Here is a 72,089-nt window from a genome sequence, read left to right as displayed (position 1 = left end):
GAAATGCACACGGAGGAGTCGAGGAGGGGTGAATGAGGAGGGGTGCGGGAGGAGACGAAAGGGAGGATACACGCAAGCAGACTAGCGGAAGTGTTTTCACCACTCGCATATAAAAGCCCCGCCCCCACCTTCACAGCTGGTCGATTTCAACAGAGGAAAAACGACAACTGGAAGATGAGTGGACAAGCGTCACATAAATGCATAAGTGCTCACAGCTCCGTGGGAATTATTATGTGCAATTCATTTCTAAAAGGCTTCACATTACTATCATTATATTTTTATTTAAATGTAGGCTACATTTTACACCAAAACGGAACACAAAAGCAGGACCAAGCATCATACATTGAAGTCCTTGACTAACAAGAGAAAGATTCATTAATTTAAATTAGGGCTGTCAAACGATTAAACATTTTAATCAGATTAATCACAGCTTAAAAATTAATTAATCATGATTAATCACCATTCGAATTATGTCCAAAATATGCCATTTATTGATGTATATTGTTGTGGGAATGGAAAGAAAAATGAAAGAAGACGGATATATCCATTTAACATACAGTATCTATGTTTACTATAAAATTGTTCTGTGTGTCAAAATGAAAGACAACCCACACACCTATCAATCATCAAACCGTGGGGTCTTAATTCATTACGTGTTGATTTCTATCAACGGGGGAGTACTTCAGGAAAGTCGACAGAGGGGGGGGGGGCTAGTGGAGTACTTCGTGACCACAGAGTGTGAACGTTGTGATCAGCTGTTTTAGCGCAGTTCTCCAGTGAAGGGGGGAGTCTCCCTCCGCAGCCGGTTGGCGTAGTTTTGGCACAGTTCCGTTGTACAGACCGACGTTAACAGCAGCCTGTCTGTGCACACGGAGACCGACTCTGTCGTCCGGTGATCTAACCGCCTTCTGGAAAAGCTTCACAAGTACGTCGGTACGCAAATGCGCTTTGTGACACAAGTGACGGTACGCATTTCAGAGTACATAACCTGCGTACCAGTTATGTGCAACCCTGTACTACAGCACAAGTATTCTCCGTCGGGACTTCCTGCAACAACACCACGCCGTTATCAAAGATTTTCTTTTGAGAAGACGATCACTACGTGACAAAAGTTTTCAAAACCGTGGCTACTGAAATCAATCTGACTAACTGCTGTCTGTGCAATTTACTCCGCGCAAGTTGGCAGACTTTATTTTGCTTACTTTAACATCATTTTTCATGGTGGGGCTGAGCCATTTCTCGGTATGGGTGTAGCCTACCCCAGCCATACCCTGGCGCTGCCACTGGTGGCACGTATGGGGCGGGCCATTCTGCACATGCGTTAAATGCGTTAAATATTTTAACGCAATTCATTCATAAAATTAATTACCGCCGTTAACGCGATAATTTTGACAGCACTAATTTAAATAAATATTTAACCAGAAATGGGCCGGTTCTAAGGGGTTATTCAGTTAAGCCCGATGAGAGGGGATACAGCTGTGCACATGTCATCATTAACAGACGTCGTTTAAAAGTGACGTTTGAGTGAACGAGGACATCCCAATTAATACCTGAGGACCCCTCTGTCCTCGCATCACCTCCTCAGCCTCATCCCAATGCCCCTCCTCGACTCCTCCTTTCCCTCACTCGCTTCCCTTCCATTCCTCTAGAGTTATCTTTTTGGAGAACCACAGAAATTGGGGTGAACATGTAAAAAAGTATGCGAAAATAGTGCCTCATAACCCGGGTAGAGTCCCTTGTCAAACTCCCCTTACATTCCTCCAGAGTCAGAAAAAGTTTAAGTTAACTTTTTGGAGAACCATAAAAAGGGGTGAAAATGGAAAAAAGTATCCAAAAATAGTGCCTCATAACCCGGGTAGAGTCCCCTGACAATTCCCCACACATTCCTCCAGAGTCAGAAAAAAAGTCTGAGTTATCTTTTTGGAGAACCACAGAAATTGGGTGAAATGTAAAAAAGTATGCGAAAATAGTGCCTCATAACCCGGGTAGAGTCCCCTGTCAACTCCCCTTACATACTCTAGGGACCAGAGGGTACAATGGTTGGACATTTACTACCGGCCGCGGTATGCCTAGTGTACAGGGTCCATATAACCGACTTAATGCATAGCGGGAAGTCGGTTATATAGACATCAACAGAATACGTGTTTAACGGTGATTTAAACTAGTTTATGCGGGGAAAAGAGTGCTCAAAATCGGATTCAACAGGCCATCCACACCTCACGACTCCCATTAAAAGTGATTGAAATGTACAGGAATCTGTCCATTTCAATCACATTTGATGACCCGTCCAGGGTGACTTTCTTCCCCAGGAATTAGTGTCTGAAAGCTGGCTAAGATTACTTTAAATACAGTGTGCACATGGCTTTATTACCCATGAATAGTGTGTGAAAGCTGGGTGAGTTTGATGTGAATTTAAGGAAGATATGGCCATTTCATCCACACCTCACGACTCCCATTAAAGTGATTGAAATGTACAGGAATCTGTCCATTTCAATCACTTTGAATGGGCCCGTCCAGGGTGGACTTTCTTCCCCAGGAATTAGTGTCTGAAAGATGGCTAAGATACTTAAATACAGTGTGCACATGGCTTTATTACCCATGAAATAGTGTGTGAAAGCTGGTGACTTTGATGTGAATTTAAGGAAGATATGGCCATTTCATCCACACCTCACGACTCCCATTAAAATAATTTTTTCTTTCATCCAAGTTACGCACACCATGGCGCCTCTGAAGGTGCTGCTCAGGGCACGGTAGGAACTATACAGATCGGACAACGGACCCGCCATCCGACCTGTATTCTTGAGCATTCGGTACCGGGAAATGTCACCAGAATCGTGGGTAAAAAAGAAGGAAGCGTGAAAAGACTCACGAAAGGTGCACTCAGCTTATCTTCAAATCGGTTGTTTGTTTTCATTTGCATCATGGTGCGGTGTCCCATGTAGGCACTCGTTAGGCGGGCAGAGATCCCTGTAATCTCCCTCACGTTCATCCAGAGTCTGGTTCTCCCAAAGGATACCCGACAGTTCGGGTACGACAACGTGGGGATAACAGTATCCTCCGGGGAGGCATTGAACCCCTCTCACCTGCCCCCAGAGGAGGCAGGGGAGGTCAGGTACCCAGAGGGCGCACGGTGGACGGCCAGGGCGAGGCCGCCACACCGCGCTGGAGTCAGGGTCCCGGTGAGGCGCAGGACGGAGCACCCGGCAGTAGCTTTCCAGCAGACCCCCCGCGCGGTTCCCTCGTCCCTCGGAAGAGGTGGAGAGGCGGAGGGGTGGGTCTTTTCATCTGCTGGCGGGTTGCCGGGAATAACAGTATCCTCCGGGGAGGCATTGAACCCCTCTAACTGCCCCCCGGAGGAGGCAGGGGAGTCAGGTACCCAGAGGGTGGACGGCCAGGGCGAGGCCGCCACAGACCAGAGAACCAGAGAAACAGGGTGAAAATGGATATATTGTATCCGAAAATAGTGTTCCATAAGGCTGGTAGAGTCCCCTGACACTCCCCATACCTTTCTCCAGGGTGGGAAAAAAGTTTAAGTCAACTTTTGGAAGAACCAGAGAAAAGGGTGAAAATGGATATATTGTATCCGAAAATAGTGTTCCATAAGGCGGGTAGAGTCCCCTGACAACTCCCCATACCTTTCTCCAGGGTGGGAAAAAGTTTAAGTCAACTTTTGGAAGAACCAGAGAAAAGGGTGAAAATGGATATATTGTATCGGAAAATAGTGTTCCATAAGGCGGGTAGAGTTCCCCTGACAACTCCCCATACCTTTCTCCAGGGTGGGAAAAAAGTTTAAGTCAACTTTTGGAAGAACCAGAGAAAGGGTGAAAATGGATATATTGTATCCGAAAATAGTGTTCCATAAGGCGGGTAGAGTCCCCTGACAACTCCCCATACCTTTATCCAGGGTGGGAAAAAGTTAAAGTCAACTTTTGGAAGAACCAGAGAAAAGGGTGAAAATGGATAAATTGTATCCCAAAATAGTGCCTCTTGAGGCGGGTAGAGTCCCCTGACAACTCCCCTTGCATTCCTCCAGAGACCAGTTTGAAAACTTAAAGTTTTGTGAGAACCCATGATTGGGGGTCCTCCAGGCAACAATTTCATCCGATCCAAAGTGCTCATGAGGCGGATACATTCCTCCATGATTTCCCATCATGTGAAAATAGCTCGTTTTTTTCTAAGTGCTCTCAAAAACCGGGTTTCCGATTTCGTGCAGATGTAGCTTGGAAAAGATGAATGAATTTTTGGACGGAGGAGGGGAGCTCTCGTTTCCCCTACTCCGTTGTAAATTCCGAAGCGCCGAAGACTTGACCCCCTCCCCCGTTGGCACTTAGCCGTTTTTTCGAGAATTTTCAAAAACTTCATTTTTGATTATTTTTAACATATAATTGACCGTTTTTCTTTACCTTTTTTTGCTTTCCACGGGTGGAGGCGCATGGCAGGGCCGCATATGAGCTTTCCAAATTCGGCCTGGGAACGTCCGGGAATTATGGGTTAAGCTCCATATACTGACGACTCCCATTAAAAGTGATTGAAATGTACAGGAATCTGTCCATTTCAATCACATTCGACGACCCCATTAAAAATGCATGAAATGTACAGGAATCTGTCCATTTCAATCACATTTGACGACCCCATTAAAAGTGATTGAAATGTACAGGAATCTGTCCATTTCAATCACATTTGATGACCTCATTAAAAGTGATTGAAATGTACAGGAATCTGTCCATTTCAATCACATTTGATGACCCGTCCAGGGTGACTTTCTTCCCCAGGAATTAGTGTCTGAAAGCTGGGTAACATTACTTAAATACAGTGTGCACATGCTTTATTACCCATGAAATAGTGTGTGAAAGCTGGGTGAGTGTGATGTGAATTTAAGGAAGATATGCCATTCATCCACACCTCACGACTCCCATTCTAAAAGTGATTGAAATGTACAGGAACTGTCCATTTCAATCACATTCGACGACCCCATTAGAAATGCATGAAATGGACAGGCCGAAGACTTGACCCCCTCCCCGTTGGCACTTAAGCCGTTTTTTCGGCACCCATAGTCGGCCTTCTTCACAGCAGCGGCCACCCAACCTCCAGTGGAGGATATTCTCGTGCCCCTGGCAACACTTGAAGGGGGTGTATTTTGCGGTGCTTTCTCGTCCGCCCATCGGCACCCATATGTCGGCCCTTCTTCACAGCAGCGGCACCCAACCTCCAGTGGAGGATATTCTCGTGCCCCTGGCAACACTGGTAAACACTGGTAACATTTGTCTAGCCGCTGGCAGGAACTTGACATCGGAAGTTGACATCGCATTTCCATTGAGCGGACACGCGTACAGTTGAAGGGCAAGTTCCATGGTACCTCCGTCCATAAGGGCTGACATGTGCCTTACATTCCTCCAGTCAGAAAAAAGTCTGAGTTATCTTTTTGCGAACCACAGAAATTGGATGAAAACTGAGAAAATGTATACGAAAATAGTGCCTCATAATGCGGGTAGAGTCCCTCAAACTCCCCTTACTTTCACCAGACGACCAGTTCAAAAACTTAAAGTTTGATAAGAACCAGGCAGGGGGGTCTCCAGTCAAAAATCTATCCGAGCCAGAGTTGCACATGTAGCGGATTCAATTCCTCCATGACATCAGACAGCCTTTTTGTTCTGAGTCCTCTCAAAAAACGGGTTTCCAGATTTCGTGCAGACAGTAGTCTGAAATGGTATGAATTAACTTTTCAACAGAGTAGGGGAACCTGATTTCCCCCTCTCCGTTGTAGTTTCGACGGAGAAGGGGAAAAGTTTCCGGGGCTTCGGACCGAAGCGCCAACAGGTTGAGCTTTTTCTTCTTTTCCTTCTCCGTTGGCACATTTTTGATTATTTTAAGATATAATTGACCGTTTTCTTAACTTTTTTCTTCTTTCCACGGGTGGGTGCGCATGGCAGGCAGGCCGCCTATGAGTACCCAAATTCGGCCTCGAACCTCCAGGATTTGTGAACAAAGCTCCATAAACTGACAGAATCACCCAGAAATGTCACTTTTATAGCCCAAAAATATATAATACAAATATATTTAAATAGTAAAAGGAACAATTGTGCTCCGAATTACCTACATGTGATTTATATAGCCCCATGATAGTGATTAAAAATCATTTCATGGAAAAAAGTGTTAAAACGACTGATTAATGCATATGCAGCACCCCGGTGAGCTCCAGACTATATGCATTGTATTAGGGAACCATATTAATGATAAATAAATCATTTAAATGCAAACATAATGATTATACTTATTTTTAGTGGGACAACTGTGGAGAGGAGCCTGAAATGACTCTCACCTCACCCCGAAGAAGCATGGTCTGAGACTCACAAAGACCCACAGAGACCCAGAGACCCACAGACCCAGGGCACATCACCCCCTCTATTACCCAGGGAACAGGGCTCTAATGTGGGCTAAAGTATTCTTAGAAACGGATCAATCTGTTCATAATACTGGCAGTAGGTTCACTGCTGTTAGCAGGGTCTGAGACCCACAGAGACCCACAGAGACCCACAGAGACTCACAGACCCAGATAGCTCCATGCAGCACATGGCTTTTCTACCCAGGAATACGTGTTTCAAACGTGGGGAAAGTGGTGTGAATAGAGGGAGAGAGCACCCAGAGACAAGCAGGGTGTGAGACTTACAGAGATCCAGAGAGCTCCATGCAGCACATGGCTTTTCTACCACAGGAATAAGTGTTTCAAAAGTGGGGGAAAGTGATGATAGTGATAGCAGAAATAGTGATTACAATGCAAAGCCAGTTTACCCAGAGAACAGGCTGCTCCACAGCACTTTACAAGCCAGGAAAAGTGATAGAATCCTGGGTATACATGTTTTAAATAGTCTGATACCTCCAGGGCGTATCACCGCATTTTACAAACCAGGGAAGGTGCCTGCATCCTGGGTAATCATTGTTTAATTGTTTAAGTGATTTTAAATGTGTGGAACAGTGTTTTGTCACTTTCAAAACTCTCCCGTCATTGGCTGAAGAAATGGGGTTCATGTTGTATTCGATCTGACCGTTAATATTCCAGTGAGACGAAGTACGTACAATGACCGGAGTTATCCCATGTTAATTGTGTCCCAAAACCAGAGCATTCCCTCACACGGAGTAGTGGAGAAATGCAGGGAATTTCTTTTCAGTGCAACAAGGTTTTTCTCCAGCGTCCTGTTTCGTTTGCAGCTGATGTCACCAGGATTAATTATGTTCTGAGTTTGCTCCGTGGCAAGGCTTTAACCTGGGCAGAGGCTTTGAGCTCATCAGTGGATTATGACTCTCTGTGTTTTGAGTGTTTCTCAGATCAGTTTTCTGCCGTTTTTGATCATCCAAATTATTCTGGCTCCGCCGCTAATCAGCTGCCCAGTTTACAACAGGGAAACCGGACTGTGGCCGAGCATTCCATCGAGTTTCACACACTCGCTGCAGAGGCTCGATGGGACGAGGCGGATCTCAAGGTGGTGTTTTTGAGAGGTTCAAAGGATCAGCTCCGGGATGAATTGGCAGCTCGAGACGTTCCAGCAGATCTCCCAGATCTGATTTCCCTGGTGTCTAGTCTAGACTGTCGTTTGCGGGAACGCCGAGAAGAGCGGACACAGCGTACTCCACCAGTCTCACTAAGTAAGCCCAGTTTTTCCACTTACTCTGTCCCCTCTGTGTTTAAGTCTCCTTCCGTCCTCTCGCCGCCCAGCGTGCGCACCATTTCTCATGAGGATGTTATGCAACTGGGACGTGCTAGACTTTCACCGGAGGAGTGTCAGCGCCGGATGAGTGCTGGCCAATGCATGTATTGTGGCAACGCCGGGCATTTCATTGCCAACTGCCCAGTCCGCCCAAACGTGAGAGCTCGTCAGTGAGATTGGGGGTCCTGACGAGTCCACAGCCAACTTCTCAACCCCCTTCCCTGAGCTGTTTTCTAATACCCGCCATGATCTGTGTTAACACCATGACTTTGCCCCTCCAAGCCATCATTGATTCGGGTGCTGAGGATAGTTTATTGGACCGTGAGCTAGATGAACAGCTGGGACTCTGCCTGGAGCTATTGGATGAACCTTTAACAGCCTATGCACTTAATGGGCAAATAATCCCTCAGTTACAGAACAGACAAGCCCTGTGACACTGATCACCTCCGGCAACCACAGAGAGCTCATCCAGTTGAAGTTAATCTCCACACCTTCCACACCTCTGGTATTGGGTTTCCGTGGCTTCGCACCACAACCCACACATTGATTGGGCTAAAGGGAGAATCATTGAATGGGATCAGAACTGTCTCGCTAACCGTGTTATCTGCCGTGCCTTCTGTCTCGTCTCCCCAACCCTGCCTCTGCTCTGCTGCTTCTGTAGATTTAACTGGAGTCCCTACGACCTACCACGACCTGAGATTGGTCTTCAGCAAGGAGAGGGCTCTCTCCCTTCCTCCCACCGGACTTACTTACAAGTGGCAAAACTAAATTATAAAACTACTCTGTTCAAGTAAAAGTACAAAAGTATTGGCCAAACTTTACTTGAGGTACCACAAGTAAAATCTGTATTTTTCTATTTGTGATCAAATATATTTCTCTATAAAAACCCTAAATCATTATAATGATGAACCCGTTCTGTTCCCTCCTCAGATCCCCCTTCCTCGGACTCTGCAGCGGCTTCATGGGAATAAACAAGACACCTCCAAACTAATAAAACCTGCTCTTAATAACAGCTTATATGGAGCAGCAGCAGTTGTGTGTATTTATCGAATATATTTGAGTACAGCAGCGTTTTTAAGGGAGTGTTTTACGAGTTACGGGATTATTTCTGAGGATGAAACGTTCTTGTTTACGCCCATTTATCTATTTTAACATATTAAGAAAGGTGTGGGATGTCTCTCGTCTGATTGCTGTTATCTTTCTTTTTTTAATTGCAGTTATTTGGGGTTTTTCTTGATTTTTTTTGTATGCATCATTTCTCAGTGATTTGTTTTATTTATTCTTAAATCTCCTGCAAAAGCTCCAGTTACTAGGATATTGATTCTGAAATAATTCACTCAAATAATGCATTTTTCAGGACAATCTGAAATGTTCATTTGATCCATCATTACATGGTGGAAGGAGGCATTGCAATACGAATGAAGCTCATGAGTTATGTAGAAACTCATGCATATGACGTGTTTACTTTGAAAAGAAACATTACATATACTTTCACAGTAGTCTGGTTATCCTCTTCCGGTTTAACTCTTTACAAAAACACCAGCTACTGTTCTGGAACTACGGTTTGGGTTGACTTTGTGAGTGTGTGTGATAAAGTGCAAAACAACTAATCTCTAAACTAAGAAGATGGACAGTTGGAGAGTTTGACCTCTGCACGTCTTGTCCTGTGTCGAATGAAATAACTTGGATTTGTATGACTTGAGTTATATGATTGTGTAGTTTATTAAAGACAATGTATTTGTGCCTTGATTTTTGTATTTTTGCACATCTTACTTCTGCTGGAAAGAGCAAACATTGCATTCCCATGTTTTACTTTTCACTACAGACCAGAAATTGCAGGTATTTAAATTACATGTTATCCATTTGATCACTTGTGTCATTCTTCCTGCTATATTCAAACATCCATCCATCTTCTCCCGCTTATCCGTGGTCGGGTCTCGGGGTAGCAGTTCCAGCAGAGAGCCCCACATGTTCTTTTCCCTGGCGACATCAACCAGCTCTGACTGGGGGGTCCCAAGGCGCTCCCAGGCCAGCGAAGAGATATAATCCCTCCACCTGGTCCTAGGTCTACCCCTCGGTCTCCTCCCAGCTGGACGTGCCTGGAACACCTCCCTAGAGGAGCGCCCAGGTGGCATCCTAACTAGGGGCCCGAACCACCTCAACTGGCTCCTTTCGACGCGAAGGAGGAGCGGCTCAACTCCGAGTCCCTCCCGGATGACCGAACTTCTCACCTTATCTCTAAGGGAGACGCCAGCCACCCTGCGGAGAAAACCCATCTCGGCCGCTTGTATCCGCGATCATTCAAACATCTTTTACTATTTTACAAAATAAAAAGAATAAATAAATCCAATACATTTTGTATTGATTGAATCTGAAGAAACGACAACACAAGTTGAAGCTTGAATCCAAAATAAACTATCAGAACTTACTTTGGGAATTATTAGATCAAATCAAAGTTTATTTATATATAGCCCAATATCACAAAACATGTGGCTTTACAGAATAATAAACATAGATGACGGTATGAAATAAAGTATAACAACATGAAAGAATGCAAAATACAGATACAAATAGAACAAAAAGACAGAACAAACAATACAATTAAATGTAGGACTCAGGAGGACAAACATGGGGAATAATCTAAAACCAGCTCTAACTAATGAAGTTCAACCAGGAAGACCGTCTTTACTTATGAATTGACTGTCCATGTTACTGCTCTCTCTCCTCTCAATAAGTGATCGAGGGCGTCACTCCCCAGCTTAACCAATCACTTTGCTCTATTCTCACAAGCCTATCATAGTGCTCCGCTAAACCTTTAAAATCTGCTCTCCCCCCTCCGACAGCTGTCATTTCAGGTGACTCGACGCAACCCTCCTCCACCCCTTTCCACCTCCTGTCTCTCTGAATCCAGGGTCAAGCTAAAGGCATGACACACCAAGCTGAAACCAAAAGAACACGTCGCGACGGAACACGACTGTTGTGTCGCCTCACGTCTCCTGCGTCTTGCCAAAGAGTTAACCGAAACACACCGCAAGAGACTTCAGCCGACGGCCAAGAAGCACGTGAGCAACCCGATATCACGGCGAAAATGTGAACATGTGAACCTTGTACCCTGCTGGGAGACGTGAAGATGTACGATTTCGTCCCTTCAAACGTGACAGCTATACGGTATTGTTAACCCATGTTAACCAGTGGAGAAATAACAGGAAATACCAAGCAAATGCTACCCCGACGTAATGATTTATTTTTTAATAGCCACACTCGATTACGCCGATTTTCTTGTTGCCCCAGCTGGTCGACACCCTCTTTGAGCAGAAACAAAGGCTACATTAATGTATTACATCGATGTTAATCCGTGCGTGTGGATGTGGAATTAACGGACGTGACGTTGTGCGATTGAGTTGCCAGGCAACAGCTTCGGTTCATGTTAATTTACAAACTATTCAACTACAACCGTAGTTATATTTAAAAACATGTTAGAAGGCCTCACAAAATACTTTAATGCAAATTAAAATGTAAATGTGAAGGAATGCGAGTATAACAAAATACATCGGTCATAAACGAAACCAGAAACAGACGTAGGCAAGATCCTCAGCTCGATGATTGGATGGTTAGCCGCAATGCATGCTGGGATTTGGTGTTTATGTGATGTGAAATCTGAAAACGTTTTTTAAAAATACAATAATACTTTATTCCGAGTGTGCTTGCTTTTCTCTTTGAATATCATCACATAACGGCATTGTAATACACGGTTCGGCTGCATTAAATATTACATATCTGCAGTAGTTCTCTATTTATAGAGCTGTGCGGAGAACTGCCGCCAAAAAATTAAAACATGACGTGGATCATAAATATATAAGCAATTAAACAGCATCTTACTTTTCTTTTCACAAAATACGTCTCCTCGCAGTATCAACACTAATTCGGCTGACTTTTATATTTGATCCAATTGGTAGATAGGCTGTATTTACACCATAACGGTGCAGAGCTGATAGAAAGGGACACCTGGTGGTTAAAGCACCTTATTGAATTGTATTATTTTATTATCAAATTGTCAAAATTCAGAGATAAACTACTGGACGTCCTGAGAGATAAATGAACACACGTCTATCCGACAATGGGTGATGTCACAACCACGGCCCCAGACCAGGGGCCTCATTTATAACGCCGTGCGTAGGATTCACGTGGGAAGGTTGCTTACGTAGTAGAAATCCAAAGAATAGGTACAGAAATGTTCCGACATTTTCCGATTCACCAAACATTGCGTACCGGCGAGGAAAGTGCGTACAGCACTTCCTACGCCGGTTTCCCTTTATAAATCACAATCGACTCGATATGCGGTGCAGCTTTTGCGGCTTCACGTAACGCCCATATTTGCCTATAAATATTCAAAGAAACGGCCATTCATTCATTCTGACTGACTGACTTTATGAAGAAGAGCAGGAAATGACGACAGAACAGCTAAAAAAGACATCTCACACCGTGTCAGATTTTGGTTATTTTGGGGAGGTCGAGATAAATCATATTGTTTGGTGGATGCAGTTTGAACCACAGTAGCAGCATGGAGGTCGGATCGTCACCAAAATAAATAAATAAGTGGTCCGAAAAAGGTTCATGACAAAAACAATACACATAGCCTTCCTCAGGCAGTGTGTTTGTACCGGGGACAGGAGACCCCCCCCTTGATGAGAGACTGTAAGAAATGATCGGGGAATCCCTCCGGAGTGGAGTCATGACGACTGGCTCTGAATTATGTTTTTGTATTTGGTGGTTTGTGTTCCAGCTGTCGATCAGCTTTGCGCAGCGTCTCCACTGCAGACTGTGCGTCTCAACCCCCCCCCCCCCCCCCCCCCCCCCCCCGCAGCAACTCGATATCCACCAGTTAGAGGAAATACAACTAATGTGTTGTGTTATATTTGCTGTACAATTTACCACATATTGTGTTCTTAGTTTCCATACCTCCTGTGTTTACGAGCGACTTATCAAGTATTGGCAAACGGCATAAAACACGATTAAACGTGATAGTATATAAAACCATGCTCGTATCTAACCTATATAAATGCAAAACGGCGTCAGTTTAGACGTAATTCTGTCCTCCTGCTTACAGCATCATTTATGAGAAAACATTTCATAACATATTCGAGGTGGTTTTAAATAACATATCCGTATTTATTTATTTCTCCAAGTTATGTGTTTGTGTGCACTGATGAGTCGCAAACAGGTTTTGTTAAATCATTTTAAGATTGGCTTTAATCAATGTTTGAAAATGAATTCTTTATATATGATAAATGAGAGGTAACATTTTATTTATGGTATTATTTCCACATCTTTCTCTCCATTCTTCCTTCTGCCAACGGTGTCGCAGTTTCTCGTCTCTCCCGTTGTTGTGCTTAGTGCGTACGCATGGGTTAGAGTTTGCGTGGAGGACCGCACGTTTTCCCGTCAAGTTAGTATTTTATAAATCGCAAACATTGCGTAGAAACTGGCGCACGCCATTTTTTGAGCGTATATCCCTTTATAAATGAGGCCCCAGAGCTGAATTTTTAAAATACTCACGTCAAATCACACTCCAAACACAGCAAGCACACGTCTGTTGTTAACTGAGGAGAACCAAAAAGTAACTTCAATGCCAGGAGAAAGTTATCCTAGTCACACAGAACGGTATCATCAGGTCCTGAGTAAAGAGAGTCTGCCTGGACGTTGTTACTGGGAGGTGGAGAAAGGTGTGGGAGGAGTTGAAGGGGCTGTAGCATACAAAGACAATAGCCTCATCCCAATACCCCTCCTCGACTCCTCTCTTCCCCTCCTCCGGGACTTGACCCGGAAATCGATCTAGACACGCCATTTTGAAGGACGTCCCAATAGCTGAAATGCACACGGAGGAGTCGAGGAGGGGTGAATGAGGAGGGGTGCGGGAGGAGACGAAAGGGAGGATACACGCAAGCAGACTAGCGGAAGTGTTTTCACCACTCGCATATAAAAGCCCCGCCCCCACCTTCACAGCTGGTCGATTTCAACAGAGGAAAAACGACAACTGGAAGATGAGTGGACAAGCGTCACATAAATGCATAAGTGCTCACAGCTCCGTGGGAATTATTATGTGCAATTCATTTCTAAAAGGCTTCACATTACTATCATTATATTTTTATTTAAATGTAGGCTACATTTTACACCAAAACGGAACACAAAAGCAGGACCAAGCATCATACATTGAAGTCCTTGACTAACAAGAGAAAGATTCATTAATTTAAATTAGGGCTGTCAAACGATTAAACATTTTAATCAGATTAATCACAGCTTAAAAATTAATTAATCATGATTAATCACCATTCGAATTATGTCCAAAATATGCCATTTATTGATGTATATTGTTGTGGGAATGGAAAGAAAAATGAAAGAAGACGGATATATCCATTTAACATACAGTATCTATGTTTACTATAAAATTGTTCTGTGTGTCAAAATGAAAGACAACCCACACACCTATCAATCATCAAACCGTGGGGTCTTAATTCATTACGTGTTGATTTCTATCAACGGGGGAGTACTTCAGGAAAGTCGACAGAGGGGGGGGGGCTAGTGGAGTACTTCGTGACCACAGAGTGTGAACGTTGTGATCAGCTGTTTTAGCGCAGTTCTCCAGTGAAGGGGGGAGTCTCCCTCCGCAGCCGGTTGGCGTAGTTTTGGCACAGTTCCGTTGTACAGACCGACGTTAACAGCAGCCTGTCTGTGCACACGGAGACCGACTCTGTCGTCCGGTGATCTAACCGCCTTCTGGAAAAGCTTCACAAGTACGTCGGTACGCAAATGCGCTTTGTGACACAAGTGACGGTACGCATTTCAGAGTACATAACCTGCGTACCAGTTATGTGCACCCCTGTACTACAGCACAAGTATTCTCCGTCGGGACTTCCTGCAACAACACCACGCCGTTATCAAAGATTTTCTTTTGAGAAGACGATCACTACGTGACAAAAGTTTTCAAAACCGTGGCTACTGAAATCAATCTGACTAACTGCTGTCTGTGCAATTTACTCCGCGCAAGTTGGCAGACTTTATTTTGCTTACTTTAACATCATTTTTCATGGTGGGGCTGAGCCATTTCTCGGTATGGGTGTAGCCTACCCCAGCCATACCCTGGCGCTGCCACTGGTGGCACGTATGGGGCGGGCCATTCTGCACATGCGTTAAATGCGTTAAATATTTTAACGCAATTCATTCATAAAATTAATTACCGCCGTTAACGCGATAATTTTGACAGCACTAATTTAAATAAATATTTAACCAGAAATGGGCCGGTTCTAAGGGGTTATTCAGTTAAGCCCGATGAGAGGGGATACAGCTGTGCACATGTCATCATTAACAGACGTCGTTTAAAAGTGACGTTTGAGTGAACGAGGACATCCCAATTAATACCTGAGGACCCCTCTGTCCTCGCATCACCTCCTCAGCCTCATCCCAATGCCCCTCCTCGACTCCTCCTTTCCCTCACTCGCTTCCCTTCCATTCCTCTAGAGTTATCTTTTTGGAGAACCACAGAAATTGGGTGAACATGTAAAAAAGTATGCGAAAATAGTGCCTCATAACCCGGGTAGAGTCCCTTGTCAACTCCCCTTACATTCCTCCAGAGTCAGAAAAAAGTTTGAATTAACTTTTTGGAGAACCATAAAAAAGGGGTGAAAATGTAAAAAAGTATCCAAAAATAGTGCCTCATAACCCGGGTAGAGTCCCCTGTCAACTCCCCTTACATTCCTCCAGAGTCAGAAAAAAGTCTGAGTTATCTTTTTGGAGAACCACAGAAATTGGGTGAAAATGTAAAAAAGTATGCGAAAATAGTGCCTCATAACCCGGGTAGAGTCCCCTGTCAACTCCCCTTACATACTCTAGGGACCAGAGGGTACAATGGTTGGACATTTACTACCGGCCGCGGTATGCCTAGTGTACAGGGTCCATATAACCGACTTAATGCATAGCGGGAAGTCGGTTATATAGACATCAACAGAATACGTGTTTAACGGTGATTTAAACTAGTTTATGCGGGGAAAAGAGTGCTCAAAATCGGATTCAACAGGCCATCCACACCTCACGACTCCCATTAAAAGTGATTGAAATGTACAGGAATCTGTCCATTTCAATCACATTTGATGACCCGTCCAGGGTGACTTTCTTCCCCAGGAATTAGTGTCTGAAAGCTGGCTAAGATTACTTTAAATACAGTGTGCACATGGCTTTATTACCCATGAAATAGTGTGTGAAAGCTGGGTGAGTTTGATGTGAATTTAAGGAAGATATGGCCATTTCATCCACACCTCACGACTCCCATTAAAAGTGATTGAAATGTACAGGAATCTGTCCATTTCAATCACATTTGATGACCCGTCCAGGGTGACTTTCTTCCCCAGGAATTAGTGTCTGAAAGATGGCTAAGATTACTTTAAATACAGTGTGCACATGGCTTTATTACCCATGAAATAGTGTGTGAAAGCTGGGTGAGTTTGATGTGAATTTAAGGAAGATATGGCCATTTCATCCACACCTCACGACTCCCATTAAAATAATTTTTCTTTCATCCAAGTTACGCACACCATGGCGCCTCTGAAGGTGCTTGCTCAGGGCACGGTAGGAACTATTACAGATCGGACAACGGACCGCCATCCGACCTGTATTCTTGAGCATTTCGGTACCGGGAAATGTCACCAGAATCGTGGGTAAAAAAGAAGGAAGCGTGAAAAGACTCACGAAAGGTGCACTCAGCTTATCTTCAAATCGGTGTTTGTTTTCATTTGCATCATGGTGCGGTGTCCCATGTAGGCACTCGTTAGGCGGGCAGAGATCCCTGTAATCTCCCCTCACGTTCATCCAGAGTCTGGTTCTCCCAAAGGATACCCGACAGTTTCGGGTACGACAACGTGGGGATAACAGTATCCTCCGGGGAGGCATTGAACCCCTCTCACCTGCCCCCAGAGGAGGCAGGGGAGTCAGGTACCCAGAGGGCGCACGGTGGACGGCCAGGGCGAGGCCGCCACACCGCGCTGGAGTCAGGGTCCCGGTGAGGCGCAGGACGGAGCACCCGGCAGTAGCCTCCAGCAGACCCCCGCGCGGTTCCCTCGTCCCTCGGAAGAGGTGGAGAGGCGGAGGGGTGGGTCTTTTCATCTGCTGGCGGGTTGCCGGGATAACAGTATCCTCCGGGGAGGCATTGAACCCCTCTCAACTGCCCCCCGGAGGAGGCAGGGGAGTCAGGTACCCAGAGGGTGGACGGCCAGGGCGAGGCCGCCACAACCAGAGAACCAGAGAAAAGGGTGAAAATGGATATATTGTATCCGAAAATAGTGTTCCATAAGGCGGGTAGAGTCCCCTGACAACTCCCCATACCTTTCTCCAGGGTGGGAAAAAGTTTAAGTCAACTTTTGGAAGAACCAGAGAAAAGGGTGAAAATGGATATATTGTATCCGAAAATAGTGTTCCATAAGGCGGGTAGAGTCCCCTGACAACTCCCCATACCTTTCTCCAGGGTGGGAAAAAGTTTAAGTCAACTTTTGGAAGAACCAGAGAAAAGGGTGAAAATGGATATATTGTATCGGAAAATAGTGTTCCATAAGGCGGGTAGAGTCCCCTGACAACTCCCCATACCTTTCTCCAGGGTGGGAAAAAGTTTAAGTCAACTTTTGGAAGAACCAGAGAAAAGGGTGAAAATGGATATATTGTATCCGAAAATAGTGTTCCATAAGGCGGGTAGAGTCCCCTGACAACTCCCCATACCTTTCTCCAGGGTGGGAAAAAGTTTAAGTCAACTTTTGGAAGAACCAGAGAAAAGGGTGAAAATGGATAAATTGTATCCCAAAATAGTGCCTCTTGAGGCGGGTAGAGTCCCCTGACAACTCCCCTTGCATTCATCCAGAGACCAGTTTGAAAACTTAAAGTTTTGTGAGAACCATGATTGGGGGTCCTCCAGGCAACAATTTCATCCGATCCAAAGTGCTCATGAGGCGGATACATTCCTCCATGATTTCCCCATCATGTGAAAATAGCTCGTTTTTTTCTAAGTGCTCTCAAAAACCGGGTTTCCGATTTCGTGCAGATGGTAGCTTGGAAAAGATGAATGAATTTTTTGGACGGAGGAGGGGAGCTCTCGTTTCCCCTCTCCGTTGTAAATTCCGAAGCGCCGAAGACTTGACCCCCTCCCCCGTTGGCACTTAGCCGTTTTTCGAGAATTTTCAAAAACTTCATTTTTGATTATTTTAACATATAATTGACCGTTTTCTTTACCTTTTTTTGCTTTCCACGGGTGGAGGCGCATGGCAGGCCGCATATGAGCTTCCAAATTCGGCCTGGAACGTCCGGGAATTATGGGTTAAGCTCCATATACTGACGACTCCCATTAAAAGTGATTGAAATGTACAGGAATCTGTCCATTTCAATCACATTCGACGACCCCATTAAAAATGCATGAAATGTACAGGAATCTGTCCATTTCAATCACATTTGACGACCCCATTAAAAGTGATTGAAATGTACAGGAATATGTCCATTTCAATCACATTTGACGACCTCATTAAAAGTGATTGAAATGTACAGGAATCTGTCCATTTCAATCACATTTGATGACCCGTCCACGGTGACTTTCTTACCCAGGAATTAGTGTCTGAAAGCTGGGTAACATTACTTTAAATACAGTGTGCACATGGCTTTATTACCCATGAAATAGTGTGTGAAAGCTGGGTGAGTTTGATGTGAATTTAAGGAAGATATGGCCATTTCATCCACACCTCACGACTCCCATTAAAAGTGATTGAAATGTACAGGAATCTGTCCATTTCAATCACATTCGACGACCCCATTAGAAATGCATGAAATGGACAGGCCGAAGACTTGACCCCCTCCCCCGTTGGCACTTAGCCGTTTTTCGGCACCCATAGTCGGCCTTCTTCACAGCAGCGGCACCCAACCTCCAGTGGAGGATATTCTCGTGCCCCTGGCAACACTTGAAGGGGGTGTATTTTGCGGTGCTTTCTCGTCCGCCCATCGGCACCCATAGTCGGCCTTCTTCACAGCAGCGGCACCCAACCTCCAGTGGAGGATATTCTCGTGCCCCTGGCAACACTGGTAAACACTGGTAACATTTGTCTAGCCGCTGGCAGGAACTTGACATCGGAAGTTGACATCGCATTTCCATTGAGCGGACACGCGTACAGTTGAAGGGCAAGTTCCATGGTACCTCCGTCCATAAGGCTGACATGTGCCTTACATTCCTCCAGTCAGAAAAAAGTCTGAGTTATCTTTTTGGAGAACCACAGAAATTGGGTGAAACTGAGAAAATGTATACGAAAATAGTGCCTCATAATGCGGGTAGAGTCCCCTCAAACTCCCCTTACATTTCACCAGAGACCAGTTCAAAAACTTAAAGTTTGATAAGAACCAGGCAGGGGGGTCTCCAGTCAACAAATCTATCCGAGCCAGAGTGCACATGTAGCGGATCAATTCCTCCAGGACATCAGACAGCCGTTTTTGTTCTGAGTCCTCTCAAAAAACGGGTTTCAGATTTCGTGCAGACAGTAGTCTGAAATGGATGAATTAACTTTTTCAACAGAGTAGGGGAACCTGATTTCCCCCTCTCCGTTGTAAGTTGCGACGGAGAAGGGGAAAAGTTTCCGGGGCTTCGGACCGAAGCGCCAACAGGTTGAGCTTTTTCTTCTTTTCCTTCTCCGTTGGCACATTTTTGATTATTTTAAGATATAATTGACCGTTTTCTTAACTTTTTTCTTCTTTCCACGGGTGGGTGCGCATGGCAGGCCGCCTATGAGTACCCAAATTCGGCCTCGAACCTCCAGGATTTGTGAACAAAGCTCCATAAACTGACAGAATCACCCAGAAATGTCACTTTTATAGCCCAAAAATATATAATACAAATATATTTAAATAGTAAAAGGAACAATTGTGCTCCGAATTACCCTACATGTGATTTATATAGCCCCATGATAGTGATTAAAAATCATTTTCATGGAAAAAAGTGTTAAAACGACTGATTAATGCATATGCAGCACCCCGGTGAGCTCCAGACTATATGCATTGTATTAGGGAACCATATTAATGATAAAATAAATCATTTAAATGCAAACATAATGATTATACTTTATTTTTAGTGGGACAACTGTGGAGAGGAGCCTGAAAATGACTCTCACCCCGAAGAAGCATGGTCTGAGACTCACAAAGACCCACAGAGACCCAGAGACCCACAGACCCAGGGCACATCACCCCCCTCTATTACCCAGGGAACAGGGCTCTAATGTGGGCTAAAGTATTCTTAGAAACGGATCAATCTGTTCATAATACTGGCAGTAGGTTCACTGCTGTTAGCAGGGTCTGAGACCCACAGAGACCCACAGAGACCCACAGAGACTCACAGACCCAGATAGCTCCATGCAGCACATGGCTTTTCTACCCAGGAATACGTGTTTCAAACGTGGGGAAAGTGGTGTGAATAGAGGGAGAGAGCACCCAGAGACAAGCAGGGTGTGAGACTTACAGAGATCCAGAGAGCTCCATGCAGCACATGGCTTTTCTACCCAGGAATAAGTGTTTCAAAAGTGGGGGAAAGTGATGATAGTGATAGCAGAAATAGTGATTACAATGCAAAGCCAGTTTACCCAGAGAACAGGCTGCTCCACAGCACTTTACAAGCCAGGAAAAGTGATAGAATCCTGGGTATACATGTTTTAAATAGTCTGATACCTCCAGGGCGTATCACCGCATTTTACAAACCAGGGAAGGTGCCTGCATCCTGGGTAATCATTGTTTAATTGTTTAAGTGATTTTAAATGTGTGGAACAGTGTTTTGTCACTTTCAAAACTCTCCCGTCATTGGCTGAAGAAATGGGGTTCATGTTGTATTCGATCTGACCGTTAATATTCCAGTGAGACGAAGTACGTACAATGACCGGAGTTATCCCATGTTAATTGTGTCCCAAAACCAGAGCATTCCCTCACACGGAGTAGTGGAGAAATGCAGGGAATTTCTTTTTCAGTGCAACAAGGTTTTTCTCCAGCGTCCTGTTTCGTTTGCAGCTGATGTCACCAGGATTAATTATGTTCTGAGTTTGCTCCGTGGCAAGGCTTTAACCTGGGCAGAGGCTTTGAGCTCATCAGTGGATTATGACTCTCTGTGTTTTGAGTGTTTCTCAGATCAGTTTTCTGCCGTTTTTGATCATCCAAATTATTCTGGCTCCGCCGCTAATCAGCTGCCCAGTTTACAACAGGGAAACCGGACTGTGGCCGAGCATTCCATCGAGTTTCACACACTCGCTGCAGAGGCTCGATGGGACGAGGCGGATCTCAAGGTGGTGTTTTTGAGAGGTTCAAAGGATCAGCTCCGGGATGAATTGGCAGCTCGAGACGTTCCAGCAGATCTCCCAGATCTGATTTCCCTGGTGTCTAGTCTAGACTGTCGTTTGCGGGAACGCCGAGAAGAGCGGACACAGCGTACTCCACCAGTCTCACTAAGTAAGCCCAGTTTTTCCACTTACTCTGTCCCCTCTGTGTTTAAGTCTCCTTCCGTCCTCTCGCCGCCCAGCGTGCGCACCATTTCTCATGAGGATGTTATGCAACTGGGACGTGCTAGACTTTCACCGGAGGAGTGTCAGCGCCGGATGAGTGCTGGCCAATGCATGTATTGTGGCAACGCCGGGCATTTCATTGCCAACTGCCCAGTCCGCCCAAACGTGAGAGCTCGTCAGTGAGATTGGGGGTCCTGACGAGTCCACAGCCAACTTCTCAACCCCCTTCCCTGAGCTGTTTTCTAATACCCGCCATGATCTGTGTTAACACCATGACTTTGCCCCTCCAAGCCATCATTGATTCGGGTGCTGAGGATAGTTTATTGGACCGTGAGCTAGATGAACAGCTGGGACTCTGCCTGGAGCTATTGGATGAACCTTTAACAGCCTATGCACTTAATGGGCAAATAATCTCCTCAGTTACAGAACAGACAAGCCCTGTGACACTGATCACCTCCGGCAACCACAGAGAGCTCATCCAGTTGAAGTTAATCTCCACACCTTCCACACCTCTGGTATTGGGTTTTCCGTGGCTTCGCACCTACAACCCACACATTGATTGGGCTAAAGGGAGAATCATTGAATGGGATCAGAACTGTCTCGCTAACCGTCTGTTATCTGCCGTGCCTTCTGTCTCGGTCACCCCCAACCCTGCCATCTGCTCTGCTGCTTCTGTAGATTTAACTGGAGTTCCTGCGACCTCCCACGACCTGAGATTGGTCTTCAGCAAGGAGAGGGCTCACTCCCTTCCTCCCCACCGGCCCTACGACTGCTCCGTAGATCTGTTTCCTGGGGCCCCTTTACCCACCAGCCGCCTCTACAACCTGTCATGTCCTGAGAAAGAGGCTATTGAGCTATATATCACTGACTCAGTGGCTGCTGGGATTATTCATCCTTCCTCCTCCCCTGTGGGTGCCGGGTTCTTCTTCGTTGGTAAGAAGGATAAGTCACTGCGACCTTGCATTGATTTTGTGGGTTAAACAACATCACTGTTAAAAACAAGTACCTGTTACCTCTGCTTCCCTCTGCTTTTGAACCTCTCCAAGAGGCAACCCTGTTCACCAAGCTTGACCTTAGTAATGCTTATCACCTGATCCGTATCTACCAAGGAGATGAATGGAAGACGGCCTTCAACACCCCTTTAGGTCACTGAGTAGCTTGTCATGCCCTTTGGTCTCACTAACGCTCCAGCAGTTTTTCAGGCTCTGGTCAATGGTGTCCTGCGTGATTTCCTTAACCGCTTTGTCTTTGTGTACTTAGACGACATTCAGATTTTCTCCAAGAACCAGGAGGAACACGAGAACCATGTCCATGTCCTATGTCAAGACTGAGAAGTGTGAGTTCCACCAGAAGGCCGAGGCAGATCCTGGAAAGATCGAGGCTGTGGTGGAGTGGCCAACCCCAACTACGAGGAGGGAGCGTCAGAGATGTCTGCGCTTCGCCAACTTTTACCGCCGCTTCATCAGCAACTTCAGTAAGGTTGCTGCACCTCTCACTCTCGATCAAAATTAAGTTCTTCTGGACCCCAGAAGCTAATGAGGATTTTCTCAGACTCAAGTTCCTGTTCACCTCTGCTCCCATCCTCATCCAGCCAGACCCTGATAAGCAGTTTATTGTGGACATAGATGCGTCAGACACAGGGGTGGGAGTTGTCTTGTCGCAAACTGCTGGTTCCAATAACATCCTTCATCCTTGTGCTTTCTTTTCACGCCGCCTCTCTCCTGCTGAGCGCAACTATGGTAGGTATGGTATGCAACCGGGAGCTTCTGGCAGTAAAGGTGGCGTTAGAGGAGTGGAGACACTGGCTCGAGGGCAGCCAGCAGCCATTCCTGATCTGGACAGACCACAAGAACCTCGCCTACATCCAGTCAGCGAAGCGACTAAACTCCCGACAAGCCAGATGTATTGCATGTTTTCTTCTGTCATTACGTTCCAAATGAGGAGATTATATATTTTATTATTTTTTATATATATTATTACTTAATATATTTTTTAATATATTATTAATTAATATTAATATTATTTAAACATTGTTTATATTGTTTTATTTATATTTTAGTTATTACTTTCCATTTTCAAATGGATGCTGGAGCCTCCCGCAGGGAAACACTCTGAAATAACCCCTTAATAAAGTATTTTTAAACATCATCCGAGGCGTGTCCCATGTCTCACCTGCCCCACCTCTCTAGACCTCGGCCTGGGTTTTAAACACTTTTAGGGACACTTGGTTGACTTTATTTTAAGGTATTTCCCCCCCCTGTGTGCCTACTAACCCGTGTGTATTTTATATTTTACATATTACATATTTGTTTTGTATTATACATATTTTAACATTTGGGTTGATGTGATATTTATTACCAGTACTAATTTTACTTGCATGCCGATTTTAAACAAAGTCAACCTCGGTCCGTTTAGCCAGATGTTTTTTAACCCAACCAGGTATTTTACCAGATGCTGTGGGACGCAGCCTCGGACACTCCACCGGGGGAGAACCCCTTCGGGGGAGCAGGAGTACAGGTTTGAACCCCGCCGCATACGCTCTGTGCTGCAGCCGCTGCTCTCTTTTATCCCTTTTATTCCATTTTTTAAAAACATTTTTAACCCAGACCAAACAGGGCTTTTATAAACTTTTGGTTTTACTACAGGAGTTTTTAAACACAAAATATTGACCCGAGAGCCCGTTACCCAAGACCCTTACCCTAAATCTAACCAAGTCTTCACCCTAAAATTAATGATTCCCCTTATGGGGACCTCCATTTTGTCCTCATAAGGGAGGCGAGTCCACACACACACACACACACACACACACACACACACACACACACACACACACACACACACACACACACACACACACACACACACACACACACACACACACACAGTCCTCCAGTCAGACGCCAGCAGTCTCTACACAGGTGGAATGTGCTTCCAATGAAAAAATAAATAAATTGATAAATAATTTTTTTTTTCACACATATTTTCATTCAAGATTCGAAGGTTTTATTGTCATTGTCATATTTTTGTGTCACATTATTAATATAGTATGAGCAGATTAGTAACAAACCACACAAAGATTGAAGTTAAGACGTATTTAATGTGCATTTGGAAAGCTTTCCTATTCTCTTACAGTACTTTACAATATTTCAAAAGGTCACGTTTTAATACAAAGTCAAACAAAAACAATCATATAAACTGGCAAATATTTCTGATTCCAGCTAATCAATACAAATTAGATCAAGAGAGGATTTCTGTGTGAGGGTGACGGTTTAGAAACTTATAATCTGAGAATAGGAGGCGTTGTTCTGATAAATACAGATCGAGGCACTTGCTGAATCCATCGCTTTCTGACACACATTCCTCCGTACACACTTATAATAACAAGCTATAAATAATCATGAACAACAAACAGTGCAACAATTCTCTATGTGTTAAACAAAGGAATGGAAATATAGTATGAATACTGTGGCGCTGATCTTGTTTATAAGATATATGAATTCAAGACGCCCGTATACAAGATGGTGCTGTGACTTCCCGATATCCGGCATTTTGGAGATCTACGTACGGCAGCCCAAGTAGGACATTTGACACATAAGCGTTTCACAAAGAAGAGAAAAAAACTCCCAAATCCCGACAACCTAGTTATTTCTATTGCAATGTATTTTCCCGATTATTATAAGTCCTTTTAGTGGGTTGAGTACATTCAATCATTTATGGCATTACTAATTTATATATAATTCTTAACTGTGAATGACTGTCTTTCATTTTATGTAAAATTTGAAATGTTTTAGTCCGGCCAAAACGTTCTCTGTTGAGCTTCCAGGAAAAAAGGGAAATTACATAAAATATTTTCCATAAAAAAGTTGATTCAAGAACGAAACTCTGTTATTAAATCTGTATTTTTATATGACAGTCTAAAAAGGTCTTTCCCAGCTTTGGAATTCCTCTGTTATTTCTTATCGTTTATAACTTTATGGCAGACCAACACATTCTTGCGCAGTGCAACTCAGGCAGCCGTCTGGACGTCAAATGTCCTATTTGGGTAATTATACAGTTTTTGAGGAACAGAAATGTTGTTTTCTGGCATCACTTTAACATTTTAACGAGGTGCTGGTGGGTAAGCAAACTTGGAATAATAAGCTAAATATATATATACGTTAAGTCCTCCAGGAACAACTGAAGCTTAATTAATAAATGTGACAATAAAATAAGAAACTGCTAAATATTCTCTTATCTTCCTACAGCAGCGTATTACTGAAACACCTAGGATTGTGTACATTAAAAAATCATAATGTAAAACCTTTAAAATAATAACTTACAGATCACAGATTAAAATCAGTCCTTTTTGAATAATTATCTGAATATCTCGAAAGTAAGAGTGACTTTTTTAGCCAATCTCACCTCCTCAGTTCCCCCTCTATGCATTACAATGAATACAAATTAAGGTTTATAACCAGGGGTGCCCATAACTTGTTTGCCCTGGTTCTCAACGGAGCACCTGGAGATGTTGCTTGGTGCTCATCCTTAAAATGAAATAAACTGTAACTTTTGAGGGGGTCTTGATTTTATTTGCCAGACACACGGCACTGAACACACATGCAGAGGTGAACACAGAACACACATGCAGAGGTGAACACAAGACAACATTAGCACGACCAGTAATCCTGCAAGCTGTCATCACTACCCTCCTGACTGTTCTCCTCACTGTCTTCCTCTCTGTCAGACATGTAGCTGATGATGTAGGCCTACTGATGACACAGTGCTCTTTTTTTGCACAGGCGCACCAGTTATGTGCAGCCCTGTTTATATCTTCCCTCTTAGCTGGAGTGCTAATTATCGGACGTTTCTACAACCAAAAAAATGTGACTTTAAAAATGTTTGAATGGCACTACAGGTAAGAGAAAAAAGGTGTATTTTCATTATGATTTTAAAGGGTTTCATTATAATCTTTATCCAATATTTAATACATCCGAGTTAACCCAAACTACTTTTGAAATGTGAACAGTGCAACAACGATGTAGAAAAACTGGTATCATCGTTCTTTAAAATGTATTTTCTCCACTATCAATGCTATGCTAACACGCAGTTTACAGCGCTGGAAGTAATAAAAGTTGTATGTCTGCTAAAACTAAACCTCTGAAATATAAACGTTCCCACAGACTTTGAAACCTAATGTTTATCTTTAGTCGGAGCTTCTCCTTTTTCAAACCTTTCCTCCTATACGTGAGTTCAAAGCTCTGATTATCTCCTGAACAAAGACTATGAACATATTCATCATAATCTGTTTATAAGTGACTGTTATTTTTGTATATATTGACTCTTGTGCCTTTATATTTTCATTTTGTATTGATGCCTCTTAATGTGGGACTTTGTATACATGTGTCGATGTTTGATTATGTAGATAACTTTAAATATTTGTACTTTTATTCATCGGGATTGTGAGAAAACAGCATTTCTAAGATGTGGAAAATACAGCTAAATATGTACGAGGATACAAATTAATATTTTCTAAGTAAAACAATTGACATTTAATCGCTGATTTTGCTGCAAAATGACAACAAATCGATGTGTTTTGCTAACTTTGCAGCTCCCTTTTTCCTCTCATTACAGCAGCAGTCGAGTGCTTTCACCTTTCCAATCTAATTACATATTCATAATAAACACACAGAGTTTACTCGGCATATACATGTGTTAAAACATACTTAATCTAAACAAATCCAACAACATACCTCACTCTCTGTTTCCCCCATTCCTCATTACCTCAAACATTAAATCAAAATCAAAGCACTTTCTGTTTCCTCAGGGATTAAGCCACTTGTTGAAGGACTGTAGAGAAAGTCTCATTTTAAAAGGAGTGAACTGACCCTGAGTCACAGTGTCAGAGGTCAGAGGTCAGAGGAAATGTAACAGCATAAACAGGCAATAATTCTGCCTAAAGGGAATCACAGTGAGGTTAAACATCCTGCTGTGTTTCTCTGGATCTGGATCTGGATCGTACCACACTGACGATCACTGATGGAAATCTTCACCCGCTACGATTTGATCCAGATCGTTGATTCTCTCCGGAGAAAAACCTTCCTCGATGGCAACCTTCGAAGCAAGGACCTAAAAGACAGATATATGTATTATATATATATATATAGATTTTATTTTACAGTATGTTTTGTGTTATGCTGCTCTATCTCACACAGGCGCCGCCCTCTACTGGACTCTATGGGTACTACCCTCATCAATGATACGAGAGCGTTCACACACTGAAGTTGTATAAACGTAGCCGGCCAATCAGGGCGAGCCTACCTGAATGCGCGCGCAGGCTCACAGTATATAAAAGGCAGCTACACCTCCTGACTGTCATCCTTTTCTCTTCAGCGAGCAAGATAACACCTGAGCAGAAAAGCATTCGAAAAGTATCTTACCTCCAGGCAAGCAAATGGAGTCGCCCCTGCAGGAAACCTGTGCCTCTCCCTCATGCCCGGCTTAATAGCGGGCGCCAATCCCCACCAGCTCCGTTTCTAGTGCCTGGGCCCAGACCACGCCGAAGACGAGCTCGAGGTGGTGGACGTGGGGGACCAGGATATGGCCGAGGCGACGCCACCAACGTTCGCCATCCCCGCCGTGCGGGTTATGGCTCTGTTTGCTGAGGAGGAAGAAGATTACTTCATCCCCCCACCGCCGAAGCCAGCCGCCTCCGCCAGGGGTTTTACAGTCCAGCCCGGCTCGCCCGGCGCAACCGGCTTTCGTCTCGCCCCCGTTGCCAGATATCTGGCAGTGTGTGGAGGCGTCGTGGCAACAGCCACTGAAAACGAGAGCTCTGGTGGCAGAAATGGTAGGTATTCTGAGGGTGCGGGGCCGCACGGAGACCTCAAATCCCCTCGACGAGAGCCTGGCACAGGCAGCAGGCTGGGCGGAGAACCTCTGCCCCTGCTGCCGCATGACAGGGAAAACGCTGGAATATTTTGTATAGAATATGTGTAGGGTGTGTTGGGCGTCTCGCTGATTACTCCTCAGCTCCTTACTGTGTTCAGCATTAACTTCGCCGTTAATGTGAACACAGCGAAGCGTGCGTGCCCCCGCGAGAGTTGGCCGTGCGCGGAACGTTCAAGGACCTACGTGGAGGCTCTGCCCTTTTCATGTTGGTTCGTTTAGAAATCCCAAGAGGCACAAACGACGTCTGGTGACCATGATGTGGACTACTTCAGTGAAGGGCAACCCCCGATACTGGGGGTCCCCAAAGCATTTGCTGAAGGGGAGGGATCTGCCTAGAAACAGCTATAAGAGGTGGCTGGCCTCTGACAGAGACCCGGCACATCAACCTTCTCGAGCTCCAGGCAGTAGTAGTGGTTCTGCAGCACTTCAGACCCTTACTACAGGGAAAACATGTGCTGGTGAGGAGCGACAACCGCACCACATGGCTTACATCAATAGGAGAACCTGTGGTTGTGGGCCTCAAAGAATGTGTTTATCTCTGAAGGCGTTCTCTGGAGAACAGGGGGGCCGGGCCTCATGTCAAGAGGCAGGCCCCTGCCCAACGAATGGTGGTTCTCCCTGGCTCGTCAGGACAATCCACCCTTGGGGGTGGACACGTTTGCACACGAGCCATGGCCAAGATAGCTGCTCTACGCCTTTCCGCTGCAGGTGCAATAGGGGCGTTACCCACTCTGGGCAGACCTCTCCAGGCTTGGCTCCTGAGAGGGACAGGCTGAGAAGGGGTGGACTGTCTGACAAAGTTATACAGACTATCCAGGCAGCAAGGGCGGGATCCACCACAGCCTGTTACAGGACGAAGTGGTTGGGATTCCTACAGTTACTGGAACTGGTACAGCCGGGCGATTGGTTCACAAACCATCGACTTGAGGGACGCTTACTTTTATGTCGAAATTGCTAGAAAGCCAACACACAGGAAGTATTTGCGTTTTGCCTTCCAGGGATAGCCTACGAGTACAACAGACGGCCATTCGGCTACTCCCTGTTCCCACGCACTTTCAGAAAATGTGTAGCCACAGCGCTCCAGCCGCTTCGCGACCATGGCATGAGGGTTTTATTTTATCTCAACGACCTCATAGTCATGGCCAGGTCCAGGGAATGGGCAGATGTTCCACACAGCCCAATTGATTTTACACCTAAACAAGTTGGGGGTTTGCGGTCGATTGGAAGAAGAGCAGTCCCATACCTCACCAGCAGGTGGGGTATCTGGGGATTTTACTCAATGCAGCCCCCATTGAGAGCGAGGGGTACGTTCCCATCGAGAGCGAGGTGTACGCCCCCATCGAGAGCGAGGTGTACGCCCCTGTCTAGAGCGAGGTGTACGCAGTGGCGGCTGGTGGAAATTATTTTAGGTGGGCCTATTGCAATGGTGAATAAACCACATGGGGACCATTTTGATTAGTGTCCACTTCAATTATGACTTCTGGTGATGTTACAGATATGAGAAGACTGATCAATACCTCCATAATCTTCAGTGTGGTGAGCTATGAATCTTCCAAAACTTCCAAACACCTTGTCCTGGACATAGTTTCTACAGTTAACTGTGCAACAGTACAGTAAGCCCACACAAACTGCAGAACACCGGTTCTTTGGGAACACTCAAATGATTTAATTCCCATGTAAAATCAGGAGACTAAATACGAACATTATATGCAGACACAGACGTGGTTCAGAAACACAGAAATATTAGAAAACAGACCATTAAAGGTGGGGTAGGTAAGTTTCAGAAACCGGCTCGAGATACACTTGTTGTTATATTCCATGGAATGCTCTTAACATCCCGATAGCAATGAATATCTGAAGTGCTTTGACAAAAAATCCATAAAAAAAATGTCATCTGTAGAAGCCGTGATACTGTGAAAAGTACGACCAATCCGTTTAGCCGGCCCAGATTGGTATCTGACCCCCTTGGACATAATGCACTTACGTTGTCCCATGCTCCTTAGGGACCTGGGAAACGTGGTGCACAGTGTGTAGTCACTATTCAGACCAATTAGGCTCTACCCAGCCAAGTAAGCTGCAGCCCCGACTTCTCCACGGTCTCAACCGGATGATAGGAAGTTGGGGTGCAGTGGCTGTTAACCAAAGGCCGGTCAGGGGCAGTGTGGTGGGGCGATGGGTGGGGCGACAGGGCGTTTACAGTCAGGAGGGGTAGCTGCCTTATATACTGTGAGCCTGCGCGCATTCAGGTAGGCTCGCCCTGATTGGCCGGCTACGTTTATACAACTTCAGTGTGTGAACACTCGCGTATCATTGATGTAGTACCCTTAGAGTCCAGTAGAGGGCTCCGCCTGTGCTTATAGACTAGGGTTACAATACGTAACCCCCCGTTGTGTCACATGTATTGTTGACATTTATGTTTAGTGTTTATTTTGTTCTGTTATAACGCCTTGTGCTGAATGCTTTGGCAATACATGTGTAAAATGTGGTCATGCCAATAAAGCCCTTTTGTATTGTATTGTTTTGAGAGGAAGGAAGTCCGACTGGGCCAAACTGGGCCAGGTTTAAGAGCTCAGACTGGTTTATTGTTATGCAAATTAAGTAGAACTCGCATTGAGTATTATGACACGGCCATATTTAGAAAAAAAAGTATTCGCTGACAGCATAAGAACGCTAAAGTATATCATTGGTAATAAGCTACATTTGGACGTTTAACAATTTTTATTTTAAATTCTTATGTACTGCAGTAATTTACTTTAATTAGTCATGAAGTCAAATATTTATATTTATATTTCTTGTCAACATTTATTCACATTTTTTTAATTTCCCAACAGTTTTTTTAAAACAGTTTTAAATACATACTTATAGATTATTGTGTGTGTGTGTGTGTGTGTGTGTGTGTGTGTGTGTGTGTGTGTGTGTGTCACCTTGAATGGTTCACTGACTCCGATGACGCACTGCAGAGCACCGCTGTAGTAACACAACACACAATCGCCCCCCCCGCACAGGAATCTCCTCTTTACTCACATACACCTGCAGAAACAGAACCACACACACACACACACACACACACACACACACACACACACACACACACACACACACACACACACACACACACACACACACACACACACACACACACACACACACACACACACACACACACACACACACACACAACACACACACACACACACACACACACACACACACACACACACACACACACACACACACACACACACACACACACACACACACACACACACACACACACACACACACTTTTATTAGGTAGGTTTTAGTCTATATAAAATAGGAAAATAGAATAGTTGGTGCTTAGTTGTCGATTAATGTCCTAAATTTGAATAAATATATCGTTGTTGTCAAGTATGTTTACACATAGAAGGAATTCACTTAGAAAAACACAGAAAGAGGAAATTATTTGAAAAAAATATAGAACTTGTTCTAGAACTATTCAAAACAATATTATAAAGTAATAAAAAAATCTAAATTAAAACAAATAAAATATAATGAAGTAACTTCAACTATAAGTAGTAGCAAAATAATTTGCAGAAAATCTGAATTTTGACACACAAGTAGAACCCGTTGTGTTTTGTGTAGTGAAATAAGGATGTGGCATATGGATAACTCCTTATTTCAGGGTTAGGGTCCTCATTTTAATTAAAATGTCTGTTCTATAGTTTGTATACAATTCATTTAATTGTGTATTATTGTCTATGAAATGTTTATTGTAACGGTTGTTGTTTGAGTCCTTATCCCTTTATAAATTAAATGAATATAAATGTATGATTTGTTAAGACTGTCATCTTGCAATTTACTTATTTATCAAAATAGTTATCACCGTAATAAACCGTATTCAATTCCATCTTACTGTACAATATTACATTGTACATTCTGTTCTTGTATATACAGGGTTCATACACTTTTTCACCACTGATTTTCAATGACTTTTCCAAGACTTTTCCATGACCTTTACCTAATTTTCCATGACCAAAAAAATTACTCCGCGGTACCATTGAAAATTGTTTATTTTAACATGGGTTAGCAGGAAAATAAAGTCTGAAACATGTTGTGCCTATCTAAAACAAATAAGGAACGAGACAGGCACACTTAGATACATTTTCTGTATTTAAACATTTTGTCGATGACTCAAAAGGTAAATAAAAAATGCTATCAAACAAAAAAAGAGATAATGAAGAGAAAAATAAATTGGGGTAGGAATGCTAACTACTGATTTACAGCTAAAAATAAAAAAAGTTAAATTAAAGAAAATGTCTTTGTAATGTGACTGTCCATGACTTTTCCAGGTTTTCCATGACCGTACGAACCCTGTATATATCAATTTCTATTTACGTGTATAAAGACTTCTTGCATGTTTTATTTTTATATTTTATTATTTATTATAAGATTTTCATGGCCATTTCTACACTGAAGCTTATGACATTCAAACCTTTGAATTCACCAATTAGCCGTTCCTCGTCCATCCTCGTGCATCTAGGTTCTCTCACGTCTGAATAAGACGCTGTGTCATGTTGATCATTTGAAACATAGGTATTTTTAATTAAAGGTGTTGCAGGAGTCTCTACCTGAGTGGCTTCCTCGCTGGAGTTCATCTCGTCGTCTTTGACCCAGGTGTAGGTGATGTAGTCCGTCACGCTGCTGAACCCCACCTGCATTCAAACGGATGGTCACAGTGGGAATGTGAACGCATCATATTTATATTCCATTTGTGTCTGCATTATCTATTACAAAGGGTGCCCAATATCGTTCACATTCATCCCATCTAAAACCCTTCTGAATGACCCTGGTTGACCTTAAAGAGTCCGATCCAGTCCCAGGAGCTGGAGGGGAACGGCTGCATCGCTCGGTACAGAACCACCGCGTCGAGGTCTGAACTCCACTCTCCTTCTGCCTTCACACGCACCAGAGGAGCAGTGAACCTCTTCTTCAGCTGCACACACACACACACACACACACACACACACACACACACACACACACACACACACACACACACACACACACACACACACACACACACACACACACACACACACACACACACACACACACACACACACACACACACACACACACACACACACACACACACACACACACACACACACACACACACACACACACACACACACACACACACACACACACACACACACACACACACACACACACACACACACACTACAATTAAGTGCATTCAAATTTAAAGTGCATACATCCAAAACCAATACCAGGAGAGGATAAGTGTGTGTGTGTGTGTGTGTGTGTGTGTGTGTGTGTGTGTGTGTGTGTGTGTGTGTGTGTGTGTGTGTGTGTGTGTGTGTGTGTGTGTGTGTGTGTGTCTCACCTCCATAGTGAAGACCCCGGTGACTGGTTTGTGGTCGCTGATGCTGAACTCCATGTTGCAGGTGTACAAATCCTGCCTGATCTTCAGCGGGAACTCCTCCTCTTCCTCCTTCTCCTCCTCTTCCTCCTCTTCCTCCTCCTCCAGAGCAGAGTTTCCCTCTTCCTCCTCAGCGGGTCGCAGCCTCCACAGAATCCTGTCGGTCCAGGCCGGTTTACGCTTCTTACCGCTGGAAAATGTGATAAGAGAAGAAGAAGAAAAGAGGGGAGGTTTAGTGAGGAGATAAGGGGTGTTTCTCAATGTCGAGGAAGGATGCTCCAGAGCCACTATTTCAAGGATGCTACGTCCGCCGAAGGACCGTTCCAATGTCCAGGATCCTTGGAATTCTACCGAGGACTGAATCCTTCGTTGCGGGAAATTGTGTATGACGCACACCTGCACACTTGCTAGCCTGTCCCATTCTGCGTTCTGAATGAAAGGAAGGATTCTTGCCTAGCCTCTGAAAGACCTGACTCGGAGGGACATGTCCTACCAAGGAAGCGTCCTCGACATTGAGAAACACCCTAGGTCTAAATTGTTTATAACTTGCCCAGTTCCGACGTAAGCGTGACGTATGCGGTGCTAGACCGACAACTTTTTGGTGCTTGAAACGAACCGGATTCCGGTGCTTAGAGGCGGCTCCGCTGCGGTGTGAACAGGAAAAACCGGTGCTTTTCAAACTCCAGCTCCGAACCGGCCCTGGAACCGCGTTGGTGTGGAAGGGGCAATAGATAGAAACTGTATTGATCCCAATTCGGGAAATTATTTCGTCACAGAAGCAGAAGTGTGTCCCGACATAAAAATTCAAATCTAAAAATACTTTAAAAAAAAAACTGAATTAACAATTAAAAATAAAATGGAAAATATTCTTGATGATTAAAATAAAAAGTCAAAAATACTACAGGATCTAAAATACTACAGGAAAACCGCCTGAAAAAACGTGGGATATTTTCTAAACAGCGAGACCTGTGGCTCCACTTTCACAGAGCCACACAATTAGTGTAATACTAATGGTATTAGTTTGGCATCTGTGACTGTGCAGAAACACCAGCTTTAAACAGAATTGCATTAAAAAGGAACCAGCAACCTGCAGGAACGGTGGTACCATGTCATTCAATCAAATCCAACACAAACATATTGAATTATCCACAGTGACATATCTCTTGTGTTATAATTATATGTATATTCTAGCCATGCATGTTAGCTGTTATGCAGCCGCAGCTCAGAGCTTTAACTGTACATGCTCAGAGGTTAAATGCAGGTTAATACTGACTACTAACATCTAAAAGCATCCTGTGGAGTTATATGTACATTCATGGTTCCTTGTAAAAATGCATCTTCTATGATAACGGTTGACTTCAAAATCCAAATTATATATTATTCCTATCCAGGGGTTTTTTCTAGAAAGATATGAGGGGATATCAATTATGGCGAGAACATGACGCCCGTATACAAGATGGCGCTGCAACAACAACGTAAACAACAACTTGACGTCGGAGCTCCGTAAAAACAAAGCTGTCTCTGCCGTCTGACGCCGTTTGACTGGTCATATTTCTGGAGGAATTATACAGTTTTTGAGGAACAGAAATATTATTTTCTGGCATCACTTTAACATTTTACAGGGAAATCTCGCTGTTACTCGGTGCAGACAACACCCTGCTATGAGCTGTAGTGCTATCAATGTATTAAAACGCAAAAAAGCTCATAAAACAATTTAAATTCTTAATAAAATCAGCATTGTTTACAACCATGTCTGCAAGCTATAAGAGCCTGTATTCATGTGTCTTGGTGCATCTCTACCATCTGTATCAGTAGATTAAAATCAAATAATGAAGCTCTGAAAGGGAATGTGAATCTCCTCTGCGAAGTCCTCATTTTGCGCAAGAATTAAGAAAAATAATGGTATCTTCACCTGGCTCTTTATATCGGTAAGAAACTCGGAATAAAAATAATGGTATCTTAATATGGAAACATAGCTCCACACAATGGTAAGAAACACAAAACCTGGTTCTTTATATCCTCCAGAGGTCAGAAACTCCACAGGTTACCTTTCACAGCTATAGCCTGTATCCACAAAACATGTCTGTGGGGTCAGACTACTTCCTGGAAAACATGCGTTCAGTCTTTCCGTGCGTAGACGCTCCCAAATGTGTCTCATTAAGACTGTTAGTTGCACCTGCTTTGTTTGCTTATTGTGCCGTGCGTTACTGAAGCCTTTAACTAGAAGTTACTCTACGTAAAAAGGAGGATAGCATGATGTTAAAAGTAGCACATGTTCAGTTAGGGGAATTAAAAACAGGGTGATATGATGTAGGTAAAGGGACAACAAGCTCTTACTTAAAGCCAAACCAGTTCCTGTAGAGCCTGTGGAGTTTAAATCACAATCAGAATATTATTATTAAAAAATACAGGAGGTAAAATAAATGAAAGCACACATTTGCAATAAGTAAATAAAATGAAAAGCAATTAAATTATATTTATAAAAACAAGGAATTAGGGTAAACATATGCAATAAGAAAATAAAATAGAAAATACAATAAAGTAGGAAAATATGTGTTTAATAAGAGGATGAAACAATTGAGCAAAAAGATAAAATTGAATAAAATAAAAATTAAATATAGGTATAAAAATAAGAAATTAAATTAAAAATGTGCAACAGGAAGATAAAATAGGGGGGAAAAATATAAATTGAAATATAGTTAAAGAAATAATAGAAATATGTATATTAAATTAAGAAATAAATTAAAATAGATGAATAAATAGGAAATGTAATTACAAATGTGCAACAGGAAGAAAGGAAAACCATCTCGTCCTAAAACCCGGAAGGAAGTTGCCGGTTCCCTCGACAAAAAGGCAATGCGATCTCTCCATAGGGTTTGGAAAGTAGCTGGAAATAAGGTCTGTGGTTGAAACGCATTTAAGAGACGGATCACGTTTCGTTCAGCCGGATAATCTCCACACGTCTACTTTTATAATGTTCGAATCATAAATCTAGTCGCCAGAAGCAAAATGCTAACGTTATGCTATAAAGGAACTACAGCGAGTCCAGCAGCACGACTTCAACGTCACGCCGACTTCAGATCCATGTTCAAACACGCAGACTCTAGATGGAACGAGTTGAAGCGTTTCTCTGAACACTTTGCAGGAGGCAGGGACTCGCTTTCAAGCTGAAACTAACTTAGAGGAGTGTTCACGTGTTCGGCGTAATGACGTACAACGGCCTCCACGACTTCTGTAGTCCTATTCAGCCGCTTGGTAACAACCATCGTTTCTCAGACACGTCCACTCTTCAGAAATCACTGCTGATGGTTTAATGTCGTAGAACAAAACGTGATCCGTCTCTTCGATGTGTCTCAACCACAGACCTTAGTTCAGATAGTTTCCTAAACCCTACGGAGAGATCCCATTGGCTCTGAGACCAGGGAACAGGAAGTGGAGAAATGCTGACTCACTTCCTGGTTGTAGGACTCGTTCCTGCACCGCTCTACATGTATAGACATAAGACATTATAGTAAAAATATTCAATAAAAAGATACGAAATAATACAAATATTTAAATAAAATTAAGAGGTTAAGTTAAAAATGTGCACTAAGTAAATAATATTAAATTAAATTATTTATGTCTACATAAGAAGTAAGAAAACAGGTGTAGAGGCCGCTACTGGAAATAAAAACACTGCCTTAAAAAGTATGATTATGATTCATTAGGACTAATGACGACGTTATTTGGAACAGTTACCTGCTGTCATAATTGTCGGAGTTTAGGTCAAACTTGTAGGTGGGCTGAAAGTCCAGAGGCCCTTCATCAAACTCCTGCAGCCGCTGCTCCTTCTTCTTCATCATCGTCAGCTGAGAACCACAACACACACTTTTCTCAGCAGGAGAGGACTCTTTAAAGTAGAGACACTACATACTGATATACACCTGAACATCTGCAGGAGAGGACTCTTTAAAGTAGAGACACTACATACTGATATACACCTGAACATCAGCAGGAGAACACTCTTTAAAGTAGAGACACTACAAACTGATATGAACCTGAACATCAGCAGGAGAGGACTCTTTAAAGTCTGACACTACATACTGATATACACCTGAACATCAGCAGGAGAGGACTCTTTAAAGTAGAGACACTACATACTGATATACACCTGACCATCAGCAGGAGAGGACTCTTTAAAGTAGAGACACTACATACTGATATACACCTGAACATCAGCTGGAGAGGACTCTTTAAAGTAGAGACACTACATACTGATATACACCTGAACATCAGCAGGAGAGGACTCTTTAAAGTAGAGACACTACATACTGATATACACCTGACCATCAGCAGGAGAGGACTCTTTAAAGTAGAGACACTGCATACTGATATACACCTGAACATCAGCAGGAGAGGACTCTTTAAAGTAGAGACACTACATACTGATATACACCTGAACATCAGCTGGAGAGGACTCTTTAAAGTAGAGACACTACATACTGATATACACCTGAACATCAGCAGGAGAGGACTCTTTAAAGTAGAGACACTGCATACTGATATACACCTGAACATCAGCAGGAGAGGACTATTTAAAGTAGAGACACTACATACTGATATACACCTGAACATCAGCAGGAGAGGACTCTTTAAAGTAGAGACACTGCATACTGATATACACCTGAACATCAGCAGGAGAGGACTCTTTAAAGTAGAGACACTGCATACTGATATACACCTGAACATCAGCAGGAGAGGACTCTTTAAAGTAGAGACACTACATACTGATATACACCCTGAACATCAGCAGGAGAGGACTCTTTAAAGTAGAGACACTGCATACTGATATACACCTGAACATCAGCAGGAGAGGACTCTTTAAAGTAGAGACACTACAAACTGATATGAACCTGATATGGCCTCTTTAAGTCTCAAACCTGGTCTTTGCTCCACAGCAGGCTGTAGTTCTGCTGTTCGATGCAGGAGCGGACAAAGTGCATGCCGTGATCCTGAATCCTGAAGTTCAGATCTCCAAACCAGAACACCAGCCTGAGCCGAGGGGAAAGGAGAAGAAGGAATTGTAAAAATAATCAAAAAAGTGAGAAAATTAACACATCATTTTAAACATTGAAAAAGCTAAATTGTAATTTATTTTGCACGTTTTAATCCTCATACTCAAGTGTCTTTAATATGTTTGATACATTTTGTCCATTATGACCTTATCAATTAGTGTTATTCTGATGTTTGACACTTTTCAGGATTTACAAATTTGTATTTTTATCAATACACAACTGTAGATATAATAGAAAAAACACATTTACTGTAAATTAAATGTTTTATATTGTAGTAAAATGTGCACAATTGTACAATATTTTTATTATATATTACTTTATATTGGCTTTGCAATGTTTTACTTGTACTTGTTATGATTATATAACTATTTTTCAATAAAAAAATTTAGATTTATATCCTGATATAAATGTTCCTTTTTTTTAATTCTCAAATGCAACATCTGTTACAAATTCCACCTGCGGGGATAAATGGAGTTTTTCTGATATAATTTTTGTTTTAGTAAACCAGAGTTTTATTATCTACTCACTTGTGGTCCGCAATTTTTGGAGCTTTTTCACAGTCGAAGACCAGTTTGTCCATGATGTACTCGAACTCATCCACCCTCTCTGAGGCGTAGTTCATGTGAGCGGCCAGGTGGCAGTTTAGGAAGCAGAGCATGTGACCGTAGAAAGAAAGACGGACAGAAACTCCACCTTTGTTTCCCTGAGAGAGAGAAACACATTTCATTTCAGTTGTTTTTCTGTACAAATGTTTTTCTGTCACAAAAGCGGTCGAGTCATGAAACAGAAAGATGTTTGGAAAACAGAGGAACTACTCTGACGCTCATTCACAATCTCAGCTGTGTGAGAAACCAACAATTACAACTCAGACAGAAAGAAAAAGCACAAATTCATCAAGTTTTCAAAATAACTTGATGACATTTTGAGAAGGAACAAAAAGAAAGTCAAATCATTCTTTACTTCTGCTCCTGTGGTTCGGTTAATACAGTCTTTTTACCACATTTTAATGTCCGAATTGAAAGAGGAACTTCAGATTTTACACATCATTGTGGTGTTTATATGTCAGGGTCTATGCAGGACCCCTGAAGTCGAATGTAAGACCTTTTAAGACCCTTTCCATACATTTTAAGACCTCATCGCCACTTTCGGAGCGTCCACACTACAGCTTCAAAAAAAAAGCTTGAAGCTGGGCGTGTCTGGAGCTTGGGGATTTTATTCGAGCAACGCGACCAACAACCAATCACATGAATCTCCCGCCCCCGACATACAAAGCAAAAAACCCCGGGGATTTTATGGGAGCAATATATATATATATATAAACTCCCCAAACAGGCGAAAACCTACCAGTTTCCCCCACTGTCTCTGCCACCTCCCTCCATGCTGGTTCCTCCGGTTTGTATCCCGGTAGGTGAAGAGGGTCTGGTCATACAAAACCGGGTGAGTTGCTACGGCGATAGTTAGTTTCTCCTCCATCTTTTTTTGAAATATAGAAATGAACGGCGGGATATCTCTCCCAGCTTACACGTGGTTTGATTGGCTACGGCTTGAGCGGTCAGATTTTCAGAAACGGGATTTGATTGGCTGGCGCTGGCTACTGTTCAACTTCTGACGCCGGAGACGGACCGCTATGCTACCCACAATTCAGTTCGGTGAAAAGCGAGGCAACGTGACGTCACCCCACTCAAAGTGAATGGGCAGACGCGTTGGAAACCGTTTTTGAAGCTGTCGAAGCTGTGGTGTGGACGGCCCGTTTGAGTTCTAACCGGTTACCTTGGCGACACACTTTACCTCACATTGACTATATACAGTATTGATTGTCCTTCCTCCTGATCTTCCAACCATTTGGACGCAGACTTGCATTTCCCCATAACGATGTTGCTTAGCAACCGGCGTAAACGGCCCTTCGCGCGCTATCAAGCAGTGAGCGCGCGATGTCCTGTTCAGATGACGTCAAACCCAACGGGATGCCATCAATAAACTACACAGAATCGCACTACACACCTACGCCATGACTACATTCAGGCAGACGGTAGAACACAACCTCTTTGGACAATTTAGATACTTATTGAAAACAAGCTACAAAATGTAATGCCTTGGAAAATGCCCTTTAATACTTTTTAATAGCCTTCATTGATTTATCAACTTGTAATACTTTTTAAGACCCCGCGGACCCCCTGTGTGTGCTTAGGAGTATGGGCTACAGGATACCGATTACACAGGAAAGTGGATCGTCAATATATATATAGATAATATATCGATATTGGGAAATCATGATAAGTGTCTTTTTCCGGTTCAAAGGCCAATACGATTGTATTTGTGACGAATTTAAAGCCTTATTTTCAGACAATCTTTGACTTTTCTAATGACATGTTTATTTGTATTTCAACATGTATATTATTTTCAATGTTTTTAATGCTATTTTATTTCTATTGGAGATTTTTACATTTTGAATTGTTTATTTCTAGTCTTTTACTTTCTCTAATGTACAATGCCTTGTCTTTTTATGCTGCTGCAATGCAAACATGTCCCAAATTGGAATCAATAAAGTACTTGCTTCCTCATGTCTGACGGTTTGGGTTGCAGTCTTTTGTTTATTACAGAAAAGGTGTTGCATCATAAGTGGAGTGCTTTCCGCTGCTACTGAAACTCAGAGGATTTCCTGAAAGCTTGACTGTCTGTGCTTCATTAGGGTTGAATGCGCTCTCACAGTCTGCATTCTGGCAGGTTGACTCGCGGCACACACCTAACGCGGGTCAGAAGAAAACTGGCAAACGATGAGCGGCTGTCCTGTTTGGAAAAGTGGAAAGAATGCATGTTTATTTCCCAAGTTTCTAATAATCTGTTGAGATGAGGCTTTTTTTAAAGACAGATGAACCAATCTGTAGCACCTAACCCTTCAGCCCGGACTTGGTATTTCACTCACTGGTTTTATTCTGCAGGAACAACCAAAACCTCTGCTCTTCATGCAATCCAAACAGACTTTCACAACGTCACATTTTGGAGGGTTTTTTGTGGCTCGCTTCCAACAATTTATAATCCTTCTGAAAAATACTTCCTTTCGTCCATTTTGTGTGTGTGTGTGTGTGTGTGTGTGTGTGTGTGTGTGTGTGTGTGTCTCACCCAGTAGCCATAGATGCCTGTGCGGGTGTAAGTGGCCTGGACGTCTCTGATGAAGGGGAGATGCTCCAGTTTGCAGAAGAAAAGCAGAAGAAGCCCCTGCAACCTGACAGAGGAAACCTGACACACACACACACACACACACACACACACACACACACACACACACACACACACACACACACACACACACACACACACACACACACACACACACACACACACACACACACACACACACACACACACACACACACACACACACACACACACACACACACACACACACACACACACACACACACACACACACACACACACACACACACACACACACACACACACAATTTATATAGCGCCTTTCATTCTTGACGCAGCCCAAAGTGCTTTTACAGAGTATGACAATAACAAATGAGGAACATAATTAAAAACAAGGTGTAAACAAACAGAAAGATTAATACAATAAAACATGAACAGTGATGTTACAAAAAACAATCACAATTGCCCCAAATTATGTGTGTGTGTGTGTGTGTGTGAGTGTGTGTGTGTGTGTGTGTCTGGGTGTTTTGAGAAGATGTTGTACCTTAACGTAATTTAGTGGAGCCAAAGTGGACATGAACACTTGACTCCAGGGGTCGTCGAATATCGTGTCCGACACAAACCTCAAAGGCCCTGAGAACACCTCCTGCAGACTAACACACACACACACACACACACACACACACACACACACACACACACACACACACACACACACACACACACACACACACACACACACACACACACACACACACACACACACACACACACACACACACACACACACACACACACACACACACACACACACACACACACACACACACACACACACACACACACACACACACACACACACACACACACAGTTGTTAGTCACCTTGCCCCTTTTCCAGTGTATAAACACAAAATATCCAGGCTGTAAGAATAGTTTGAAGCTTTGTTTATAACACAATAAATGTACATTGAAATCCTGTAGTTGTTTTTGTATGACTATTTATCGAGTGCATATAGAGATTAAGCTACACTAATATTTAGAACAATTCAATCCTTTAATTATCCGACAGAGAGGAAGTTACAGGGTTAAATACTGACCCAATATTAATTTCCCTCTCCTTGCACCACCTACCCAATAACGTAGAGGTCCGGGCCTTCGGGGTCGTTCAGATGGAGGAGAGAGGTTAAATCATCCGGGGGATCCACTGTGGCCACGTTCCACGTCACCATGTGGAGCCTGCAGTATGAAACAGGAAATACGAGTCATGAGTGCAGCTCTAGCATCCAATGATATTACAAATCCATCAATAGGTGGAGGTCAGGAAGTGGATAGACAAGTTCATTGAGTGGAACAGGGATGATAAGCCGATCTGGTTTTTTCAACAAAAAGAAAATGGGATTTAGATTATAACAGAAAATAAGCTTAAACATGATTTATGCTGCTGTGTTTATTGTATTTTTGTAACTCTGGCAAAACAATTTCCTTTGGGATAAATAAAGTCCTATCTTATCTTATGAACGATACTTCCACAATTTGTTCAGCGGGATAATCTCAACAGTTAAACACCTCTTTGTGATTTTTGAAGTAAAAAGCTAATGTTGGGCTTTAAAGGAACTACAGTACGGTCACATGACTTCACGTCACCACCGCTAAGCTAAAGGAGGCTAATGTTGGGCTATAAAGGAACTACAGCACGGTCACATGACTTCACGTCACCACCGCTAAGCTAAAGGTGGCTAATGTTGGGTTATAAAGGAACTACAGCACGGTCACATGACTTCACGTCTCCACCGCTAAGCTAAAGGTGGCTAATGTTGGGCTATAAAGGAACTACAGCACGGTCACATGACTTCACGTCACCACCGCTAAGCTAAAGGAGGCTAATGTTGGGCTATAAAGGAACTACAGCACGGTCACATGACTTCACGTCACCACCGCTAAGCTAAAGGAGGCTAATGTTGGGCTATAAAGGAACTACAGCACGGTCACATGACTTCACGTCTCCACCGCTAAGCTAAAGGTGGCTAATGTTGGGCTATAAAGGAACTACAGCACGGTCACATGACTTCACGTCACCACCGCTAAGCTAAAGGTGGCTAATGTTGGGCTATAAAGGAACTACAGCACGGTCACATGACTTCACGTCTCCACCGCTAAGCTAAAGGTGGCTAATGTTGGGCTATAAAGTAACTACAGCACGGTCACATGACTTCACGTCACCACCGCTAAGCTAAAGGTGGCTAATGTTGGGCTATAAAGGAACTACAGCACGGTCACATGACTTCACGTCACCACCGCTAAGCTAAAGGTGGCTAATGTTGGGCTATAAAGGAACTACAGCACGGTCACATGACTTCACGTCACCACCGCTAAGCTAAAGGAGGCTAATGTTGGGCTATAAAGGAACTACAGCACGGTCACATGACTACACGTCACCACCGCTAAGCTAAAGGAGGCTAATGTTGGGCTATAAAGGAACTACAGCACGGTCACATGACTTCACATCACCACCGCTAAGCTAAAGGAGGCTAATGTTGGGCTATAAAGGAACTACAGCACGGTCACATGACTTCATGTTACCACCACTAAGCTAAAGGAGGCTAATGTTGGGCTACAAAGGAACTACAGCACGGTTACATGACTTCACGTCACCACCGCTAAGCTAAAGGTGGCTAATGTTGGGCTATAAAGGAACTACAGCACGGTCACATGACTTCACGTCACCACCGCTAAGCTAAAGGAGGCTAATGTTGGGCTATAAAGGAACTACAGCACGGTCACATGACTTCACGTCACCACCGCTAAGCTAAAGGTGGCTAATGTTGGGCTATAAAGGAACTACAGCACGGTCACATGACTTCACGTCACCACCGCTAAGCTAAAGGTGGCTAATGTTGGGCTATAAAGGAACTATAGCACGGTCACATGACTTCATGTTACCACCGCTAAGCTAAAGGAGGCTAATGTTGGGCTATAAAGGAACTACAGCACGATCACATGACTTCACAAACAGGAAGTGCTGAAATGATGACTCACTTCTAGGTTTTAGGACTCATTCCTGCACAACTTTATAAATATACACGTATTCACTAAATAAAAGCAGAACTGTCCTTCACTTAGAACTTAATTCAGTGGAAACCAAAGATAAGCACATGATCCGAGTGTAGAGGATCTGACAGTACGCACTGTGCGTCTGCCAGCAACACATAATAACATCAGTCATATCTGAAGGTAAACAAGCATCAAGCAAACGGTTTAATTTCCTGAGCAGCTCGGAAAGTAAAAGGTCAAATAACCAAGAATGAAGAGAGTGTTTTGTTGGCTGTGAACATATGAATTAGAGGAGGTAGAGGAACATTATTTCTGTATGAAAAGGCACATTCTCTTTCCACTACAGGCCTTTTTGTTCACCGCCTGAAACAGTTTTCCTCTCTCTTCCACAGATGACCGAGGCGTTAAACAGACTCCATTTTCTCACACAGCTCGCTTTCTGGGTCCAAATCATCCAGACATGTGATCAGCTTATTGATCCGATGGCGCAGAACCAGTTTTTTGCTGCTCTGCGTCTGAGAGGCGTCGCTGGAGAAGCTTTCAGACCGAACGCGACCAAATGAGCCAAAAAGACGACGAAATACATCCATCCTAAAGGTAGTTAAAAAATGTCTTTTTTTTTTACGTCTGGGTCTTGTTGAAGTGACACAAAATGGACGAAAGGAAGTATTTCCAAGTAGATTCATAATTGCTGGAAGCCTGCCACAAAACAAAACTCCAAAATGTGACTATTGTTACGCCCAGGCCTAGGGAAACCAAAGTGTGCACTCTCTCCTCTTTTCCCACTCCCAAGAACATAGACAGTGAGAGCCGTACATTTAATTATCAAAGTTTTCTTTTTAACAAATAAGTGCAACAACCCACAAAACAAACAAATCTCTGAACACAAAAATCTTGCCTAAGAAATAAGAAAATAAACATACTCTGGACTCTGACGTAAAAACAGGAGAAAACGAGAACCAACCAAAAGGACTTTCACGTAGACTTAAGGCGTGTCCAACAAGGACAGGTTAAAGTTATGTATCCTTTCAAGCTTTACAAAATATTCAAGGACAGAAGTACAAAAGGACAGATACAAATATGCAACGGTTGGGAGCAGGAGAAGCTGTGTCAGAGTGACGGCATGGCTGAACACACACACACACACACACACACACACACACACACACACACACACACACACACACACACACACACACACACACACACACACACACACACACACACACACACACACACACACACACACACACACACACACACACACACACACACACACACACACACACACACACACACACACACACACACACACACACACACACACACACACACACACACACACACACACACACACACACACACACACGAAAAGTCCTGGCTGAAGGATTTAGGTGCTGCAGATTGGTTCATCTGTCTTAAAAGAAGCTGAGTCTTGTTAAAGTGACACAAAATGGACGAAAGGAAGTATTTTTCAGAAGGATTATAAATTGTTGGAAGCGAGCCACAAAAAACCCTCCAAAATGTGACGTTGTGAAAGTCTGTTTGGATTGCATGAAGAGCAGAGGTTTTGGTTGTTCCTGCAGAATAAAACCAGTGAGTGAAATACCAAGTCCGGGCTGAAGGGTTAGGTGCTACAGATTGGTTCATCTGTCTTTAAAAAAAGCCTCATCCCAACAGATTATTAGAAACTTGGGAAATAAACATGCATTCTTTCCACTTTTCCAAACAGGACAGCCGCTCATCGTTTGCTAGTTTTCTTCTGACCCGCGTTAGGTGTGTGCCGCGAGTCAACCTGCCAGAATGCAGACTGTGAGAGCGCATTCAACCCTAATGAAGCACAGACAGTCAAGCTTTCAGGAAATCCTCTGAGTTTCAGTAGCAGCGGAAAGCAACACCTTTTCTGTAATAAACAAAAGACTGCAACCCAAACCGTCAGACATGAGGAAGCAAGAGTAAAGAGGTGAAGTGAAAACGAGTAAAGAATACTTGTGAAGTTTGTCTTTCGTTATATTGAATAAAGTAATGAAGAAATATAATTTAAATTGATCTCAAATGCAGGAACATGTATACACCATGTATACACCATGTATATAACTGTATAGAAGTAAGAAAGCAGTCTCCTAATCCTATCTGTGAATTCTCTAAGACTTCCTCTAAACATGCCCACCTTTAAACCATAAACCCTCCAGTCTTCTGGAATGTCCTTTCTAAACACATGTCTATTTTTCACACATTTAAGACCACAATACAATTTACCAGAGTAAAAGGCAATCAGAGTAAAAGACATAATAAATACAATTATATGATAAACTGACATGACAATAACGGCCCGTCCACACGGCGGCGTGCGTTGACGCTTACCGGCGGGCGTGTCTGAAACTCGCCCAACAACCAATCACATGAATCTCCCGCCCCTGACACTCAAGCAGCGGTTTGATTGGCTAGAGCTTGTACTGGCATACGATTCGATTGGCTGACGCTTCTGCCGAGGCGTCAAAAGTTGAACATTGCTCAACTTTTGCAGCGAGCCACGCCAGCAACGCTCCGAGTCGTTCCCACAATGCAGTTCGGCGAAAAGTGACGTCACCCCATTCAAAGTGAACGGTGAAGCGTCAACGCGCGCCGCCGTGCGGACGGGCCGTAAAGACCACACCGATCTACTACTCGTGCATCAGATACACACACCTACTTATTTAGATACTTCAATCTCATTACGTGACATAGTCCGTCCCCTGATTGATACGATGGTTATCTCGTGGACATTATCTCCGGGCTAAGGCCATTAACAAATCTGCCTTTTACTGCTGCTGGATTTTCTAATATACAGGGGTTTTAAAACACAGATAGACTGACTGGAAAACAGTTTTTACCCCCCCGAGTAGGGTTGCACGATTTTGGGGAAAAAATCTAATTGCGATTTTTCTGACAAATATTGCGATTCGAATTGCGATATTTATTTTTTAAGCGACCCAATGGAAGTTTATTGTAAAATGCGGCCATAACTCCGGCTAGGAAGGTCGTATCAACGTGCTCCCGTCTCTAGCACCCCGCAGCCCGAGCTACGAGTGAAAGAACTAAACTTACATGAAACTTCCGTTGGGTTGCTTTAAAGTCAAGCTTCAGTTTCAGATTCACCCTGTGATAGAAACACGTGATGGAGCATCACTAACCTGACTCAGATGGTTCACCAAACCATCTGAAGCTCCATTGGAAGCCATTTGGAAAGGGCAGGCACTTTCAGAAGCACTTGGCAGGTGATTGGATCTATCTGTCTATCACCTTCTATCATGGGCCACTTCTGATTGATTAACAATGGCTGGTACATGTGGAGCACAGCACTTATGGATGACTGACACACAAGAAGGAAAAAAAAAAAATGTGAAAAAAAAAAATATGTAAAAAAAAAAAAGTTTAAAAAAGTTACAAAAAATCGCAGGCTTTGCGATTTGATAATCGCATCATCTCGAATCGATTATTCGTTCAGCCCTACCCCCGAGTACAACTTCATTTTAATAACCAACTCATTAGCACTTTTTATAGCTTCTTGATTTTAATAATAATAATAATAATGGATGACATTTTTTAATTAGAGCGCAGGTGCAGGTGGTACAGGTGCTCAAAGCACATATTAGACATGTAAGAGTCATTACTGTGGACATTACCCACAGGAGAAAATGCGGGTAGTGTCTTGCCCAAGGACACAACGGCCTGACGCAGTGGCGGGTTTCGAACTGGAGTTCACCAACGCCCCTTGATCTGATGATCAACGCTCTAACCACTGCGCCAAAACCGCCCCGATGTATGCCCCATTTTAATGTAGGTATTACCACCCCCCTCGTATGATTGTCTATGTGTTTTTTGTTGTTGTCGGTTTGACAGGGTTGCACTACAACATCTCCTTCTATATGTTGACAATATAATGACAATACAAGCGTTGTATTCTAATACAGGGGGACAGGGCGGGATGACTGTTATCGCTGCTTCTAACACTGCTGCAGGTCAAAGTGTCTGGTCTAGTTGCACCCCTTCAGACGGTGCAGAGGTGATATTTCTGTAGAGGACCCTCAAGGTAGCATCTTCCTGGCACCCTCCTGGTTGTTGGAATATTGCAGTAAATAACCCCGTGAAAATAAACACATCTCGAACATTACACTTGTTAGACGCTCTCATCCAAAGTGGCTTACATATACAAACGGTGGAATGAGCGGTCAGCAGAAAGTCGCAGACTGAAAACACACCTTTTCCGACCTACCCTCGACCAATGAAATCTCATGTTGTAATAATGTACTAGCACTTTGACTTGGTTCAAACTAATGTACCTACATGATTCTTGTTACTCTGTACCCTCCTGGTTGAATGCACTTATATAAAAAGTGTCTGCCAAATGTAATGTACAATCCATACTGTGGGCAATCCGCACAGGGGTATTTTTGGGGTGAAGTGTCTTCCCCAAGGACACTGGTTGAGCAGAGCAAAGTCTCACCTGAAGCTGTCTCCATGGACGGTTCCTCCCCTCAAGGTGAGGTATGGCTGATCCTCGTTCTCCTCCATGATCTCCACACCTTAAAAAAAAAGCAATTCAATAAATATGCAGTTACTCGCTGTGGCAGGACAACGACATGTTGAGCCTTAATACATGGGATAAGGCTGAAGGGTTGGGTTTGTTAGTTTGTATAGCACATTTCTGAAAGGCAATTCAAAGTGCTTTACATCGGCGATAACACATAATCATTCCAAACTAAATACATCGAACTAAAGGTTGAACTTTGAAATGTTTTTTGGGCTGTTTTGCTGTTTGGGCAATACTCGCTCTGAACTGGTTTAGTGGGAACGGTTTATTATTATTGTGTTATTGGCAGAGGTGGCAGAAGCACTCAGATCTAGTACTTTAGTAAAAGTAGAAGTACTCAGATCTAGTACTTTAGTAAAAGTAGAAGCACTCAGATCTAGTACTTTAGTAAAAGTAGAAGTACTCAGATCTAGTACTTTAGTAAAAGTAGAAGTACTCAGATCTAGTACTTTAGTAAAAGTAGAAGTACTCAGATCTAGTACTTTAGTAAAAGTAGAAGTACTCAGATCTTGTACTTGAGTAAAAGTAGAAGAACTCAGATATTGTACTTGAGTAAAAGTAGAAGTACTCAGATCTTACACTTGAGTAAAAGTAGAAGTACTCAGGTCTTGTACTTGAGTAAAAGTAGAAGTACTCAGGTCTTGTACTTGAGTAAAAGTAGAAGTACTCAGATCTTGTACTTTAGTAAAAGTAGAAGTACTCAGATCTTGTACTTGAGTAAAAGTAGAAGTACTCAGATCTTGTACTTGAGTAAAAGTACTCAGATATTGTACTTGAGTGAAAGTAGAAGTACTCAGGTATTGTACTTGAGTAAAAGTAGAAGTACTCAGATCTAGTACTTTAGTAAAAGTAGAAGAACTCAGATCTAGTACTTGAGTAAAAGTAGAAGTACTCAGATCTTGTACTTGAGTAAAAGTAGAAGTACTCAGATCTTGTACTTGAGTAAAAGTAGAAGTACTCAGATCTAGTACTTTAGTAAAAGTAGAAACACTCAGATCTTGTACTTTAGTAAAAGTAGAAGAACTCAGATATTGTACTTGAGTAAAAGTAGAAGTACTCAGATCTTACACTTGAGTAAAAGTAGAAGTACTCAGGTCTTGTACTTGAGTAAAAGTAGAAGTACTCAGATCTTGTACTTGAGTAAAAGTACTCAGATATTGTACTTGAGTGAAAGTAGAAGTACTCAGATCTAGTACTTGAGTAAAAGTAGAAGTACTCAGATATTGTACTTTAGTAAACATAGAAACACTCAGATCTAGTACTTGAGTAAAAGTAGAAGTACTCAGATCTTGTACTTGAGTAAAAGTAGAAGTACTCAGATCTTGTACTTGAGTAAAAGTAGAAGTACTCAGATCTAGTACTTTAGTAAAAGTAGAAACACTCAGATCTTGTACTTTAGTAAAAGTAGAAGAACTCAGATATTGTACTTGAGTAAAAGTAGAAGTACTCAGATCTTACACTTGAGTAAAAGTAGAAGTACTCAGGTCTTGTACTTGAGTAAAAGTAGAAGTACTCAGATCTTGTACTTGAGTAAAAGTACTCAGATATTGTACTTGAGTGAAAGTAGAAGTACTCAGATCTAGTACTTGAGTAAAAGTAGAAGTACTCAGATATTGTACTTTAGTAAACATAGAAACACTCAGATCTTGTACTTGAGTAAAAGTAGAAGTACTCAGATCTTGTACTTGAGTAAAAGCAGAAGTACTCAGATATTGTACTTGATTAAAAGCAGAAGTACTCAGATCTTGTACTTGAGTAAAAGCAGAAGTACTCAGATATTGTACTTGATTAAAAGCAGAAGTACTCAGATATTGTACTTGAGTAGAAGTAGAAGGACTCAGATTAAAAGTAGAAGTACTCAGATCTTGTACTTGAGTAAAAGTAGAAGTACTCAGATCTTGTACTTGAGTAAAAGTAGAAGTACCAGAGTGTAGCAATACTCTGTTACAGTAAAAGTCCTGCATTCAAAATGTTCCTCAAGTGAAAGTAGAAAAGTATTCTCATCAAAATATAGTGAAAGTAGCGACAGTAAAAGTTTTGGTCCAGATGGGTCCATTTCAGAATAATATATATGATATGTTTTATAATGATTGATCATGAAAGTGTTCTCAAAGCTGGTGAAGGTGCAGCTAGTCTGAAGTACTTTGTAGACTGCAGGGTAGCTGGTGAAGGTGCAGCTAGTCTGAAGTACTTTGTAGACTGCAGGGTAGCTGGTGAAGGTGCAGCTAGTCTGAAGTACTTTGTAGACTGCAGGGTAGCTGGTGGATTTACTCCAGGTGGAACTAAAGTCTGATTCAACACGTGATTATATTTCACATCATTCAATAGTATGAATCAAAGGTATTCAATACATGTAGTGGAGTAAAAGTACACAGTAACATCAGATAGAAATACTCAAGTAAAATACAAGTACCTATATACAGTACTTGAGTAAATGCACTTAGTTACTTTACACCTCTGCAGCTAGAAACGCCAACTAAAGCCTCTTATTTGAGATAGAGCTGGGGGTTGACAACAAAGTGCATTTAGCAGATAACACGTGATTAATCTCAGTTATTTTTAGATAGCTGTTAGCATGTATTTACATTGAGCTAATGATCAACAGCTGTCATATGACGCGAGATAGTGATGCTGATCAACTGAAAGCTAGCTTCATCAAACAGATAGCGAAAACACGCTTTTTTTCTACAAACTCTTATTATTTGAATGACTGACCTGTAAACGTGAGGAAGCGTTTCGCGTACTCCTCGATATACTTTGGTTGTTCCTGTTTTCTCTGGTTTAGTTTCTTCACTTTGAAACAGACAGTAAACAAACCGCAGGACAGAAGCTAGTGTTGTTGTTTCCGCCCCCTTAACCGGAGATGTAATAGTTTCCTTCAAAATAAAAGCGCGACCTGATTTCGCTTCAAAATAAAAGTGCAACACTGTGAGGTAAATTGTACTCAGATGTTTAACCTTAAATATGTTATTATATTTGTAGTTAATACATTAATTACCGCCCCCTTAACCGGAAACATACTAGTTGCCTTCAAAATAAAAGCGCTACATAATTTCGCACAACGCAGTGAGGTAAAGAGACGAGTACTCAGATGGCAATACTACTAGTACAAGTGGAGCTTATCTAAATGTGTTTATGATGCTGGATATCTTAACATACATGTCCATTTATTAGTTAATTAATTGTTTGTTTGTATAACCTCATAAATGTAGTAACAAGGTCAATATTGGCGCCATAAATCAAAATACGTACAAGTACTTTAACATTTTACTTGAGGACAATACTTGAGGAGATATATTTTATTACACTTCACTGCTTTAAATAAGTAACTAGAACTTGCGTTTTTTACATACTGCCTTCTTTCATCTCCACAATATCACAAACATCTCTTAACCAACGTCCTGTTTTTATCAACATTTAAGAGCTTGTTGAAGCATTTCCTTTTCAACAAAGCCTTTTCAATCAGGAGAGACGGTTTTGATGTAAGAATACATATTTATTGCCAGGAATACGCAAATGAATGTAATGGAGTTTTGGCGATTAGTCCCCGGTGTGCAGGAGTATCAATCGGGAAGGGAGAACCGATCCGATGAAACCCCCCGGGGTCTAGACACTGGTGGTGGTGAATGGATAGTTGGGGTCGGTCTGAAGAGGAGTGTATGACTCAAACATTAACCCGATGAGTATAAGTATTCAAATTGAATACTGCTTCAGCTATAATACACAACCTTATACCCAACAGTCCATTTACTTAAGTACTGCATAATTATGACTTAAAATGATTATTTAAACGGGGTATGCTTAATTTTTTTAGAATGTAATTAAAAGTAGGGTAGGTAATATTTAAACACACAATCAGTTTATACACTATGTATAGAGACATGAATACAACAATAAAAGTACAGCATCTTAAAGCATCAATTCGGAACCATTTACTTCAATTTTTCCTATACTGCAAATAAAATAGTAAATATAGTGAGTACTTTTTCAGCATTTTTCCTTGTCATTTTAAAATCTATAAATGTAAACAGTGCTTTAAATGTTTGGGTTTTTCTTCAGTTGTGGAAACATTTGTAGCATTTTCCTGAACAAATATTGCAGGATTGATGATTATAAAATCTTTTTAACGAAATGCATAGACCTAGCAGTCAGGCACTAACATAAAGTGCCAACCTCTGCATTTACAAAAAAAAACGTTAGTATCTGAGGATTATCCCTTCTCCTCTCAATAACTTCTTAAGCTCACAACATCTCAGCAGTGTTTCCAACGGGACCATCAAGACGAAGTCCTGCGAGGCTGAGTGAAGGTGGTCTTGATTCTGAGCAGGCGGGTCATGTTTCCTCTGAGACGCTGTAGAAGGACAGGATGCCTGCACTGTGATCCAGGTAAACTCCAACTTTAGAGGACTGAGGACCTGAGACAGGTGTTGTGATAGTGTTGTTTGAAATCAAAACACTTTTTGTAAAAACCTAATGCCCACGACTTGTCAATATCTCCACATTTCTCATTTACAGTGTCTTTGTATGCTACAGCCCCTTCAACTCCTCCCACACCTTTCTCCACCTCCCAGTAGCAACGTCCAGGCAGACTCTCTTTACTCAGGACCTGATGATACTTAATGAACCGTTCTGTGTGACTAGGATAACTTTCTCCTGGCGTTCAAGTTACTTTTTGGTTCTCCTCAGATGCTTGCTGTGTTTGGAGTGTGATTGGACGTGAGTATTTTAAGGATTCAGCTCTGGTCTGGGGCCGTGGTTGTGACATCACCCCTTGTCGGAAAGACGTGTGTTCATTTATCTCTCAGGACGTCCAGTAGTTTCTCTGAATTTTGACAAAGCTGCTTTCACATCTTCAAAGTAGCTCAGATCTGACCTGCTGCTTCACATCTTCTTTTCTCCATGAGACGGTTCAGCTCAGTGATCAGCAGGAGCTTCTTCAAGTCCAGTCTTCTTCTGTTTCTTCACTAAATCTGCTAACATGATGCTTCTCAGCAGGACAGGCCTCGCTGTGAAGCTCTGCCTACACTGAGGGCGGCTGTAGATTTCCTCAAGGGGAGGGAACAAGTGGTTATCTGTGAGATCTGCAGAAAGATGTTTGGTACTCCTTATTCCAGGTATTAAGCACATTGTGACAACAGGACTTTGTGCCGACTGAATGACAATACATCTGCCAAATAAATTAAGTGGAACAAAAGGGAAAATGGGGTATAAGTATAGGACAGTATAATACAAAATACTTGTTATACTATACTTTTTTTTTAATACCAAGAACTGTACTAGAGTAAATGTTCTTAATAACTTTTCAACTCGTATGTAATGGACAGTCAGATTAACCGTGTTTTATTTATTTATAAATAATATTTTTTGATAGAAAAAGCCAGAATGAAATGGATAATAAAGAAAGAGGAAGATTATTCCAACAAAGGGAGCTTTGTATTTAAATGACCTGCTTCCCACTTCCTTGAAAAAAGAGGGGACAACTACAGTGAACACATTTAAAGATAAACCTTATCCAATGAAATTGTCTTCTAGATTGAGGCTGCAGCCAATTGGTGACTTCGTAAATACTGACAAAAAGAAGATCCACATCATTTTACAGAAAATATCACATCACACTTCCTTCCTGCTGCCACTCGGAGCCGCCAGTGCTCCATGTTTCCTGTAATGCAACTCCAAGTGACTTAACTCAGCCAAACCAAAAACTGCAGTGGTTGTAAGCAAGCAATCCTTTTTACGTTTAAAGAGCTATTTTATTATGTTAAGGTGGAAATAAGTGCATTTACTCACATTCTGTATTCAAGCAAACTTTATATACAGTATTATAGACAGGATGTGTGTACCATAGTTCCGTGGGTAAATTAAGCCCCCCCAGAATTCACCCATAGTCAAAATCCTTTCGTCGGGGAGGAAGGACCACCCGACCCCGGCGAGTAAAGGTCCGGACACACCAAGACGATTTCGGCCGTCGATAGATGTCTGGCCGTCGATGAGCGTCATGTCGCCCTACTCAGATTGGTGTGTCCCGCACCGTTGTGTCTTTTCGGCCGTGCCGATACCTTCCGCCCCGATTCGACCTGTGGAATCGGTAGGCTGTCGGCAAAATAAATCACTCCGATTGGCTGTTCAGCTTCGTGAATCAGTGCATGAGAAGCGAGGTACACAAACAAACGATTAAGAAGGCACACACAGACGGCTATTATTTTTCATTTTCATCCATCTGCTTCCACAAGCAACAGTCCAAGGGCTGATACCGCCTGTACCGTGAAACATGTTTTCGATAGATGAGAGTGAAAATGGAACGCACACGCTATTTGTTGTTTGTACATATCACGTAGTCTGTCTTCCGGTTGCCTCTTTTGAATGACGAATACACACTACCGCCGCCTGCTGGTAAGGAGAGTTATTGCCACTCACTCATGCGCAGTTCGTACGTGCTACTTGGCCGTCGGCTGAAGTCTTTGCGGTGTGTTCGGTGCGACTTTTTGACCAAGACGCAGGAGACGTGAGGCGACACAACAGTCATGTTCTTTGGTGTCAGCTTGGTGTGTCACGGCCTTAAGGACAACAGGGGCCGAGGAGGGCAGGGCCGCATGTGTGCTACTCTTACTCAAGTACAATATCTGAGTACTCCCACCTCTGGCACTGGCCCGGACACACCAAGCCCATTTCGGCCGTCGATAGATGTCTGACCGTTGATGAGCGTGCTGTCGCCCTACTCAGATTGGTGTGTCCCGCACCTGTGTGTTTTCGGCCGTGCCAACAGCTTCCGCCCCCGATTCGACCTGTTGACTCGGTAGGGTGTCGGCAAAAGAAATCACTCTGATTGGCTGTTCAGCGTAGCGAATCAGTGCATGAGAAGCGAGGTACGCAAACAAACGATTAAGAAGGCACACACAGCTAATATTTTTGATTTTCATCTATCTGCTTCCACAAGCAAGGGCTGATACCGCCAGTACCGCATTAAACATGTTTTCGATGAGAGTGAAAATGGAACACACATGCTATTTGTACATACCACGAAGTCTGTCTTCCGGTTGCCTCTTTAAATAATGAATACACACGACTGCCGCCTGCTGGTATGGAGAGTTATTACCATTCACGTGCTACTTGGCCATCGGCTGAAGTCTTTGCGTGTGTTCGGTGCGACTTTTTGGCCAAGACGCAGGAGACGTGAGGCGACACAACAGTCGTGTTCCGTCGGGACGTGTTCTTTGGTGTCAGCTCGGTGTGTCAGGGCCTTTAGCTTGACCCTGGATTCAGAGGGACAGGAGGTGGAAAGGGGTGGAGGAGGGTTGCGTCGAATCACCTGAAATGACAGCTGTCGGAGGGGGAAGAGCAGAATTAAAAGGGTTGGCAGAGCGCTATGATAGGCTTGTGAGAATAGAGCAAAGTGATTGGTTAAGGAGTGACGCCCCCGATCACTTATTGAGAGGAGAGAGAGTAGTAACATGGACAGTCAATTAATGAGTAAAGACGGTCTTCCTGGTTGAGCTTCATTAGTTAGAGCTGGTTTTAGATTATTCCCCATGTTTGTCCTCCTGAGTCCTACATTTAATTGTATTGTTTGTTCTGTCTGTTTGTTCTATTTTTATCTGTTTTATTTGTATTTTGCATTCTTTCATGTTGTTATACTTTATTTCATACCGTCATCTATGTTTATTATTCTGTAAAGCCACATGTTTTGTGATATTGGGCTATATATAAATAAACTTTGATTTGATCTAATAATTCCCAAAGTAAGTTCTGATAAAGTTTATTTTTGGATTCAAGCTTCAACTTGTGTTGTCGTTTCTTCAGATTCAATCAATAAAAAATGTATTGGATTTATTCTTTTTATTTTGTAAAATAGTAAAACATGTTTGAATGATCGCGGATACAAGCGGTCGAGATGGGTTTTCTCCGCAGGGTGGCTGGTGTCTCCCTTAGAGATAAGGTGAGAAGTTCGGTCATCTGGGAGGGACTCGGAGTTGAGCCGCTCCTCCTTCGCGTCGAAAGGAGCCAGTTGAGGTGGTTTCGGGCACCTAGTTAGGATGCCACCTAGGCGCCTCCCTAGGGAGGTGTTCCAGGCACGTCCAGCTGGGAGGAGACCAAGGGGTACACTGTAAAAAAAAAACTCGCAAAAAAACGGTCAAAGTACTGGCAGCAGCCAAACAAAAACCCTTAAATTAAAGTAAAATACTTTAACTGAAATAAAGTGAATAAGCCATTAATTTACGGGAAATGTCCTTAAAGATTTTACAGGAAAACACTGTAATTTTACAGATTTATCCTCTCCTTTTACAGTCAATAACCTTTAATAAAAGTACAGCACTAATACTTCTACGGGCAAATACTCTAATTTTACAGATTTCTCCTCTCTTTTTACAGTCAATAACCTTTAATAAAAGTACAGCACTAATATTTTAACCTGCAAACAGTAATTTTACAGATTTCTCCTCTCTATTTACAGTCAATAACCTTTAATAAAAGTACAGCACTAAATCTTCTACGGGCAAAAACCCCGTAAAAAACGGTCAAATGACTGGCAGCAGCGGCTGCCAAACAAAAACCATAACATTAAAGTAAAAATACTTTAACTGAAATAAAGTGCAAAAGCAATTAGTATACAGAAATTGTCCTTAAAGATTTTAGAGGAAACTTTCCTCTCTTTTCAAAATCCATTGTCTTAAAATGTTACATTCAAATGCCTTAAATAAAGTTCTGATGAGAAAAACTGTTTTTTACATTTTTTTTTTTATTAGATTTGTCAAACACTAAAATAAATACAGAACCTAAAGTTATACAGTTAGAATACTGTTATTGTACAGCTTTCTAACATTTTCCAATCAAACAGGTTCAACAAAATGTTCTGTAGGAAACAATTACTCTGAAAACTTAAAATATAAAAATATTTATAGAATTATAGTACAACTAATGAATACAGCATTTCATATTTAAACATACTTATAAACAGTAGAAACAAAAAGTAAGTTGAATTTTGTAAGATTACTTTGGAACATTCTCAACTGAAAATAACAGAAATTTCAAAATGGCGACATGTTCACAGTGTGCACGATTTAGTACGTCTAACATTGTAGGTTCCAACCAATGGATAGCTTGTTCACTCACCCTCCTATCCCAAGTTTGTAGGATAATGAATATTGGCTGCAAAAAACTTGAGGGCCAATCATGTTTCCTCTGTCCATTCTGCGCTACTGTAGACGTGGCAGTGCAACCTAGAGGACAAACAGATCAGAATCAGAAACGGGTTTATAGACAGGTAGGTTCACACGTACGAGGAATTTGACTAGGTGTCGTACATACAAATCTTTTTTTTTTTAAAGTACACAAATAGCGAACAATATTAAGAACACTGTAATAAAAATATAGTACGATAGAAATAAAATAAAGCAGTAACTTACATCGAAATAGAATGCAATAAATTATAGAATATAAAATATGTGCAGTAAGCAATATTTAAACATTGCATTATTTACCATCCTGTGATCTCCATTATGTAATGCATAGAGTCTGCGTTGTGGCTGAGGTAAAGTGTCAGTGGGGGGGCAGGCCTTGTTGAGGTGGGGAGAGGTTTTGGTCCTGATGGAGAGGTGTTGGTCCTGATGGAGAGAGGTGTTGGTCCTGATGGAGAGAGGTTCTGGTCCTGATGGAGAGAGGTGTTGGTCCTGATGGAGAGAGGTTTTGGTCCTGATGGAGAGAGGTGTTGGTCCTGATGGAGAGAGGTGTTGGTCCTGATGGAGAGAGGTTCTGGTCCTGATGGATTGTGTTGAAGGCAGAGCTGAAGTCCATAAACCGGATCCTGGCATAGGTTCCTGCTGTGTCCAGGTGCTGGAGGAGGAAGTGAAGTGATAACTATTAGTAAACCATAATGATGGATGTTATTATCAGCAGCTGCCAATAGATCCCCTAAATCTTGTATGATGGACCTTTGAAGCACAAGCCCACGCACGCACGCATTATTGTGGGAACAATCAAACGCACCCTCCCATGCACTACGTGTTAGCGAAGTACAACTGGGATTTCGAAGAGGAAGATATGCTTCGTCAATTCTTAATAAAAAAGAAAAACCAACAAATTGAGCACTTGAGTCTTCATTAGCAGCGTCTAGCTACAGCTGCGGAGCTTCGGTCAATACCACTAACGGAGCGTCCACACTACAGCTTCAAAAAAAGCTTGGAGCTGGGCGTGTCTGGAGCTTGGGGATTTTATTCAAGCAACACGACCAACAACCAATCACATGAATCTCCCGCCCCCGACATACAAAGCAAAAAACCCCGGGCATTTTATGGGAGCAATATATATATATATAAACTCCCCAAACAGGCGAAAACCTACCAGTTTCCCCCACTGTCTCTGCCCCCTCCCTCCATGCTGGTTCCTCCGGTTTGTATCCCGGTAGGTGAAGAGGGTCTGGTCATACAAAACCGGGTGATTTGCTACGGCGATAGTTAGTTTCTCCTCCGACTTTTTTTGAAATATAGAAATGAACGGCGGGATATCTCTCCCAGCTTAGACGCGGTTTGATTGGCTACGGCTTCAGCTGTCAGATTTTCAGAAACGGGATTTGATTGGCTGGCGCTGGCTACGCCGGAGACGGACCGCTCTGCTACCCACAATTCAATTCGGCGAAAAAGCGAGGCAACGTGACGTCACCCCATTGAAAGTGAATGGGCAGATTGGAGTTTTCGAAGCTGTCGACGCTGTAGTGTGGACGGGCCGTAACTGTCTATTTCCTTAAAATGGTACATATCGCTGAATCTATATTTTCATCTTCAGGTGATTAAATCTGCATAATGTCCCTGTACAATAAGATTAGAGCATTTTGTAATCCAGTGAGGAAATTCAAGACCAGTAAATATTGATTGATTAAACAACACTAAATAAAATGTTAGTGTTTTCTTCAAACTCAGACTCTCTGCTGCGGCTGTACCTCAAAGACAAAACAATTGTCTGATGATCTTTGTTGAACAAGGTCTGATTGTCCTGTACATGTACAATGTGGGGTATTTTTAAATACTTTACTAAACCACATTCAATACTATGTTAGACACAAGTTAGTTATTACTCACATATCAAAGTCTTTTCATCTGCAAGATGGAAGAATAGCTGGGTGCTGCTTGGAGAGACTGATGAGAGGGACACAGGCTGGCATCAGCAGCTTTCCACACAAAGCCATCACATCTTCTCTTCCATAGTCCTCGCTGTCCACTGGTGCTCTGTCAAAAGAGTGAACATCACAGCTGTCATGTTAACCCTTTGTTACACAACATACAACCAACATGTGTCTAAAGTGACCCGAATTAGTTTTAATTGTAAATATATTTGCAATAAATTACTTTAACCATTCAAGATTCCAGGTATTCCTCAATTAACCTGTTTTGGATCAACACCAATTCTAATGTTTCCCTTTCTTACATGTTTGTATCCCTTTCTTACATGTTTGTAATGTATCACTACACTTCTAAGGCACAACATGGGTCAAACATTACCTGTATTCTTTTGCTATGTTATTTCATGTATGGCTGAGAGTTTCTTTACTATACATTTTCAAAAATAATTAATTTTAGCAGTGATTTGGACCAAGCATGTATGATGTAGTAATACAACAAGTATTTTAGTTCACACAGTGTGACATTAGCTAGTCATGTTAGCTTGTAATATATAGAGCAGAGCTAACTAGCAAGTTAGCCGAACGTTAGCAGTTAGCTGTTTATGCTATGCTAGCTGTTGGCTAGTGAACATTAACAAACTAGATTCCGCTGTAAGAAAGCTGTGAAACTGTACATTAAACTTGGCGACAACACTGACACCCCGCTGCATGTTTATGTGTAATTCTCCCGTGTTGGAGACGAGAGGGTGGGGGCAGCACTGCAATAAGCTGTAAACTAACGTTAGCAGCCACCTGTCACGCCAGGTTTCCCGGGCTCAACATCTCGCAAGAAACAGCATCTCAGGGCTTCTTAACATTTAACAACCTATTAATGATGCATACCAACTTAACGGGAAGAAACTCAGCTAACTAGAAGAAGAAACGTAACCTTAAATACAAAATAAAACATTCACAAACTAAGGATTATCTAAATACATATTTAACTCCATTACAGTTGCAGGACTCACCAGATCTCAAGTCTTCTGTTATTTGTTGACGTCCTGATGCTCATATTTAATGTGTAAAACGATCCCGATATTAATCCATAAACTCCTGCAGCAGACATACAGACAGCTGTAGCTCCAGCAGGAGGAGACCCGCTCAAACTGACTTGGATGTTTCAAATGTGAACGACAGGCGCGGACAGTTCTCATTGGCAGGTTTCTTCGATGACGTTTATATTAACCAATCAGGAGTGTTGTGGACTCATTCCAAACATGCCTGACTTGTCTGCCGTGTTTTGGCTGAATTCTATTTCAAGTGCCGTAGCTCTGGCTGTCGGCCAGAATCCGAAAACCATACATTATACTGTAAAACTAAGGTTTATTACTGTAAAATGACCAATGTAAAAAAAAAACACAGCAACAGAACACATAAATAAAACAAGGATAACTGTGACTTATTGTTGAGTAAATAAGTGTGTGTTTTAAAACGTGGTCCTCCCTGCAGAGATGTCTCCACTTTCTATGATTTGAATTTTTTTTAATGATATTGTCAACTGTAGATGTTTACAATATAGTAAGTTAGGAATTTCATGAAAACATATTTATTTACTTTTGTTTCAACATTGGATATTTTGCGTTTGTGGTGGATTCAATCGAATATTGAGAAAATGATTTATGTAAAAATGTTACTTTTTTTTTTATTTGACGCTTTGTTTTACAGTTTTATGTTTACCTTAAAATTACAAAGAAATATCTTAAAGTCTTATAATAGTAATACACTTGTATATTACGAGTTACATATTTAATTACAGATAATACTTTTTATTTTACGTACATCTGCATGTATTTTCTGAAAGTGCAAAAATACTGTAAATGGTATATAGTACATTTACTGTAAAAAAAGGAAATAAACATTATTTGTTGTTATTGTCAAAATACTTAAAATAATGTTTTGGGTTGTTAATTTATAGTCAATATTTGTCATTTTACAGGATTTTGCAAGTTATTTAAAAAAACATGATAATTACTATAAAAATGTACAGTTATTTCCTGTAAAATTACAATCTTTTTTTACAGTGTAGACCTAGGACCAGATGGAGGGATTATATCTCTTCGCTGGCCTGGGAGCGCCTTGGGACCCCCCAGTCAGAGCTGGTTGATGAGGGGAAAGGAACGTTTGGGGCTCTCTGCAGGAACTGCTACCCCGAGACCCGACCACGGATAAGCGGGAGAAGATGGATGGATGTTTGAATATAGCAGGAAGAATGACACAAGTGATCAAATGGATAACATGTCATTTAAATACCTGCAATTGGGTAAAAAAAAAAGTGATCATTTGTGATGGCAGCTCATAAAGTGGTTGTTTCTGGTCTGTAGTGAAAAGTAAAACATGGGAATGCAATGTTTGCTCTTTCCAGCAGAAGTAAGATGTGCAAAAATACAAAAATCAAGGCACAAATACATTGTCTTTAATAAACTACACAATCATATAACTCAAGTCATACAAATCCAAGTTATTTCATTCGACACAGGACAAGACGTGCAGAGGTCAAACTCTCCAACTGTCCATCTTCTTAGTTTAGAGATTAGTTGTTTTGCACTTTATCACACACACTCACAAAGTCAACCCAAACCGTAGTTCCAGAACAGTAGCTGGTGTTTTTGTAAAGAGTTAAACCGGAAGAGGATAACCAGACTACTGTGAAAGTATATGTAATGTTTCTTTTCAAAGTAAACACGTCATATGCATGAGTTTCTACATAACTCATGAGCTTCATTCGTATTGCAATGCCTCCTTCCACCATGTAATGATGGATCAAATGAACATTTCAGATTGTCCTGAAAAATGCATTATTTGAGTGAATTATTTCAGAATCAATATCCTAGTAACTGGAGCTTTTGCAGGAGATTTAAGAATAAATAAAACAAATCACTGAGAAATGATGCATACAAAAAAAATCAAGAAAAACCCCAAATAACTGCAATTAAAAAAAGAAAAATAACAGCAATCAGACGAGACATCCCACACCTTTCTTAATATGTTAAAATAGATAAATGGGCGTAAACAAGAACGTTTCATCCTCAGAAATAATCCAGTAACTCGTAAAACACTCCCTTAAAAACGCTGCTGTACTCAAATATATTCGATAAATACACACAACTGCTGCTGCTCCATAATATAAGCTGTTATTAAGAGCAGGTTTTATTAGTTTGGAGGTGTTCTTGTTTATTCCCATGAAGCCGCTGCAGAGTCCGAGGAAGAGGGGGATCTGAGGAGGGAACAGAACGGGTTCATCATTATAATGATTTAGGGGTTTTTATAGAGAAATATATTTGATCACAAATAGAAAAATTCAGAATTACTTTTACTTGTGGTACCTCAAGTAAAGTTTGATGCCAATACTTTTGTACTTTTACTTGAACAGAGTAGTTTTATAATTTAGTTTTGCCACTTGTAAGTAAGTAAGAAATCTGAGTACTTCTTCCACCACTGCTTCTTCTCTCTCTCCTCACCCATCTCTTCCTTCTCTCTCTCCTCTCTCCTCACTTCCTTCTCTCTCTCCTCTCTCCTTACTTCATTCTCTCTCTCTCCTCTCCCATCCCTTCCTTTTATCTCTCCTCACTCCTCGCTTCCTTCTCTCACTCCTTGCTTCCTTCTCTCTCTCCTCACCCCTCTCTTCCTTCTCTCTCTCCTCACCCCTCTCTCTCTCTCTCCTCTCTCCATTCTCTCTCTTCTCTCCCCTCCCTTCCTTTTATCTCTCCTCACTCCTCGCTTCCTTCTCTCTCTCCTCTCCCTCCCGTCCTCACTGCCCCGGGTGGCATGTAACTGCCCCCTCACAAAAATCCACTCACAAGTAAATACAAATTGATAAATGAAATAAAATAACAGAGGCGTAAATAAATATGGAATTAATTCAAACCAAATTAAATACAATTATTAATTCAATTATTGCCTGCACTTATTTATATTTTACAAACATTGTTTGCATTTAATACAAATATAAATAAAAGTAATAGTAATAATATAAATACTTATAATATAATAACACATTTATACAGTAGTTTTCACGGGTTAACATTTGATCATGAATAAATGGATTTAGAATTACTTTTATTTAGTAAACAACAACACCTCAAATGAACATAGGAAAAAGGTAAACAGATGTGTAACTAAAGTGGAATGAACAAAAAACATAATTAAATAAAATTATGAGTTTATCATCAATTATTTTATATAAGTTTGCCATTATTATATGCATTTTTTGGATATTAATAATAATAAAAATAATTTAAAAAAGACATTACATTATATCATGCTTTTGACAGTGCTTTTTTTTAATGCATTGCTTATTTGAAAAAGGTACTTAGCTGTATATCATTTTAATTTGATTTTAATTGTATTAATCTTTATCTTGTGTGAATCTGTCCTGTTTTTCAATCTGTTGCCGTTTCAAATCCTGATTTTCCCCACGAGGATTAATAAAGCTCCATCTTATCTGATAAAATGTTGAATACTCACTCAGGTCAGTTCTCATCAGTTCCCAGGCCTTTCACTTCATCATTCTTCCTCATCTGTGACAAGGAGACAATGGTTACATGGTGATCCCTCTCAGTCAAATAAAAGCAAGACAAAATCAATAAATACCCATCAAATAAAATGAAACCAAAATAATACAATACAAATCAAAATGAAATAATTAATTTAGAAATGAAAGTGGTTAACGTCTCACCTCATCCAGCTGTGCCTTCGTCTCGTCCTCAATGCGTCGGATGTCGTCTATCGACAGATCGATCCATTTATCGATCCAGCAGAACAGCTGTCTGTGGAAGTGTGTGAAAACACGCTTCTCTATCTGGAAACCCCCGACAGGTGTGTGAGGAAACAGAGATTCAGATATTAGTTACATGGAGAAATATAAATCAAATTATTACAACACATCCATTCATTTACTTATCTTTGACTGCAATCATTCATCTGCCTCAAAACCATGTATTTATCAATGTATTATTTTATTTATTTATTCCTGTATGTATTTCAACTAGGGCTGTCAAGTGAACGCGTTAACGCGTTAACGCCACTAATTATTTTAACGCGATTAACGCATGTGTATTTTTTGTCCTCGGCCGCCCCGTAGTTTCAGAGCGCATCGAGTTTAAAATACCATCTACAAGCTGATGCTGACAGCCCCGCTCCTGCTGCCCGCTTGCAGCAGACCACACTTCCACGCTCACCGGCAGGCACCATCTGGCCATCGGGAGGACCGGGTGGGTGTGTGTGTGTGTGGCACAAGCGAGCGAGGCATACCTTACGTGTATTTCTGTTGTTAGCATCTGGTGCTAGCTAGCTGCGCTAACGGATATAAGGAGCTGTTTCAATGAAAACAGAGGAGCGACATTTCGCCGAGCACTTGACTTTATGCAGGAAGCCAGACAGTGGGACATTGTACGAAAAGTCAGCACACTCAGCACGGATAGTGCGCAACATGATTGCAGCGTCCAGGCAGCTCCCGTTCGAGCATATGCCTTGAGTTGCACATAGCTCCAACGATCCAACACACACACACACACACACACACACACACACACACACACACACACACACACACACACACACACACACACACACACACACACACACACACACACACACACACACACACACACACACACACACACACACACACACACACACACACACACACACACACACACACACACACACACACACACACACAAATATTTGTAATGTTCAGAGGTTGTTGTGTTTAATATTCATGAGAATATTTGTCATTGTTCAAATGATAATAAACATTAGCATAAAGCATATTTGTCCACTCATATGTTGATAAGAGTATTAAAAACTTGAAAAATATTCCTCTAAGGTACATTTAGAACAGATAAAAAATGTGCGATTAATTTGCGATTAATCTCGATTAACTATTTGAATCGACTGACAGCCCTAATTTCAACATCTATTTATTCTTTTCATTATTGATTTCTTTATTAGAATTTTATTTTATACATTTTTATATAGCACCTTTCATGCTTGACGCAGCACAAAGTGCTTTACAAAGGATGACAGAAAATGACAATAAAAAGTGAGGAAAATAATTGAAAACAAGGTGTAAACAAACAAAAATAGTTAATAAATAAAACAATAAAACATGAAAAGTGATTCTACTAAAAAAAAAAATAGGGACTGGCGAAAATTTCGAGGATCAGTTCTCGGATTTCTCCAGCTTGCTCTCTAGCGCCCCCTGCTGGAAACGAGTTTTGAAAGACCATGACTCTCTCCAGGTAGCTCCGATGGACTTGAAACTCGGCACACATATATATCCGGGCGAATGAGCTCTACTAAAAACCCAATGGTACCCCTAAGCTCCGCCTACTTAGATCTATTGCTAATTAGCCTAATGTGAAAAACAGTACAATTACTAACATTGTTTATCAACACCACATTTGGTATACTCTCCTCTCTCTCTCTCCTCTCTCTCTCTCTCTCCTCCCTCTCTCTCCTCCCCTCCCTCTCTCTCCTCCCTCTCACCCCTCCCTCTCTCCTCACCCCTCCCTCTCTCTCCTCACCCCTCCCTCTCTCTCCTCACCCCTCTCTTCATTGCCACATGTAACATAAACATAAACAAGGTTTGTTTACCTTGTGGATGGTGCTCTCCACAGCCGTCTGCAGGCCGGTCCACTTGAACTCCACAGAAACCAGCTTGTAGGCGCACATGTGAGGACAGTCGGGGTTATCAGCCAGCTCTTTCTGCAAACACACACAGGACACATCAAAACACACAGGACACATCAAAACACACAGGACACATCAAAACATACAGGACATCAAAACACACAGCACACATCAAAACACACAGGACACATCAAAACACACATCAAAACACACAGGACATCAAAACACACAGGACACATCAAAACACACAGGACACATCAAAACACACAGGACACATCAAAACACACAGGACACATCAAAACACACAGGACACATCAAAACACACAGGACACATCAAAACACACATCAAAACACACAGGACACATCAAAACACACAGGACACATCAAAACACACAGGACACATCAAAACACACAGGACACATCAAAACACACATCAAAACACACAGGACACATCAAAACACACAGGACACATCAAAACACACATCAAAACACACAGGACACATCAAAACACACAGGACACATCAAAACACACATCAAAACACACAGGACACATCAAAACACACAGGACACATCAAAACACACATCAAAACACACAGGACACATCAAAACACACAGGACACATCAAAACACACAGGACACATCAAAACACACAGGACACATCAAAACACACAGGACACATCAAAACACACATCAAAACACACAGGACACATCAAAACACACAGGACACATCAAAACACACATCAAAACACACAGGACACATCAAAACACACAGGACACATCAAAACACACAGGACACATCAAAACACACAGGACACCAAAACATACAGGACATCAAAACACACAGGACACATCAAAACATACAGGACATCAAAACACACAGGACACATCAAAACACACAGGACACATCAAAACACACAGGACACATCAAAACACACAGGACACATCAAAACACACAGGACACATCAAAACACACAGGACACATCAAAACACACAGGACACACAGGACACATCAAAACACACAGGACACATCAAAACACACAGGACACATCAAAACACACAGGACACATCAAAACACACATCAAAACACACAGGACACATCAAAACACACAGGACACATCAAAACACACAGGACACATCAAAACACACAGGACACATCAAAACACACATCAAAACACACAGGACACATCAAAACACACAGGACACATCAAAACACACATCAAAACACACAGGACACATCAAAACACACAGGACACATCAAAACACACAGGACACCAAAACATACAGGACATCAAAACACACAGGACACATCAAAACATACAGGACATCAAAACACACAGGACACATCAAAACACACAGGACACATCAAAACACACAGGACACATCAAAACACACAGGACACATCAAAACACACATCAAAACACACAGGACACATCAAAACACACATCAAAACACACATCAAAACACACAGGACACATCAAAACACACATCAAAACACACAGGACACATCAAAACACACATCAAAACACACAGGACACATCAAAACACACATCAAAACACACAGGACACATCAAAACACACAGGACACATCAAAACACACATCAAAACACACAGGACACATCAAAACACACAGGACACACAGGACACATCAAAACACACAGGACACATCAAAACACACAGGACACATCAAAACACACAGGACACATCAAAACACACAGGACACATCAAAACACACAGGACACATCAAAACACACACTTTTAGTAGGAAAACACATGCATTTCCAGTGGTGGACTGTAATAAAGTACGTTTACTAAAGTACTGTACTTAAATACCATTTTGAGGCACTTTACCTGAGAAAACACTACCTTTTAGAAGCCAATATTATACCCCACCCTGGATATGTTTGAGTTACCCGGCTTACCTAACCCAAAACAAACACGATCTCGCTAAGCGGTCCTACGACGCTGGTTATCAACTCGGTAACTCAAGCCAGGGTTTCTCTGTCCGGCTGAGAGCGCGTTCACATGAAAGGACAGTTTCAACATTTGACCAATCACAGACATGGACACGCATACTGACAGCGCAGCGTCACACTTCCTGAATGAAAAGTGAACTATAATATTAGACATATGAAGAAGTTAAACTTTAAACATCCATGACTTAAACACTTTATCCAGGATCAAAGCCTCAGAGCTGCACCTGCAAGGTGAACACAGCTGGGAACAGAACACGTGTTTGAATGCGTACATTAACAGGTTTATGATATCACTGCCCCGTCTAAGACACGATCTGACTTTAATTACATTTGACTCGAGTGTTTCCTCAACTTAATGTGTTGCTTAAAATAATACTTCTGCATCCAGTCTGTGACGCTGTGAGTGTTGCACGGCCAGATACGGCTCAGCTGACTCAGATAAGGAGATATATGATACATTATGAAGTGATATGCCGCGTACTGTACTTAATGTTACTTTGATCCGGTTACTTATGTCGTGGCCGATATTTAAGTAAGCTTTCTTAATGCTAATGTTATAATAGTCAGATTGCTCTGAAGATGGAGGTGATATTCTATTCATGTTCACGTTCACACAGTCGGTGATTTTTGCCGGCCGTCTTTCCTGCAACGGCAGTTTTTCTGTATTTCCTTTCTCCTGTGATATGACTTGATCGCTTTAAACTCCGCACACTGAGCTCTGATTGGTCAGCAGGCGGTGCTTTCACTGAGTTGAGCTCTTAGCCTGCAACCTAACCTGCTCCGGGGCAGGCTAGCCGTACAGTATCAGTTACCATGGAGATCTAGCCCGCTAAGAAGAGAACCAGCTTCGTAGGACCGGAAACCCCGAGTTTTCCCTGAAGTTAGCCGCTAAGCGAACATCCTGCTTCGCAGTACAGGCCTCTGGTCAGAAGAATTTCATTGCCATTTCTACACTGAAGCTTTTGTGCATTTGATATTAAAACCTTTGAATCTTTGAATCCAGTGATATAATACACAAAAGGCGATTCTGTATCTTCTTCTTCTTCACCAGCATTTAAAATGTTAGGAGCAGTACTTTCCCTGTAGTCCTGATAAACAAACATGTCCTCCTCTCACCTTCCACTCCGGTCCCAGCGGCCCTCGGCCCGTTTTCACCGACTTGAAGATGGCCGGATCGTGTTCTGGGTTGTAATCCTACAGAGAGAAAGAAGAGCAATCACACAGAAGGACAAACATGAAGCAAACTCAGCAAATACAACCAGGGGGTTAAAGATGACCCATAAAACATGGACTTGTTTTTGAGAACATGCAGAGGACTCTTACCTTTGGAGGGATGCTATTTTTGTGAGCGATGTCGATGTCGACTACCTGCACTTTATCCCATTTGCTTTTCTCCAGGCCGTGAACCTGCAGCGAAACAGAACCAAGAGGTCAGAGGTTTGGAAGAGGCAAGGAAGATATGAAACACATTTTACAGTTATATTTAATTTAAGATGCCTTTCTTGCAGACTAAATCTAAATAATATCCCACTTCTATATTGGGAGATATGAAATACACAAACTTGGTTGTGATTCCAGCACATTAGCTTCATTAGTTATAATAAAGCTTTATTTATATAGTACTTTTTAAAGTGCTTTACAAAATGGTGACACCTCACAAGTTAAAAATAAACAAGAAATTCCCCTCAGATTATTTGTCAAGAACTTTACAGGTACACGCAACAAAATATAACATTTTAACAGGTTAAGACAGCGGTTTTCAAAGTGTGAGGCGCGCATCCCCTGGGGGGCGCCAGAGAGCTTCAGGGGAGGCGCAGCGTGAGAAAAAAATTACGAGAAACAGTGAAATCTAGCTAGTTCACTTCGGCTAACTTTATGCGAGCGGCAACGTGGATCGATTTTTAGTGCAGTTACCTAAAGTGAGAGAGGAGACAGCGTCTGGCAGAAAGCGTCACTTGCACACTTTTGGCCGTCTGTGGAGACCGAGTTCCACTACCTCGCCAACAAGGCTGTAAAAGTGCTCATTCCCTTCACCTCCACCTACCTGTGTGGTTTTCCGCCTTGACTTTGATCAAAAGCAAGTACCGGTCAAGCAGGGGCAGATCTACCGGCTGCCACCCCAGCTGGCATCTTTGTTTTGAAAGAAAAGTTTTGGCTCATCGGACATTTATGAGAGAAAATCCTGAATGTCCGAGTGCAAGTGAATGCAGCACAAGACGCGAGCCTTGTAACCCCTGTGATTGGCGGCGATTTAATTTGAGCGGGACGGCGCATTCGGACCCAAGTAGACGGAAGGAATGAGGTGCGGTCTACAATGACAGAGAAGAGCCTGTCAGAGTGGCTGCACTCAGCATTGAATCAAAGCGCACTAACGCTTTAGATCTTAATACGTCTGTGAGGCGTTTTGCTGAACAACATGGTAATCGCTGCATTCAGCGTTATAGGCAACTCGATGCTCTGCTCACGGATGATCATAAAAAACTATTAAGATGATGACCTTGCGTGTGTAAATATATTTTTTCTTTGAGGGGGTCTGCCCCCAAAAAACAGTTGTAAGTCCTGAGAAAGTCAAATAAGACGGTGTGTAAAACTTCACTGCCCAGCCAACAGAAAGTAACCACTTTGATTTAACTAGGCCAGTAGGTAAGGACTTTCCACTGGATAATAATACCCGTGCATTGTAGCAACAACAACAATAATAATAATAGCAGCAATAATAATTGGGAGGGGGGGCGCGGCTGTTCTTATGTTCTCTGAGGGGAGGCTCACCTTCCACACTTTGAAGACCCCTGGGTTAAGAGACAGCAACATGTTTGATAATAAGAATAAAACACAATAAAATGAAGATTCCTCTCGGAAAACAAGACTCAACATGATGTAACAATATGAAA

The 72,089-nt window shown here is 42.2% G+C and overlaps 2 protein-coding genes across 2 annotated transcripts in view; both read right to left on the bottom strand.

Annotated features, from left to right (window-relative positions):
- Nucleotides 1-24,330: 24,330 nt before the first annotated feature.
- On the bottom strand, nt 24,331-52,289 carry LOC117442824 (inositol polyphosphate 5-phosphatase K-like). The gene is given in 15 exon segments (XM_034078785.2): nt 24,331-27,358; nt 31,105-31,176; nt 31,178-31,210; nt 32,791-32,874; nt 33,018-33,155; nt 33,573-33,798; nt 35,946-35,972; nt 37,347-37,456; nt 38,528-38,639; nt 39,190-39,365; nt 41,783-41,899; nt 42,363-42,471; nt 42,951-43,055; nt 49,357-49,435; nt 52,159-52,289. Coding segments are annotated over 14 exon segments (1,473 nt in total). The 5' UTR covers nt 49,425-49,435; nt 52,159-52,289; the 3' UTR covers nt 24,331-27,262.
- Nucleotides 52,290-62,983: 10,694 nt separating this feature from the next.
- The window catches only part of LOC117442823 (phosphatidylinositol transfer protein alpha isoform-like), a gene marked incomplete at its 5' end in the record, with an annotated part of 12,444 nt that continues 3,338 nt past the window's right edge, over nt 62,984-72,089 (bottom strand). Inside the window, 6 exons of the mRNA XM_034078784.1 lie at nt 62,984-63,806; nt 65,057-65,109; nt 65,268-65,390; nt 67,190-67,300; nt 70,315-70,392; nt 70,522-70,605. Coding sequence (XP_033934675.1) covers nt 65,062-65,109; nt 65,268-65,390; nt 67,190-67,300; nt 70,315-70,392; nt 70,522-70,605 — 444 coding nt within the window. The remainder of the gene's footprint in view (nt 63,807-65,056; nt 65,110-65,267; nt 65,391-67,189; nt 67,301-70,314; nt 70,393-70,521; nt 70,606-72,089) is intronic.

This window comes from Pseudochaenichthys georgianus, unplaced genomic scaffold (genome assembly GCF_902827115.2).
Source record: "Pseudochaenichthys georgianus unplaced genomic scaffold, fPseGeo1.2 scaffold_481_arrow_ctg1, whole genome shotgun sequence".
Taxonomy (NCBI): domain Eukaryota; kingdom Metazoa; phylum Chordata; class Actinopteri; order Perciformes; family Channichthyidae; genus Pseudochaenichthys; species Pseudochaenichthys georgianus.
This window is presented reverse-complemented; position numbering and strand designations above follow the sequence as displayed.